The 72,089-nt window shown below is 43.6% G+C and overlaps 1 protein-coding gene across 1 annotated transcript; it reads right to left on the bottom strand.

The window, feature by feature from the left end:
• Positions 1-21,620: 21,620 nt before the first annotated feature.
• Positions 21,621-55,869, bottom strand: LOC134345209 (collagen alpha-2(IV) chain-like). The gene is made up of 5 exons (XM_063045495.1): positions 55,738-55,869; positions 50,693-50,809; positions 36,256-36,444; positions 33,544-33,830; positions 21,621-25,969 (listed from the first exon to the last, which is right to left on the bottom strand). The coding sequence occupies exons 1-5, from the start codon at positions 55,838-55,840 to the stop codon at positions 25,709-25,711; spliced, it is 957 nt and encodes a 318-aa protein (XP_062901565.1). The 5' UTR covers positions 55,841-55,869; the 3' UTR covers positions 21,621-25,708.
• Positions 55,870-72,089: the final 16,220 nt, after the last annotated feature.

Below are 72,089 nucleotides of genomic sequence, written 5' to 3'. Positions count from 1 at the left end.
CATATCCAATATTTTGTAAGGTTTTCTGTTCAAGAGCATTGCTATTTTCATACCAGGCCGTGATGCAACTAGTCAATAAACTCTCCACCACACAGTTTGTCAAAGTTTTCGACGTCATGCGGAATCTCTGCAAACTGCAAAGGAAGTAGAGGCAATGCCATGCTTTCTTTGTCATTGTGCTTACGTGCAGGGCCCAGGACAGGTCCTCTGAAATGATAATACCAAGGAATTTAAAGTTGCTGATCCTCTTCACCTCTGATCCTCCAATGAGGACTGGGTCATGGACCTCTGGTTTCCCCCTCCTGAAATCAATAATCAGCTCCTTAGTCTTGTTGACATTGTGTAAGAGGTTGTTGTTGTGGTTCCACTCTGCCAGATTTTCAACCTCCCTCCTATATGCTAATTCATCAGCACCTTTGCTTTGGGCTACAACAGTGGTTTTGTCAGCAAATTCGAATATGGCATTGGAGCTGTGCTTATTCTAACAGTCATAAGTGTTAAGTGAGTAGAGCAGGGGGCTAAGCGCACAGCCTTGTGGCGCTCCTGTACTGATGGAGATTGTGGAGGTGATGTTGCAAATCCATACTGACAATAGCACAGGGAGGTTTTGAGGGAAGGATGGTATAGAATACCGAGCTGTAGTCAATAAAAAGCACAGTGATGCATGATTCTTTGCTGACCAGATGTTCCAGTGTTGAGTGAAGAGCCAATGAGATGGCATCTGCTGTGGACCTGTTGTGCTGGTAGGCAAATTGGAGCAGATGGATCCAAGTCGCTTCTCAGGCAGGAGTCGTTATGTTGCATCATGAACCTCTCAAACACTTCATCTCTGTGGATGTAAGTGCTACGGGATGATAGTTATTGAGGCAGGTTACCATGTTCTTCTTAGGCACCGGGACAAGTGAAGCTCGCTCGAAGCACGTGGGTACTGAGAGTGAAAACTGCGGCCAGTTGATCAGCACAGGTCATTAGTGCTTGGCCAGGTACCCTCTCTGGGCTGGGTGCTTTCTGCAGGTTCACCTTCCTGAAGGCTGCCCACGCAATAGCCACAGAGACTCAAATCATAGGATCATAAGGTGGCTGTGGGAGTTTGTGATAGTTCCTCCATGTTTTGATGGTCAAAGCTAGCATAGAAGGCATTGAGCTCATCTGGAAGCGAAGCCCTGTTGTCGCCCATGTCGCTTGATTTTACTTTGTAAGAGGTGATAACGTTCAGGCCCCGCCACAACAGTCAGGAATCCTTCATTGATTCAAGTTTACTCCAGAATTGCCACTTCACCCATGAGATGGCCTTCTGGAGATCATACCCGGACCTCTTGTAACTTTCTTGAACATGAGACTTGAATGCTTCTGATCTGGCTCTCGGCAGATTGTGCATCTTATAGTGCATCTAGTGCTTCTGGTTGGGGAAGGCTCCGAACAAACTTGTTGGGACACAGTCACCTACAACTGTTTTTATAAAGTCCGTGACAAGCATGGTATATTCATTCAGATCCACAGATGAATCCTTGAACACGGCCCAGTCCACTGGCTTGAAGCAATCCCATAGCTGCTCCTTAGCCTCTATAACCACCTCTTTGTTGTCCTAATCTCTGGAGCTTTGTTCTTTAGCCTCGCCCTCTGTGCAGGTTAGAGGAGGGCAGCCAAGTGATCCAATTTACCAAAACACGGTCTGGGCATGGAACAGTGGACATTTCTTATATTAATATAACAGTGGTCCAGTGTGTTGACACCTCTGATGCTACAGGTTATATGCTGCTGGTAATTGGGCAGGGATTTCTTCAAACAGCCTGGTCGGAGTCCCCGAATATGATCTGAAAGGCATTAGGATGATTGCTTCTGGTTTGGAGATGGCATCATGCAACAACCCAAGTGCTTGATTGTAATTGGCCACTGGTGGCATGTAAACCCCGCTGTGGAACACAAATGAGAACAACCTAGGTAAATAGAATGGATGACATTTGTTCAAGGTCAGGGTCACACGATTTTGACAAAACTGCCAACATCGGACACCACCAAGCGTTTCTTGTGAAATGCACACATCCTCCTTTTGTCTTTTCCAAATCAGCAGTTCACTCCATCCCGTGAATCGAGAAGCCTTCGGGTCTGATTGCCATATCTGGTGTGCTGGGAGTAGGCCATGAACACAACATAGAACACGAACATCTCTCATTTCCCTCTGATACAGTAACCTTGCCCTCAGGTCCTCAACTTAGCTCTCCAACGACTGCACATTTACCAGCAAGATGCTGGACTGAGCCATTCCTCTATGTTTCAGCCTGGATGTTTAGTGTAAGAACAGTGGCAGATGTGCAGGGAATACTCACCAGGATGGACAATCCCCTGCAACTCAAGGGTGCTTGAGAAGAAATGGAGTAGTCTTCGTCTGCACTCTCTTAAGTTTAAAGAATATACAAAATATACAGGGCTGAAATGACTAACACAAGGGGGCATAGTTTTAAGGTGCTTGGAAGTAGGTACAGAGGGGATGTCAGGAGTAAGTATTTCACACAGAGAGTGGTGGGTGTTATGGAAAGCACTACCAGTGATGGTGGTAGAGGTGGATACAGTAGGGTCTTTTAAGAGACTCTTAGATAGGTACATAGAGCTTAGAAAAATAGAAGGCTATGTGGTAGGGTAATTCTCATCAGTTTTAGAGTAGGTTACATGGTTGTCACAACACTGTGAGCTGAAGGGACTGTGATGTGCTGTATGTTCTATGTTCTAGAAGATGATTGATGTTCCAAAGTGGAGAACAGACCATTCGAGCAGACTCGGATCAGAGTGCCACCTTGACCGTGTCAAAACGTTTTCAGAGCATGGGAATACTCAAAATACCGTAAAATAGGTATTCCTGAGAAAAAAGCCTGTCATCTGTTCTGGCAGAATGAAATAACCGGCTAATTGGCATGTTAGGACCATGGCTGTGGCATGGTTAGGAATCCACAGCTCTGATGAATGATGGAGAGCAGCTGTAGCAAGGTTATTTCATGTAAATCAGATATTGCCGTGCTAGCAGATGAGATTGTATGGCTCTTGGGGAAGAGTTTGATGTTTACAGTGTTTCTTTTGCTGACAGAGTTATGAACAGACTGGATTGAGCTCAGACTCGGTTGTTGTCAACTGAGAGTAAGTTAAAGAGGATTACCTTTGTCATAATCATGTATCATACCATCAGTGACCTTGATTAAAATGTTTTCACCATTACAGCAGAACAGAGCCCTGATTGAAAGAATCCCAACAAAAAATATTCGGGACAGATGGCCAAAGATTCCAGAGGTGATACATTAAGGTGGAGAGGAAAGAAAAGTGAACTGGGAAATGAAGTGGTGGCACATTTGGAGGAATAGACAAGGCTTTTTGAGAACAAGAGTGATCATGGTAGATTTGAAATTGGGGTGGAAACGTTGACTGGAGGGAACCAAAAATAGAGCTCTGGAAAAAGGGAATACACATTTTTGAGACACATATTCAGGGATGTGAGCGGGCAAGGAGTTTGGAGAATTGACAATGGTACATATTCCGTTTGAAGGAGAGTGTGGCGACCCACTTTCTGGCACCCACGAACCGGCTCACGAAACAGCGTGCGCAGGCAGAGGGCCGGCCCCAAAAAGGGCACCAGGCCATCTTCACCAGCAGGGGGAAAATCCTGCGTGCGGAAAGGGTCTGGGAATATGCATTCCCCATAGCAATCCCGCCCCAGGGAGGGCAGGAACGGGAAGGCTTTAAAGCAGGCCGCGAAGTTTGAATAAATCTCTTTTCATCGCAACTCTAACTCACCGACTCCGTGTGGTTATTCTAGTGCTGTGTGTAGCACGTCGCTACAATTGGTGACCCCGACGGCCCAAACGATATTTGGACCAGAGATGACCGACGCCGCATCTGTTCACGCAGTTTCGTTAAAACTGCCAAGCTTCTGGACGCTGCGACCTCATTTATGGTTCAAACAAGCAGAAGCTCAATTCCACATTCGGCAGATAACCTCGGAGTCCACTCGCTACTACTACGTGCTGAGCTCCCTCGACCAGGAGACAGCTGCACAAGTTGAGGAGTTTATACAGTCGCCCCCGGAGGACGGCAAATACACAGCATTCAAAGCCCTACTCATAAGGACTTTCGGACTCTCACGGCACGAACGAGAACGCCGCTTAATGCACCTGGATGGTTTGGGAGACAGGCCGCCGTCAGCATTAATGAACGAGATGCTGGCCCTGACTGAAGGACACAAACCCTGCCTCATGTTTGAGCAGGCGTTCCTAGAGCAACTGCCCGAGGACATATGCCTGCTGCTGTCCGACGCAGATTTCAGCAACCCCCGGGAGGTGGTGGCCCGAGCAGATGTGCTGTGGAATGCCAGGAAAGAGAGAGGGGCATCCGTTGCACAGATCACCAAGCCGCGTGCCCAACGACAGACCAGACCAGGCCTGGCAGCAGAGCCTACAAAACCCGGCGACGGGAGTGATGAGCCCAACGAACAATGGTGTTTCTACCACCAGCGGTGGGGCACAGAGGCCCGCCGCTGCAGACCACCCTGCAAATTCCCGGGAAATGCCAGGGCCCAGCCGCCGCTGATGGCTACGGCGGCTGGCCATCAGGACAGCCTCCTGTACGTCTGGGACAAGCAGTCAGGACGCCGCTTTTTGGTCGACACCGGAGCGGAGATCAGCGTCTTACCTCCAACGAGTTATGATACCTGCACCAGAGAACCGGGACCCACCCTGAGGGCCGCTAATAACAATACACCTTCTTAAAATCTAATTATTCAGTATAATGTAATTCTTATAATGTCATTAATTTAGTGTTAATGGCTTGACTTTTAGCAGTTGCAGTTGTAAATGATATTTTTTAATCAAATCCGTTTAATTTGGCATTAAACTTGTGCAACTTTACTTTTGAGAATCAAACCAAAATCAGACTGAATTCAATTTTATTTCAATTAATGTAATAAATTATGGTACCATCCAGGATATAATTTATTGCATTAATTGAAGCAGATTTGAAGCAGGCTCCTCGCAAAGTGGCACACACAAAATGCTAGAGGAACTCAGCAAGTCAAACAGCATCTATGGAGGGGAATAAACATTCAACATTTTCCAGCATCTGCAGAATCTGTTGTGTTATTAAATCACAGGATAAACATAGGAGATTCTGCAGATGCTGGAACATAGAGGATTGAGGGAAGATTTGAAAGAGGTATACAAAATCACAAGGGGTTTGTATAGTTTATATGCAAGCAGGCTTTTTCCACTGAGGTTGGGTGGGACTACAACTAGAGGTCATGGGTTAAGGGTGAAAGGTGAAATGTTTAAGGGCAATATGGGGGAAACCTTCACTCAGAGGGTCGTGAGAGTGTGGAATGAGCTGCCAGCACAAGTGGTTCAGGGGAGTTCGATTTCAACGTTTAAGTGAAGTTTTGATGGGTAATTGGATAATAGGGCTATGGAGGGCTCTGGTCCCGGTGCAGGTCGATAGGAGTAGGCAGTTTAAATGGTTCAGCACAGACTAGATGGGCTGAAGGGGCCTGTTTCTGTGCTGTACTTCTCTATGACTCTATGACAAAGTGAATTCAATCCAGATGTAGGGTCTTGACCCGAAAGCTCAACTGTCCATCTCTCTCCACAGGAAGTCCCTGACCTGCTGAGTTCCAGCAGCATCTTGCTTGTTACCCCAGGTTCCAGTATCTGCAGTTTCTCGTGTGTCCTCACAAATTCTATCAATTGGCTCATTACCAAGAAAATTGTGCTGTTGGATAATAATCTGTCAAAACAGTCTCATAATTGAACCATTGTGCTGTACCAGTTGCTTAGTTAATGGATTCTTTTTCAAAGTAACCATGTGGTGTGATTCCCTTCACGCAGAGATTGGTATATTTTTAGAAATTAAGCAAATTATAGGATTTGGCATCAATGCAGGATAGTATTGCTGAAATCAAAGATCTTCAATGATCTTATTGAATGGAAGAAAAGGCACGAGGAACCAAATAGTGAAATCCTGCATCTTTTTCTTACATACCTGGGAGGTCCTCAGACAGTGAGCATCTGTGTTTTGCAGAATGGGGTTTTATGTCCATGCTCACTTTCAACTTCTGTGTTGCCTCAAGGATATCTATACTGGGTCTGTAAGGCTGAACTTCCAGGCTGAGAGTAGTGGGGATTTGACTAGCAAGGCCTTGCTTGTTGCTTGAGCCTTTTTCAGCATACCTGGGTAATGTTGGTGTTGCCAAAACAAGCCCTATCCATAACACTACTCAGAAAACATATACGAAGCCAGTGGCAAAACCCATCTTCATTGGTTGTCTGAGCTGACAAGCATTTATAATAGTATATCCCTGATGTTAAAAAAAGCAAACAAAAACTATACCAATGTAATACGTTATTAAAAGCGTCACTAGAAGCAAGACTCTATCAGCAAATCTGAATATATATTTGTCACTGCTCAGCATTTCCTTGCTTGTATAAGAACAAGTGAGAAAGGAATGAGTAGATACAGTAGAGAGGGCAGTCCAAAAGCATACCTTGCAGCTGCAAAGCTTAACTTTGGTCACCGGATATCTTGGCAATGGGTGCATGATCTCCTATTTAATCAGATGTGAAAAGTTAACTAATATTCTCAGGCATTTCGCAGGTAGCAAAGTTTAGATCATCATTAAAACTGCATGTTGTTATAATGCGTATTCAGGATTTTGCTGAGGAAGCCATTTGTCCCAGTGAGCTTCTTCTGCAATTCAATAAGCTCTCCTATGTGTCCCATGCTAATCCATAGGTTAGCCTAACGTCGGTGGTGGGGAAACTGCTGGAGTCAGTTATCAAGGATGTGATAACAACACATTTGGAAAGCAGTGAAATGATCGGACAAAGTTAGCATGGATTTGTGAAAGGAAAATCATGTCTGACGAATCTCATAGAATTTTTTGAGGATGTAACTAGTAGAGTGGATAGGGGAGAACCAGTGGATGTGGTATATTTGGATTTTCAAAAGGCTTTTGACAAGGTCCCACACAGGAGATTAGTGTGCAAACTTAAAGCACACGGTATTGGGGGTAAGGTATTGGTGTGGGTGGAGAATTGGTTAGCAGACAGGAAGCAAAGAGTGGGAATAAACGGGACCTATTCAGAATGGCAGGCGGTGACTAGTGGGGTACCGCAAGGCTCAGTGCTGGGACCCCAGTTGTTTACAATATATATTAATGACTTGGATGAGGGAATTAAATGCAGCATCTCCAAGTTTACGGATGACACGAAGCTGGGTGGCAGTGTTAGCTGTGAGGAGGATGCTAAGAGGATGCAGGGTGACTTGGATAGGTTGGGTGAGTGGGCAAACTCATGGCAGATGCAATTTAATGTGGATAAATGTGAAGTTATCCACTTTGGTGGCAAAAATAGGAAAACAGATTATTATCTGAATGGTGGCCGATTAGGAAAAGGGGAGGTGCAACGAGACCTGGGTGTCATTATACACCAGTCATTGAAAGTGGGCATGCAGGTACAGCAGGCGGTGAAAAAGGCGAATGGTATGCTGGCATTTATAGCGAGAGGATTCGAGTACAGGAGCAGGGAGGTACTACTGCAGTTGTACAAGGCCTTGGTGAGACCACACCTGGAGTATTGTGTGCAGTTTTGGTCCCCTAATCTGAGGAAAGACATCTTTGCCATAGAGGGAGTACAAAGAAGGTTCACCAGATTGATTCCTGGGATGGCAGGACTTTCATATGAAGAAAGACTGGATGAACTGGGCTTGTACTCGTTGGAATTTAGAAGATTGAGGGGGGATCCGATTGAAACGTATAAGATCCTAAAGGGATTGGACAGGCTAGATGCAGGAAGATTGTTCCCGATGTTGGGGAAGTCCAGAACGAGGGGTCACAGTTTGAGGATAGAGGGGAAGCCTTTTAGGACCGAGATTAGGAAAAACTTCTTCACACAGAGAGTGGTGAATCTGTGGAATTCTCTGCCACAGCAAACTGTTGAGGCCAGTTCATTGGCTATGTTTAAGAGGGAGTTAGATATGGCCCTTGTGGCTACAGGGGTCAGGGGGTATGGAGGGAAGGCTGGGGCGGGGTTCTGAGTTGGATGATCAGCCATGATTATAATAAATGGCGGTGCAGGCTCGAAGGGCCGAATGGCCTACTCCTGCACCTATTTTCTATGTTTCTATGTTTCTATAATCTTTGATTTTTGAGCTATTGAAGACCTATTGAGTCCAGCTGAGTATTTGCAATATTGAGGGAGGGGAACATTGAAAGATTTGCGGTATTCTGATTGACGGGAACTATCCTAATCTCTCCCCAAATGTCCATTTCAGACCTCAATCTCCAGTTCTTGACTCCCCAGTCAAGGGAGATTTTCTCCCAACATCTACCCAGCCAAGCCACTCCACTGCTTTGCCGTTGAACTGTAAAGAATACTTTTACACCTCAATAGCATTTTGACTGGTGCCCAGCTATCTTCCCACTGATCTGAGTAGATTTTTTTCTGGCATTTTACACAGTTTGGCAAGTTGAGTGAAAACCCTTCAAATTGTTGTCCATGTTGTCATTTATCTGAATTGTTACAATAGCCACATTTGTGCAGTAAATTACTTCTAGTAAATGAGGCGTTAGAGCCTCTTAAAAATCATGTCTCATTCAGTTGTGAGTTTTGGCATCTGCTGGAAATGTTATGATCTGTAAAGCTTTTGCCAGGAACAGCTGCCACATATTTTGTGGCATTTGATAATACATATGTTTGGCGATGCAGAATCGGATGAGGCCTCGGAGGAAGGAAATAAATTGGGCTGATCTTCCACATTGATCTGCTGGCAGATACATCTGTAACTGTGTTATTCCTGAGAGGAGGCTACAGTGCAGCTTTCTGCTTAGCAGAGCATAGGTATGGGACACCTGTACCTCACATGGGCTGGGAAATCTTGTCCATTGGACCCAAGCCTGTTTAACCTGGAACAATCACCTTGCGTCCATCCAAAAGAATGCAAGAAGTTGGCTGCTGGGATAAAGTGAAGCTTTTTATTTAATTGAGATAGCTTAAATGTTTTTAAACTTTGGTGTACATGCATGTCTGTTTCTAGTCTTCTATAGGAATGTACACTTACATTAGGTACTTCCTGTACCTGATAAAGCAGTCACTGACTGTATCTTCACAGTCTTCTGCTGCTGTAGCCCATCCACTTCAGAGTTCAATTCAGAGATGCTCTCAAACACACAAGTTTGATGTGTGGTTATCTGAATAACTGTCACCTTCCTGTCAGCTTGCACCAGTCCAGCCATTCTCCTCTGACCTCTCTCATTAACACGGTGCTTTTGTCCACAGAACTGCCACTTGGCGATTTTTTTTGTTTTGTTTTATGTACCATTCTCTGTAAACTCTAGAGACTGGTGTGCATGAAAGTCCCAGGAGATCAGGAGTTTCTGAGAAATTCAAACCGCCCTGTCTGGCACCAACAATCATTCCATGGTCAAAGTCACTTAAATCACATTTCTTCCCCATTCTGATGTTTGGTTTGAGTAACAGCTGAACTTCTTGACCATGTCTGTATGCTTTTATGCATTAAATTGCTGCCATATGATTGACTGATTAACATGCAGTTGTACATAATAAAGTGTCGATTCTGTGTATGAAACCTACTCTGCCCTTTAGTACGACCATGGCTGATCTGATTGTAATCCCCTCTACATTTAACCCCCTTGCTTATCAAGAATCTATCAGTCTCTGTATTAAAACTATTCACATTCTCTGCTTTCACTATATTTCAATGAAAACAATTCAAAAGTCTCAGAACCTTGTGAGAGAGAAAGTTTCACCACATTTTTGTCTTAAATAGACAAAATTCTAAATTTTTGTCTTATGGTAAACAGTAAGCTTTAGATCTAGAAAGAGGAAGCAACTTCTCCAAATCGACCTGTCAAGTCCTGACAGGATATCATATCTCATTTTTGTAATCTCCTGCTCAATTTTTTCCTCATGAGGCAGACTGCCCATTCTAGTTATCAATATTCTGCCCATGGAATAAAATTAGTTCAAGGAAATATCTGGGTAATCCCATGCAACTATTTTTTCCTTCAGCTCCCATCTAAATGTTATTACTGAATCATCTTCCTCTGCCTTTTTAGGCAGAAATTCCAGATCACAAATTACTGTCTAATAGAAATTCTCTTCATCTTGCCTCTGCCTCTTTTGCCAATTCTTCTCAGTCTGCTTTCTCTGGTTGCCAGGGTTTAAACCACTGGAAACAATTTATCTACAGTATTCACTTTATCAAAGCCTTTCACAATCCAGAGAGCCTCTAATTATTTCTCCCCTTAACCTTCTCTGCTCTTAGCAGGGTAACCGCAGCTTCTCTAGTCTCTCCAAGCCTACAAAGTCTTGCCTCCCAGGTACCATTTCAGCAACTCTCCACTACACGCACTTGAGCGCTTTGACATCATCTCTAAAGTGTGCTGCTGCCTGGAGTTGGATAACGTATTCCAGCTGGGGTCTAAGTGATTTATAAAGGATTACTATAACATTGTTGCCTTTGTACTGGAGGCCTGCGTTATAAAGCCAAGAATTCAGCTTGCTTTATCAACATGCTTCTCAACTAATCCCGCTACTTTCTGTGTGCACATACCCGCAGGTCTTTTATCCTTTCTGTCACTTGAAAATTGTAACAGGGAGGCAGGCAGACCTTTGACATGTTTTTTTTTAAGCAGTCCTCATAGCAACAATTATGGCCATTCCTCATGAGAATTGTGCACCCCAGGCTAGGTTATATTTGAAAATTGGTAATATCAAATCATTAGGGGAGCTATTATTGAAATTACTTCAGCCCAAATGCTCTCGACTATACTTGACTTTAACTCTAGTGAGCTGAAGCCTGTAATGCGGATGGTGCAGAGGGAATCCATCACCATCAACAGAACACATTGCTTTAACAACTTCCAGTTTGAAAACTGTTTCAACAGGCACTTTGGGTTCAGAGTAAAGGTTGTTCTGACCAGATTATTTGGTATCTTTCCCTTTAACAGAATACAACTCATGACAGTAGGAACTATTTCCATTGACTGAGTTTGAGTAGGTTATCAAACTGCCACGTTGACCTCATTTCTCTCCATTCAGTTGAAAGTAAATTATTTCACGACACTGTACACAACCCTGAGATTTGCTTTCTTGTGTGCAGACACAGTAAGTCCAAGAACCACAACAGAATCAATGAAAGCAGGCACCCAACAGGACAAACAACCAGAACAAACTGCAAATACAAAAGAGGGAAAATAATAGTAATAAATAAATGAGCAATAAATATCACGAACATGAGATGAAGAATCCTTGAAAATGAGCCCATAGGTTGTTGGAACAGTTCAGTGATGGGGCCAGTGAAGTTGAGTGAAGTCATCCCCACTGGTTCAAGAGCCTGATGGCTAAGGGCTAATAACTGTTTCTGAACCTAGTGATGCGAGTCTGAGGCTCATGTACCTTCTTCCTGATGGCTGCAGCAAGAAGAGAGCATGGCCTGGGTGGTTTCAATCCTCAATGATGGATGCTGAATCTTTGAAAACTTCTAAGGAAGTAGAGGAAATGCCATGCTCTCTTTGTCATTGCACTTATACTGAGTCCAGGACAAATCCCTTGAAATGATAACACTGAGAAACTTAAGATAGCTGACTCTTTCCACCTCTGATCCTCTGATGAGGACTGGCTCACGGACTGCCAGATTCCTCCTCCTGAATTCAGATGCTAGAGGGTACGCCTGTGGCTGACAATAAGTACTCCTGTTTGAGTACTGTTGGGGGGATGGCTTACCTGGGGCAAGCAACAGTGGGCGAGCCTCTGGCACAGAGTCTGGCCCTGTGGCTCAGAAGGGTAGGGAAAGGAAGAGGGTTGCAGCAGTGATAGGGGACTCTGTAGTGAGGGGGTCAGACAGGTGATTTTGTGGATGCAGGAAAGAAGCACGGATGGTAGTTTGCCTCCCAGGTGCCAGGGTCCGGGATGTTTCTGATTGCGTTCATGATATCCTGAAGTGGGAAGGAGAACAGCCAGAGCTCGTGGTGCATATTGGTACCAACGACATAGGCAGGAAAAGGGAGGAGGTCCTGAAGGCAGACTACAGGGAGTTAGGAAGGAAGCTGAGAAGCAGGACCTCAAAGGTAGTAATCTCTGGATTACTGCCTGTGCCACGTGACAGTGAGTATAGGAATAGTGAGGTGGAGGAATAAATACGTGGCTGAAGGATTGGAGCAGGGGCAGGGATTCAGATTTCTGGATTATGGGACCTCTTTTGGCGCAGGAGTGACCTGTACAAAAAGGACAAGTTACACTTGAATCCCAGGGGGATCAATATCCTGGCAGGGATGTTTGCTAAGTCGATGGTTTGAGATGTGTCTATTTTAATGCAAGGAGTATTATGAACAAAGCGGATGAATTTAGAGCATGGATCAGCACTTGGAGCTATGATGTTGTGGCCATTACAGAGACTTGGATGGAACAGGGGCAGGAATGGTTTCTTCAAGTGCCAGGCTATAGATGTTTCAGAAAGGACAGGGAGGAAGGCAAAAGAGGTGGGGGCGTGGCACTGTTGATCAGAGATAGTGTCACAGCCGCAGAAAAGGAGGAAGACATGGAGAGATTGCCTATGAAGTCTCTGTGGGTCGAAGTTAGGAACAGGAAGGGGTCAATAACTCTATTGGGTGTTTCTTACAGACCATCCAATAGTAAAAGGGACATTGTGTAGCAGATAGGGAGACAGATTCTGGAAAGGTGTAATAATAGCAGGGTTGTCGTGGTGGGAGATTTTAATTTCCCAAATATCGATTGGCATTTCCCTAGAGCGAGGGGTTTAGATGGGGTGGAGTTTGTTAGGTGTGTTCAGGAAGGTTTCTTGACACAATATGTAGATAAGCCGACAAGAGAAGAGGCTGCACTTGATCTGGTATTGGGAAATGACCCTGCTGAGGTGTCAGATCTCTCAGTGGGAGAGCATTTTGGAGATAGCGATCATAATTCTATCTCCTTTACCATATCATAGGAGAGGGAAAGGAATAGACAAGTTAGGAAAGCGTTTAATTGGAGTAAGGGGAAATATGCAGCTATCAGGCAGGAACTTGGAAGCAAAAATTGGGAACAGATGTTCTCAGGGAAATATACAGAGGAAATGTGGGAAACGCTCAAGGGATATTTGTGTGGAGTTCTGCATAGGTACGTTGCAATGAGACAGGGAAGGATCATAGGGTACAGGAACCGTGGTATACAAAGGCTGTTGTAAATCTCGTCAAGAAGAAAAGAAGAGCTTACGAAAAGTTCAAAAAACTAGGTAATGATAGAGATCTAGAAGATTGTAAGGCTAGCAGGAAGGAGCTTAAGAAAGAAATTAGAAGAACCAGAAGCGGCCATGAAAAGGCCTTGTGGACAGAATGAAAGAAAACCCCAAAGCATTCTACCCTTGAAGAGCAAGAGGATAAGATGTGAGAGAATAGGACCAATCAAGTGTGACAGTGGAAAAGTGTGTATGGAACTGGAGGAGATAGCAGAGGTACTTAATGAGTACTTTGCTTCAGTATTCACTACAGAAAAGGATCTTGGAGATTGTAGAGATGACTTACAGCGGACTGAAAAGCTTGAGCATGTAGATATTAAGAAAGAGGATGTGCTGGAGCTTTTGGAAGGCATCAAGTTGGATAAGTCACCAGGACCAGAAGAGATATATCCCTGGCTACTGTGGGAGGCGAGGGGAGAAATTGCTGAGCCTCTGGCAATGATCCTTGCATCATCAATGGGGACAGGAGAGGTTCCAGAGGATTGGAGTGTTAAGGATGTTGTTCCATTATTCAAGAAAGGAAGTAGAGATAGCCCAGGAAATTATAGACCAGTGAGTCTTACTTCAGTGCTTGGTAAGTTGATAGAGAAGATCCTGAGAGGCAGGATTTATGAACATTTGAAGAGGAATAGTATGATTAGGAATAGTCAGCATGGCTTTGTGAAAGACAGGTCGTACCTTACAAGACTGATTGAATCTTTTGAGGATGTGACTAAACACATTGATGAAGGTAGAGCAGTAGATGCAGTGTATATGGCTTTCAGCAAGGCATTTGACAAGATACCCCATGCAAGGCTTATTGAGAATGTAAGGAGGCAAGGGATCTAAGGGGACATTACTTTGTGGATCCAGAACTGGCTTGCCCACAGAAGGCACAGAGTGGTTGTAAACAGGTCATATTCTGCATGGAGGCTGGTGACCAGTGGTGTGCTTCAGGGATCTGTTCTGGGACCCCTACTATTCGTGATTGTTATAAATGACCTGGATGAGGAAGTGGAGGGATGGGTTAGTAAATTTGCTGATGGCACAAAGGTTGGGGATGTTGTGGATAGTGTGCAGTGCTGTTAGAGATTACAACGGGACATTGGTAAGATGCAAAACTGGGCTGAGAAGTGGCAGATGGATTTCAACCCATTTAAGTGTGAGGCGGTTCATTTTGGTAGGTCAAATATAATGGCAGAATATACTATTAATGATAAGACTCTTGGCAGTGTGGAGGATCAGAGGGATCTTGGGGTCCAAGTCAACAGGACACTCAGAGCTGCTGCGCAGGTTGACTCTGTGGTTAAGAAAGTATACAGTGCATTGGCCTTCATCAGTCGTGGAATTGAATTTAGGAGCCGAGAGGTAATGTTACAGCTATATAGGAACCTGGTCAGACCCCACTTGGAGTACTGTGCTCAGTTCTGGTTGCCTCACTACAGGAAGGATGTGGAAACCATAGAAGGGGTGCAGAGGAGATTTACAAGGATGTTGCCTGGATTGGGGAACATGCCTTATGGGAATAGGTTAAGTGAACTCGGCCTTTTTTCCTTGGAGCGACTGAGGATGAGAGGCATTGATCGTGTGGATAGTCATAGGCTTTTTCCCAGGGCTGAAATGGCTAGCATGAGAGGGCACAGTTTTAAGGTGCTTGGAAGAAAGTACAGAGGAGATGGCAGGGGTAATTATTTTTACACAGAGAGTGGTGAGTGCGTGGAATGGGCTGCCAGTGACGGTGGTGGAGGTGGATATGATAGGGTCTTTTGAGAGACTCCTGGACAGGTACTTGGAGCTCAGAAAAATAGAGGGCTATGGGTAACCCTTGGTAGTTCTAAGGTAAGGACATGTTCGGCACAGCTTTGTGGGCCGAAGGGCCTGTATTGTGCTGCCGGTTTTCTATGTCTATGTTTCTAAGTCAATAATCAGCTCCTTGGTCTTACTGACATTGAGTGAGTGGTTGTTGTTGTGGCACCACTCAGTCAGGTTTTTAACCTCCCTCCTGTATGCTGATTCGTCACCACCTTAGATTTGGCCAATGACAGTGGTTTCACTAGCAAACTTACATATGGAATTGGAGCTGTGCTCAGCCTCACTAAGTCTAAAGCAGGTAGAGCAGGGAGCTATGCACACAGCCATGTGGTGCAGTTGGTGCTGATGGAGATTGTGGAGGAGATGTTGTTGCCAATCCAAACAGACTGGGGTCTGCAAGTGAGGAAATTGAGGATACAATTGCACAAAGACTTATGGAGGCCAAGGTCTTGAAGTTTGTTGGTTAGTTTTGAGGGGATGATGGTATTGAATACCTAGATTTAGTTGATAAACAGCATGCTGATGTATATGTATACGCCTTTGCTGTCCAGATATTCTAGAGTTGAGTGAAGAGCCAATGAAATGGCATCCGCTGTGCCGGTAGGCAAACTGGAGCAGATCCAAGTTGCCTCTCGGGCAGGAATTGATATGTTTGATCATAAACCTCTCAAAGCACTTCATTAGAGTCGATGTGAGTGCTATTGGTTGATAGACTTTGAGGCAGGTTGCCCCATTTTTCTTACGCAGCGGTATAATTGAAACCTGCTTGAAGCATAGGGCCATAAGTCATAGGGGAAAAATTAGGCCACTTGGCCCATCGTGTCTGCACTGCCATTCCATCATGGCTTATTTATTATTACTCTCAACCCTGTTCTCCTGTCTTCTCCCTATAACCTTTGACCACTGAACTCGCCTGCACAGCCGTCTGTGGCAAGGCAATGAAGTCCACAGATTCACCACCCTCTGGTTAGAGAAATCGTTCTTCATCTCTTTCCTAAATTGACATCCCTCATTTCTAAGGGGTTTCCCTCTGGTCCTAGATTCTGCCACTATAGGAATCATCCTCTCCACATCCACTCTATTTAGTCCTTTCAATTCTCGGTAGGTTTCAATGAGATCCCCCCCACCCCCCCCCCCAAACTCTTGACAGTACAGGCCCAGAGCCATGAAACATTCTTTATATGTTAAGCCTATCATTCCTGAGATCATTTTTGTGAACCGCTTCAGGACCATTTCAAATGCCAGTACATCTTTTCTTAGATAAGAGGCCCAAAACTGCTCACAATGCTCAAAGTTGACCATTACCTTATAAAGCCTCAGCATTACATCCTTGCTTTTGTATTCTAGTCCTCTTGAATTAAATGCTAACATTACTTTGCCCTTCCTTACCACCAACTCAACCTGCAAGTTAACCTTTAGGGAAGTCTGCATGAGGACTTCCAAGTTCCTTTGCACTCCTAACTTTTCAATTTTCTCTATTTAGAAAATACTCCGCACCTTTGTTCCCGTTACTAGAGTGCATGACCATACACTTCCCTACACTATATTCCATTTGCCACTTCTTTGTCCATTCTCCCAATCCGCAGACATCCTGCTTCCTCAACATTACCTGCCTCTCCACCTATCTTTGCATCATCCTCAAACATGGCCACAACGCCATCAAATCTATCATACAAATCATTGATATATAATGGTTGTGTAATAGTTAGCACAACGCTTTACATTACAGGTGACCTGGGTTCAATGCCCACTGCTGCCAGCAAGGAGTCTGTACATTCTGTTTGTAACTGCATGGGTTTCCTCCGGGTGCTCCCGTTTCCTCCCACAGTTCAAAGGCATACTGGTTGGTCATTGTAAAGTGTCCTGTGTTTAGGCTAGGGTTAAATCGGGGTTTGCTGGGCAGCGTGACTTGAATGGCCAAAAGAACCTACTCAGCGCTGTATCTCAATAAATAAACAAGAGATAAATAACGCAAAAGGAAATAGTCCCTACACTGATCCATGCAGCACACCCATAGTCACCTCCAGCCAATCAATAAAAAAACCCGTTCATTCCTTATCCGTGCCCGTACCTTTACTGTAATACCTTGAGCTCTTGTTAAGCAGCCTCATGTGTGGCATTTTGTCAAAGGCCTCATGAAAATCCAAATAAACAATATCAACTGACTCTCCTTTGTCTATCCTGCGTGTTATTTCCTCAAAGAACTCCAATTGATTTGTCAGGCAAGATTTCCCCTTTAGAAAACCATGCTGACTTTGGCCTGTTTTATCATGTGCCTCCAAATATTTCAAAACCTCATCCTTAATAATAGATTCCTTCCTCTTTCCAACCACTGAAGTTAAGCTAACCGGCCTATAGTTTCCTTTCTTCTGCCTCCCTCTTTTCTTAAAGAGTGGAGTGACATTTGCGATTTTCCAATCCTCTGGAACCGGTCCAGAATCTATTGATTGTTGAAGGTCATTACTATTGCCTCCACTTTTTCATCAGCTACCCTGTTTCAGAACCTTGGGCTGAGGTGTATCTTGTTCAGGTGACTTATCACCTTAACCATCACCTTCTCCTTTGTAATAGCAACAACATTCATTTCTGCCCCTGCTCCCCGACACTCTTGCATTTCCGGCATACTACTCGTGTCTTCCACGGTGAAGACTGATGCAAAATACTTATTAACTTTATCCCCCATTACTACCTCTCCAGCGTTATTTTCCAGTGGTGTGATATCTCCTCTCAGCTCTCTTTTATTCTTTATACTTCTGAAGAAAAACTGCATCCTCTCTGCAGGTGGGTACCTCAGATTGCCAAAACGAGAGTTTAAAGATATCGGTGAACACTCCAGCCAGTAGATCAGCACAGGTCTTTAGTACTCGGCCTAGTACCCATCTGGGCTGGATGCTTTCCATGGGGTCACCCTCCTGCAGGATGTCTGACCTATGTGGCATATGGTATATTATATGGGTTGACTGATGTTTCTGGCATTGTTCATTATCTCAGAATTCTAAGCACCCCAGTGCTGTCTGTGTGGAGGTTACAGTTTCTGCCTGGACAGCATAGGCTTCCTTCCACATTCCGAACTTGTGCGAGCTGGTGGGTTAACTGGCCGCTCTAAATTGTCCCAAGCATGTAGGCGAGTTGCATAATCTGTGGTTGAAGATGAACGTGGATGGAATAAAATTATATGAATATAGGATTGGTGTAGTTGGGGTGTATGGGATGTCCAGGGAGGGGTAGCACTTCTGGCGAAGGGGCTTGTCGTGTCCGTTCTGGGCAGCCAACCACATTTGGGCCCTCACCCGACACTCAGCTCTCACCTGCGGCTCCAAGTAGCTGTTTACACATGACAGAGGCCATAATGCTAGTACACTGCTTGACAGGAGGGCTAAACCAAAAGAGGGTAAATGGAGGGCCTCATACCCCAGTGAAATAGGGACACGCCTGTCCTAGCGTGTGAAGTCAGCTCCGGCAGACTGGTGGATGAGATCCAATGGCCAGGAAAATGTTTCTGCAAAGGTTAGTGGGGAATGAAGGGAATGCCGAGGCACCGTACAAGTCATGGGCATCCACTGTAACCAAGGAATGCCCTAGTTATGACGACTACTTGTACCACTGGATCCAGAAGTCCGAGGTCGAGAGGGTGGACCTGCTACAAGAGGAACACAGTGGATGCAGTCTCACTGGCTCTCCACTGGCCTTGAATCATCTGGGCAATACATCGGGCTGCTGTTTATTGACCATAGCTCAGCATTCATACCCTTAGTTCTAATCAACAACTTCCAAAACCTGGCCCTTTGTACCTCCCTCTGCAAATGGATCTTTGACTTCCTCTCTGGGAGACCAGAGACTGTGCACATCAGAAATAACATCACTTCCTCACTGTCAATCAACACTGGTGCACCTCAAGGACGCAACTTATAGACAACTGCTCTAATCTCTCTACACCCACATTTGTGTGGCTAGGCACAGCTCAAACAGCATCTATAAATTTGCCAATGACACAACTATTGTTGACAGAATTTCAGAGCTGACAAAAAAATGTACAGGAGTGAGTTTGATCAGCTGGTTGAGTGGTATCGCAGCAACAACCTTGCACTCAGTGTCAGTAAGATCGAGGAATTGACTGTAGACTTCAGGAGGAGTAAGTCAAGGGAACATACAGAAGTACTCTTCAAGGGATCAGAATTGGAAAGGCAAGCAGTTTCAAGTTCTTGGATATCAATGTCTCTGATGCAATTATAAATAAGGCACAACAGCAACAAGATCTCATTGGGAGTTTGAGGAGAATTGGGGTATCTCCAAAGACACTCGCAAATTTCTACAGGTACACCATGGAGAGCATTCTGATTGGTTGCATCACTGTCTGGTATAGTGGGGCCACTGCACATGATCAGAAAAAAAGCTGCAGAAAGTTGTAAACACTGCCAACTCCATCATAAGCACTAGCCACCCCAGCATCCAGGATACTTTCAAACGGTGATAACACAAAAAGGTGGCAGCCATCATTAAGGACCCCCAATACCCAGGACATGCCCTCTTCTCATTGCTACCACCAAGGAGGCGGTACAAGAGCTTAAAGACACACACTCAAACAACTAATTTCACAACAAACAACAGTGATATTAAAACTGTTTCTGATTCTGATGTTTGTTAATTGCACAAGGATTACTGAATGCAGTTAGCTTCCCAAGCACAATATTCATATCTCATTTTCATGATTTAACCCACATTATAAAGCAGAATTTATTTCTAGATCTAGATTTCGTATGTTACAGTATGTTGAATTTGTAGAACTTTTAAAGGAAATTTTTTTTAAAATTTGCCTCACCAAGTTAGAGTTCCATCCCCAAAATGTCACTTCATTTACCAAATACGTTTAATAGATTTTTGTGAGATTTCTGATTTATGCATTAGATACAGCAGATAGGTTTGTAGAAATATAATTACCTGCTACTGAGCTATTGGGTAAAGATTAAATTCCTAGTTGTCACTTTGGAATTGAGATGTTTCAAGATGCTTTCCAACTATCATATTATGTGATTTTCATCTGTTGAAATGTCTTTACTGATAATTAACAATTATGTAATCTAAAGATAGTTGGTCCTTTGGCAAACAGATCCTAAAACACTTACCAAAGTTGGGCATTTTATATACAGCCAGTGTTGTTTATTGTATGTCTTGTAGCGTAATGTAATTGGTGGAAATGTATAGAATTCACAACCACCAACATTGGGTTGGGGCTCACTTTAGGAGGCTGGTTTGTCGTGATGAGCTAGTTACGTATAAAATACCTTAGCGTGCTTTGTGTTCAGTTTTTTGGTGTTCAATAAATGAGTTGCTCCAGTTTTTGTAAACATAAAATGCCTCCACTGTTTTATTTGTGTAAACCTACAGTCTTTTCATTATATGTCAATTCAATGTAACTGCTATCTTTACAACAAGTTAAAATGACAAATTCTAACAGATCTCTTTGCACTATCCATTCACTCAGAACTTGCAATAGCAGGGGCAGGGAAATTTTCATCTCTTCCACTGGAATCGGATTCAAGTCAAGTCTTCCGTAGTCTACTTCACTATAATACTCTGTTACTTTAATCCTACCTTAACATTAACAAGCTAGGATGATGGAGGTTCATACTTTTATCCGTGTTGTATTAATTGCCTAAAGCTTTAGTTTCTTCTATTCCATGGGACTGTAAGTACTGTGTAATTAATGCGATGGTAGCATCCATTTTAAATACTGACGGATTGATATCTGTTGATGACATAACATAAAATTTCCTTGGAGAGCGAGGTGCCCAACTGGGGACCATGGATTCCTTGCTTAATGGTATTGGTCCATGGCATAATAAAGGTTGGGAACCCCTGCTGTAGAAGGACCAAGCGACATACAATAATTATATCCTGGTGCTGGAAACATTGTCAATTTTAAGTTTGATATAGAAGTTTAGAGCAGGCTATGCATCATTTTGTGTCTGGCTGGGCTAATGCGTGTTCTGAATTAACACAGCACCATAATGATGAAGTAAGCTTTGCATGCCAGTCTGCTCCTGCTTTTCTTCACAAGTTTCACATAAAGACAGCTGAAAATTCCTGTCTGATTTGAAATATGAATACTGCTCTGTGAATTACTTTAAACCTGCACCAAATAACCTAATGTAGAAGTAATTAAATAAACCATATAATTCCCTGGCTAGTCTCCATCCCTGCGAATGAATTTCCATCCACTTGTTCTAATTGGCAGACAATCATGAGCAGCAAGTACAGAAAAAATATAACCCAGCCCTTGTTTATATTAGAATCGCCACGTCTTACCACACCAGTTGGTGTAAGGACTAAATCTTATATAAAATATATTCCTCCTAAATAAATATCATGATAACAGGTAACAGCCTCTCAGGGCTTTTTATTGGCACCACAAGAATAATGTCAATCAAGTTTATCAAAGCACCTAAGTGAAACCAGGTAAAGAAAAAGACCAAATTATTAGTTGATAACCTTAAATTGTCAAGGTTGAAGCACCTTCAATAACTCCAAAAGACTGAGGTTTGGTAAAATACTGAAAGGCTTTTATTCACTGTACAATATGACCTCCACGGTGAGTGTCTGCCCCGGACTGAGGGAGAGGGGCAAGGCGAAACACCTTTATACAGGAATCTGTGGGAGGAGCCACAGGGGCAGTCAGCAGAGGGGCGTGTCCAGACAGTTATCCCAGTTACAACATATATATATGGTTTACCACAAAGGTATACTGCTTTAGTGTTTGGAATGTTTACCATATACATAATGATACAATTACAATAATTTATCATTAATAGGTTGCATTCATATGATGACATAGTTGCAGTAACATTTCACACTTAGATGGGGGATGTTAATGGTAATACTTGTTAATCAATGAAATGATTAAATGCCACCTTTTGGGTTTAACTCAGATATTCTTCAAAGTGTGCGTTCAACTCTCTTCAGAGAGAATAGTAGTTATGTAGAGTATTTAAATAAGAGAATTTCAGCAACATTTTCATCGGGACGTGCATGGGTTTCCCAGATATCCTGAAACTCGACAGAGGGCTGAAGAACAGTTCATGGGCTTAACGAAAATCAGCTTTCCAACAGAGTATTGCTATTACAGAGCTCACAGCTGCTTCCTCACCTTCTGCTGGGAAAGAGTTTGAGCAGCGTAATCAGATTGATTTGTTCTCTTCAGAGCAATGAATTATTTCAGGATAGGCAAAGTAGTGGCTACCAGATATTGGACCACATTGGGTCAACATCAGCAGCATTTCTGGGAAAACATGAACAGAGTGAAGCTGCCAGAGGCACTACCCACGTAACCAGATAAAGAGGCAGAGGTTCTGCTTTCAAAAGTAGCAACGCTTGTGAAACTGAGGATGTCACATCCTCTGATGCTGGAATCTGGAGCAGAAAAAATAAACTGAACTCAACAGGTCAGGGACCACCTATAGGAGCAAAAAGATGGTCAGTATTTCAGGTCATGGCCTTGCATCAGGACAGAGAGTACAGCCAGTGTAGAAAAGTGAGAGACATGACTCAGAGGCTGGCATGTGAGTAGTGGAACCACAGAAGTTGTGTGTGATACTTCAAATAACTTCTTAACTTTCTGAAGGTTTCTACATTTTCTATCCCTTTTTTGTACAGCTATTAAGATATAAAAATCCCATGGAGTTCTCTAGTATATCTATGGACATGCTTTACACATGTACTCCTTGGACTCTTTCAATGTTTCTGCAATCATTTACCATTGGATTTCAAAGGTGGGAGAGCCTAGGAACAGAGGGCACAGCCTCAGAGTAGAAGGAAGTACAGTAAGAGATGAGGAGGAATTTATTTAGCCCAAGGGTGGTGAATCTATGGAATTCATTGCCACAGATGGCTGTGGAGGCTAAGTCATTGGGTATATTTAAAGCAGAGGTTGAAAGGTTCTTGATTAGTAAGGGCATCAAAAATTATGGGGAGAAGACAGGAGAATGGGGTGTGAGCGAAAATAAATCAGCCAAGGTTGAATGGTGAAGCAGTCTTGAAAGGCCAAATACCCCAATTCTGCTCCTTTGTCTAACGGTCTTTTGGATTGCTAGCCCTACCTTCACCAATTTTCTGCTACACTCACAACACGCTGGAGGAACTCAGCAGGTTGGGCAGCATCCGTGGAAATGATCAGTCAATGTTTTGGACCCTTTGTCAGGACCGACGTTTCGGTTCTGGCCCGAAACGTTGACTGATCATTTCCACAGATGCTGCCCGACCTACTGAGTTTCTCCAGCGTGTTGTGAGTGTTGCTTTGATCCCAGCATCTGCAGGGTATTTTGTGTTTACCAATTTTCTGCTGACTTCAATAATAATCCTTTCATCAAAAGACCCTAGAATTTGATAATTGGGACCAGTATTACAAAATATGGAGAAGGCTGTGTCTCTAATATGGACTTCCCACAGCTGTAATTATTGCCAGTATCTGCTTGTAAGCATACAGTCCAGTGCCCCCCTCAGAAAGAACCTGGTTCACTGAGGATTCATCACCTATGAGATTCTCATGTGACAGAAATGCTATACCTGGCCATTCACCTCCTCTCTTACTTCTGTTCAGACCCCAAACAGTCCTCCCAGGTGAGGCAAAAGCTGCAAATCTGTTGGGTCACCTATTGTATCCAGTGCTCCCGATACAACCTTCCCTACATTGGTGGGGAGCACTTTGTTGAGCTCCAATTTCTTGGTGGCCAACCATTTTAATTCCAATCCCCATTCCTGTTCCAACATGTCCTCTTCTACCATGATGAGGCCACTTTCATGGTGGAGGACCAATATATATTCTGTTGAGGTAGCCTCCAACCCAATGGCATAAACATCGATGTCTCCTTCCGGTAATTTTTTTTCCTTTTTTTTCCTCATGCCCTTCCCTCTTCTTCTATTCCCCAATCTAGTCTCTTACCTCCTCCTCCCTGGTGCCCGTCCTTCTTCCCTTTCTTCCATGGTCCACTATCCTGTCCTATCAGAATCCTCCTTTTCCAGCCCTTTACCTTTCCCACCCACTGGGCTTCACCTAGCACCTTCTAATTTGTCCTCCTCCCCCTTCCTCCAACGTTTTTTTTATTCTGGCATCTTCCCCCTGTCATTCCAGCCCCGATGAAGGTTCTTGACCTGAAACATCAGCTGTTTATTCATTTCCAAAGATGCTGAGTTACTCCAGCATTTTGTGCACGTTCTTGTTCTGTAGTTGTCAATAGGGGATCTGCAGGTCCCCTTCCTCTCCCTAGCACCCTGTGCTCTCCTGCAACAAGATAAAGAGTTGATCTATGACAGTAGGGCCTGAATTTGATTGACAAGTGTGATGCATTTGGTCATGATGGCTATCCAAGATTTATTTATACAGCATGGAATAGGCCCTTCCAGCCCTTTGAGCCACCCAGTAACCTCTGATTTAACCCCAGCCTAATCACGGGACAATTTACAATGACCAATTAACCTACCAACCGGTACGTCTTTGGACTGTGGGAGGAAACTGGATCACCCAGAGGAAACCCATGCGGTCATGGGGAAAATGTACAAACTCCAGTCAGGCAGCTGCGAGAATTGTACTTGAGTTGCTGGAACCGTAGAGCATTGTGCTAACCCTGTGCTACAGTACCGCCCTGCTAACCATGATGAAGGTGACCAAGATGGCTGGAAAACCAGAGACGCAAAAAAGTACACAGGGAAATAATGGGAGGTGCCCTGAGAAGTTAAGAAGTCTTTTGAAGGAGTATGTTGAACTGGGAGTCAGCTGAGGAGCATAATATTGTGCCCACCGGCTTCCCTGACTTGATTTGGTTTTAAAGCACTTACTGCATCGAAGATAAGATTGTGACACAATGTCACTGTTAATTCGTTATCCACTTCCAGCCACAACTTCATTACAGCAGCATGTTTCTTCTTCCCAGCTGCACATCAGAAGATGCATCATCAAATTGTGGTGTTGCCCATATCTGCCTATATCCATATCAACACTTCTCCAGTTTTCAACAACTTTTGGCTATTTCAGCTTCTATCCCTGAAAATGATTCAACTGCAATTGTAGTATTTAGCTCCCAACTAACAGTGTATTTACACCTTACATGGAAGTAAGGACATAGGGAGGTGACTCACTGAGACCAGCACAGCCTGATTTGCTCTGGCTTTCAGAAAGCTATCACACTCTTTCCCTGCTCAGATAGGCCTGAGTGTGTTTCCTGGGGGTTATTCATTTTAACTGTGAAATGATTATAATAATTTCTGCAAGACTATGTTGAATGCCCAGATTGTGAACGTCATTCGATTTACCTCATTATCTTAATTTCATAAATTTCTGCTAAGATCACACGGTAAAAATAATTCAACATTAAAAAAAATAATTTTACATACAAGTTACATTGCACTGATGATGCCAATAAGCAGCTGTACATTTCATATAAAACTTAATCTCCATAGATTCCATTTTTTAATGAATTGATTGTCATAAGCATGCTACTCCCAGTACCAATTTTACATTCTCCTGACATACATTTCTAATTAGCTTTAATTGTAGATGAACTAGAAAGAAATTAAATAAGCACCATTAAAGATTAGGCTTGAATTGCAGCCTTCCTTTTTGGTAAAAATTTTTACCATTTCCTTATTTTTTCAAACAAACTTGACATCTGCTCACTTTTTCCCTTTGTAATTGCCCTGCCGTCAGCGTTTCTGAAGGGGCACCAAGACCAAATGGCTGGCTTGGGTCCACAGTTGTCAGCCAGAAACTGTATTTATCAGTAAAGTAATGGCAGGTCCCACGAGCTCCTTGGCACTCAATGAAAGGCACCATGCGAAAATCTTTCAGACAACTCCCAGGTGATGTTAGGGACTGACCATCTCCTTCTGCACCCGCACCGGTATGCTGCAAGGACAAACATAATACTCATTTTAAAATGCTAAACCTCGATACCATGCCTCACCCTGGATAAAGAATCATAAAGACGAGTAAGCAATGTATTCAGTCTATTGTTTTCATCAAAAAAAACTTAATACAGGAAATCTGAAATAAGAACAGAAAATGTTGGAAGCATTCAGCACGTAAGGCAGCTTCTCTGAAAAACGAGGCAGTTAATATTTCAGGACCTGGATCTTTTGACATATGAGGGGAAGGGTTTGGGCCAGAAACATTAGTTCCATTTTGCTTTCCATGTACATGCTGAATGAATCCAACATTTTCTGTTGCTTTCTTCTCTTCAGAAATCTTTTAATGCACAAAATGTGGCAAAGATAACATGCACAGACTGGAAATTAAGCATGTGGATGCAGCCATATCCACTAGAACTACACTATTCCTTCATCTTTTCCAATCAAGGCCAATGTGATATTTCTTCTAAACATACTCAAATTCTTGCTGAAAATAGTTCAAAAGAATGCAGTCACGGACTTATTTTTCCTCAGTTGCCTTTGAAAGGCGTTGAAGACAGATTCTCCTCCGAGATGCTGAGCATGTTGTGGATAGCACATTCAGTGAGTTGGTCACACCGCAGTTTAAGGATCTAAGGAAAGATAGGGAATGGGTGACCAACAGGAAGAGTAGTAGCAGGAAGGTAGTACAGGAGTCTCCTGCGGTCATCTCCCTCCAAAGCAGATATACCGCTTTGGAGTCTGTTGGGGGAGGTGGCTGATCAGGTGAAGGCAGCAGTAGCCAGGATCATGGCACTGTGGGTGGCTCTGCTGTGTATGAGGGCAAGAAAAAGTGGCGGAGCTGTTGTGGTAGGGGATTCCATAGTAAGGGGAATACAGAGGAGCTTCTGTGTCCGCAAACGGGGCTCCCATATGGTATGTTGCCTCAGGGGTGCAAGGGTCAGCGATGTCTTGGAGAGGCTGCAGGGCATTCTGAAAGGGGAGGGTGAGCAGCCAGCTGTCGTGGTGTATGTAGGTACTAACGATATAGGAAGAAAGTAGGATGAGGTCCTACAAGCTGAATTTAGGGAGCTAGGAGATAAATTAAAGAGTAGGACCTCAAAGGTAATAATCTCAGGATTATTACCAGCACCATGTGCTAGCCAGAGGTGGAATAGCTGGATAGCTGGAATGAATATGAGCGGTGGTGCAGGAGGGAGGGTTTCAGATTCTTGGGACATTGAAACTGCTTCTGACGGAGGTGGGACCAGTACCGTCCAGACAGTCTACATCCCAGCAGGGCCGGGTTCAATGTCCTAGGAAGATTGTTTGCTAGTGCTGTTGGGGGGGCTTTAAACTAATATGGCAGGGGGATGGGAACTCACAAAGAAGAGGGAAGTGATGCAGAGACCAAAGCTAGAGTTAGTGAAGAAAAAAGTAAGAGTAGAGTGCATAAAAGTAAAAAGCAAAAATCGCATCGGTCACTAGATTCTAGAAGGACAATGAGTATAAAGGGACTTTATCTAAATGCCCGTAGTATTAGAAACAAGGTTAGTGAACTTGTGGCACAGATCAGTACCAAGGCATATAATTTACTGGCCATTACAGAAACCTGGCTGCAAGGTGGAGATGACTGGGAATTAAATATCCAAGGGTATCAGGTAATACGGAAAGATAGGCGGGAAGACAAAGGAGGTGGGGTGGCACTCTTGATTAGGGATGAGATCAGGGCGATTGTGAGAGACGATATAAGATCTATGAAGCAGAATGTTGAGTCCATCTGGGTAGAGATTAAGAATAGTAAAGGGACAAAAGAATCACTGGTGACTGTTGTCTCTAGGCCGCCTAATAAAAATATTGCAGTGGCAAAGGCGATTAACCAAGAAATAACTGAGGCTTGTAAGAACGGAACAGCAGTTGTCATGGGGGATTTTAACTTCCACATAGATTGGGTGAATCAGGTTGGTCAAGGAAGTCTTGAGGACGACTTCATAGAATGCATCCGTGATGGCTTTCTTGGGTATCATGTTAGTGAACCTACAAGGGAAAATACTATCTTAGATCTAGTCCTGTGCAATGAGAGAGGTAAGATTAACGATCTTGGAGTCCGGGATCCTCTTGGAAAGGGTGATCGTAGTATGATTGAATTTCGCATTTAGATCTAAAACTAGTGTATTATGCTTGAACCAGGGAGACTACAATGGGACGAGGGAGGAGTTGGCTAATGTGGATTCGGAGCACAGGCTATTTGTTAGGGCAGTTGAGGAACAGTGGAATACTTTCAAAGAGATTTTTCACAGTGCTCAACAAAAGTATATTCCAGTCAAAAGGAAGGACAGTAAGTGTGGGGAGAGCTAGCCTTGGATAACTAAGGAAATAAAAGATAGTATCAAATTAAAAGCTCATGTGTACAAAGTTGCAGAGAGTAGTGGGAGACTGGAGGAGTGGGAAAACTTTAAAAAGCAGCAGAGAACAACTAAACAAGAAATAAGGAAAGGGAAGAGAGAGTATGAAAGTAATTAGCACAAAACATAAAAACAGATAGCAAAAGTTTTTTTAAATATATAAAGCGGAAGAGGGTGGCTAAAGTCAACGTAGGTCCCTTGGAAGACGAGAAGGGGAAATTGATATTGGGTGATAAGGAAATGGCTGAGGCATTGAACGACCATTTTGTGTCGGTCTTCATGGTGGAGGACATGTCTAATATGCCAAAGGAGGATGTTATGGACAAAATGCAAGGTGAGGACCTCGAAAAAATCACTGCCACTAAAGAGATAGTGATGAGCAAACTAGGGGGCCTGAAGGTAGGTGAGTCCCCTGGTCCTGATGGGATGCATCCCAGGGTGCTGAAGGAATTGGAGGTTATAGTGGACGTGTTGGTAATCATTTATCAAAACTCTCTAGACTCTGGGCAGGTCCTGGTGGATTGGAAGACAGCAAATGTCACATCACTTTTTAAGAAAGGATGTAGGCAAAAGACAGGCAACTATAGGCCAGTTAGCTTAACATCTGTAGAAGGGAAAATGCTTGAAGCTGTCATTAAGGATGAAATAGCGAAACATTTAGAAAGGAGTGGTTCCATTAGACAGACGCAGTATGGATTCAGAAAGGGCAAGTCCTGTTTGACAAACTTACTAGAGTTCTTTGAGGACATAATGAGTGCAGTGGATAGAGGGGAACCGGTGGATGTCGTATACTTGAATTTCCAGAAGGCGTTTGATAAGGTGCCGCACAAGAGACTTATAAGATATGGATGCACGGAGTCGGAGGAAGTGTATTGGCATGGATAGTGGATTGGTTAACCGATAGAAGGCAGAGAGTTGGTATAAATGGGTGTTTCTCCGGTTTCAGTCAGTGGTGAGTGGGGTGCCGCAGGGGTCGGTGCTGGGCCCACAGCTGTTTACCATTTACACTGATGATTTGGAAGAGTGGACTGAGTGTAGCGTAGCAAAATTTGCTGATGACACTAAACTGAATGGAAAAGCAAATTGTACAGAGGATGTGGAGAGTCTACAGAGGGATATAGATAGGTTAAGTGAGTGGGCCAAGGTCTGGCAGGTGGAATACAATGTTGGTAAATGCAAGATCATCCACTTTGGAAGGAATAATAGAAGAGGAGATTATTATTTAAATGGTGAAAGATTGCAGCGTGCTGTTGTGCAGAGGGACTTGGGAGTGCTTGTTCATGAATCGCAAAAAGTTGGCTGACAGGTACAACAGGTTATTAAGAAGGCAAACGGAACGTTGGGCTTCATTGCTAGAGGGATTGAATTCAAGAGCAGGGAGGTCATGCTGCAACTATACAGGGTACTGGTGAGGCCGCACCTGGAGTACTGTGTGCAGTTCTGGTCTCCTTACTTGAGGAAGGATATACTGGCTTTGGAGGCAGTACAGAGGAGGTTCACCAGGTTGATTCCAGGGATGAAGGGGTTTTAACCTATTAGGAGAGATTGAATCGCCTGGGACTATACTCTCTGGAATTCAGAAGAATGACAGGGGATCTTATAGAAACATACAAAATTTTGAAAGGTATAGATAAGATAGAAGTAGGAAAGTTGTTTCCATTGGTAGGTGAGACTAGAACTAGGGGACATTGCCTCAAGATTCAGGGGAGAAGATTTAGGATGGAGATGAAGAAAATCTTTTTCCCCAGAGATTGGTGAATCTGTGGAATTCTCTGCCCAGGGAAGCTGTTGAGGCTTCTTCACTCAATATATTTAAGATACAGTTAGATAGATTTTTACATGGTAGGGGAATTAAAGGTTATGGGGAAAGAGCAGGTAGATGGAGCTGAGTTTATGGATCCGCCATGATCTTATTGAATGGCAGGGCAGGCTTGACGGGCCAGATGGCCTACTCCTGCTCCTATTTCTTATGTTCTTATAACTTGGTAGATCTGACTTCTTGGATGGAAGTTCCCATTTCCAAATGCCACTTCTTGCTGGCTTTGGAATTCAGAGACTGTAGGTTCAAATCTCACTCCTGTTATTTGGGTGTAATAATCCAAGTTGTTACTGAGGAAAAGGTTCAGTATTAGAAATGGTATCTTTCATGTTGATAATCTATGCCCAGTGTCCTGCTAGATACACTATCCCTATCAAAGTGCTAAAAATGACCAGATTATCCAGTCATTGTTGAATTAAGTTTGCCTATGTTCTTTTATTTATACATTAGCTGCTACACAAGGCTATTATGTTTACAGTCATAGTGTTTAGATTTTAATTAATTTACAGAGAATAATTATTCCATGAATATAACAGGGATTACAATTATGTAGTTTAATGAAAATTATCAATACAACACATTTCAAAAATAAATATATATTCAAAAATTTCATTTGACATATTTCCCTATAGGTGCGTGTACTATTTGCTCATTGCGACACAGTGAGCAAATTTGCTTGATTTCAATGTTGACGTGCTTCAGAATATTCCACATTTTTTCTCTCTGGTGTAAAACGAGATCATTTTTGATTTCCAATACTGTGGAGCCACAACATATAAATGACCATAGGAGAAGCACCAAGTTTTGAGATAAAGACCAACAACCTCCAGTGATAGTCAAGCAGAATCAAAAAGAATCAGGTTTATTATCACTGACATATGTTGTGAAATTTGTTGTCTTGTGGCAGCAGTAACAGCGCAAAACACAAAAGCCTCCTATAAGTTACAAGATGTACGAAAATAATTAAGTAATTCAAACATGAGGTGGCACTCATGGTTCATTCAGAAATCTGATGGCAGAGGAAGAGGTTGTTCCAAAAAGTGTGTGTCTTCAATCTCATGCTTGACTGAAGTCTCCAGCTGGTGCTAACATAACATTTCCCATTTACTATTGTGCCCAAGATCTTATCACATTGAATTCCATGCTTCAATAGCTTCTTTGTGAGCCATTATGCATTTATCCCATAGAATAAGTTTACAGTCTTTGGGACTTTTGTTCTTTGCAATTCCATGATCAATATTATTTGTTAAAGTCAAAACATTGTTAAATTTACAAATTAAAAAAATTATATAGTTTTCTCCTCAGTGAAAATGTTGAAGTACCTGATAATGGTACCAGTCCAGAGCAATTATCTTTTCTTTGCCCAGAGTAGATTAATAAGCAAAGATTTTTCCCATTCCACCAGACGCATCCTAAAGAAGCCATACTTCAATAATTGTAAACAGCCTCTCTAATGGTATCCCAGTCATTTCTCACTAACCACTATGTATCTCACTAACTTTGTTTTATTTTTCTCAGATATATTCATCTAACTGATTGAAATCACAAACACAAGGAATTCTGCAGATGCTGGAAATTCGAGCAACACACATCAAAGTTGCTGGTGAACGCAGCAGGCCAGGCAGCATCTCGAGGAAGAGGTACAGTTGACGTTTCAGGCCAAGACCCTTCGTCAGGACTAACTGAAGGAAGAGCTAGTAAGAGATTTGAAAAACTGCTGTCTCTGCTCTCACTCCATCCTCCCGCCACCCCACTAGGAATAGGGTTGCCCTGGTCCTCACCTACCACCCCACCAGCCTCTGGGTCCAACATATTATTCTCCGTAACTTCCGCCACCTCCAACGGGATCCCACCACCAAGCACATCTTTCCCTCCGCCCCCCCCCCCGCTTTCCGTGGGATTGCTCCCTACGCGACTCCCTTGTCCATTCGTCCCTCCCATCTCACCCCACTGATCTCCCTCCCGGCACTTATCCGTGTAAGTGGAACAAGTGCTACACATGCCCTTACACTTCCTCCCTTACCACCATTCAGGGCCCCAGACAGTCCTTCCAGGTGAGGCGACACTTCACCTGTGAGTCGGCTGGGGTGATATACTGCGTCCGGTGCTCCCAATGTGGCCTTCTATATATTGGTGAGACCCGACGCAGACTGGGAGACCGCTTTGCTGAACATCTACGCTCTGTCCGCCAGAGAAAGCAGGATCTCCCAGTGGCCACACATTTTAATTCCACATCCCATTCCCATTCTGACATGTCTATCCACGGCCTCCTCTACTGTAAAGATGAAGCCACACTCAGGTTGGAGGAACAACACCTTATATTCCGTCTGGGTAGCCTCCAACCTAATGGCATGAACATTGACTTCTCTAACTTCTGCTAATGCCCCACCTCCCCCTCGTACCCCATCCGTTATTTATTTTTATACACACATTCTTTCTCTCACTCTCCTTTTTCTCCCTCTGTCCCTCTGACTATACCCCTTACCCATCATCTGGGCTTTTTCCCCTCCCTCCCCCTTTTCCTTCTCCCTGGGCCTCCTGTCCCATGATCGTCTTGTATCCCTTTTGCCAATCACCTGTCCAGCTCTTGGCTCCATCCCTCCCCCTCCTGTCTTCTCCTATCATTTTGGGTCTCCCCCTCCACCTCCCACTTTCAAATCTCTTACTAGTTCTTCCTTCAGTTAGTCCTGACAAAGGGTCTCGGCCTGAAACGTCGACTGTACCTCTTCCTAGAGATGCTGCCTGGCCTGCTGCGTTCACCAGCAACTTTGATGTGTGTTGATTGAAATCACAGCTGGTTTCCCACAGAAACTCGGTGAACTAATTTTCAATTCCTCTTTCAGTTTCAAGTGGACCAAAAATACTGGGATCAGATCCTTCCCAAATATTTAGCACCTCAAATGTTTGGTATTTCATATCTCATCAATTTTCAATTAAGCAAGCTAAAATTAGGCCTCTTTGGTCCCTTTTTAGTAAAACAAAAACTGTAGCGAACATCCTTATCCTAAATCTAATTTAACCTAGAAATTTAAAAATGTGCACACAGTGACATTCTATATTACTATATATCTTCTGATATAAATCAATAGTCCATTTCATGCTTGTAAAGTGCCATAGGATATCGAAGAATATAAATATGTAATCATTTATTTGCAGAAATAATGCACCAAGTGATAAATTAAATTGGTCAACAGAAGTGAAGGTGATATTTTTCCAGTATCAAAAAACCAAGTTCATTGCGAGTAGGGAGCCTGGTTTACACACCAGTGAGGAAAAGCAGCCTTAGGTTAATTTTTATTTTATGCCCAATATATGACTTTGGTCATAGGTGTAACAAAGTGCATGAATTATTTAAAGAAAACAGCTTACCATTAAGAATGAATATCCAGTCCAAAGGCTGCTCCATCCTGAAGGGCAAGAGGGAATAGTCTGATCCTGGCTATGAATGGCCACAGCTACATTAGGTGCCTCGCAGACAGAGCACCTGCTGATGTGAGACCGTATCTCGTGTTCAGTGAGTGGACTCACGGGGATAGGTGCAGTGCTCGAGAGCCAATAGGATTTGTCATTTCTAGTAGCATAGTGGCAAACTTCATCAAAGCTGCAATGTGCAAATGGCAGAGTACTAAACATTGGAAGACAAGAGCCAGCTAGACCTGGGAGAATAGTAAGATTGAAATAGTAGTTATCAAAACTATCTGATAAAAGCATCGGAAGTAATATTAAATATCCTGAAAACAGGCCATTAGAAAGAGTTTCTGTGCAGACACAAAACCAAAGAAGTTTCTTTTTTATAAAAAAAAAACACATGGCACGTACAAGGGACGCTGGCATGCAGATAGAATCAAACACATTTGGTTAACAATTGCAGATCCACCTGCTGCAGCCCATTGTACCCACACTATCAGACCCATGCATGCATCTTCAAATCAGCTTACTGATATACTCAGCCCTGGCTATAACCCATGAGATGCACAGTCCTGTTTACAGACACCACTCGCCATGCAGAGCACACACTCTTACTTCTGTCGTGGACAATGATCAGGCTTTCTTGCGAAGCCGCTTTAGGCTTGCAAAAGCAAATCCTTGTCAAGTCCAAAATGACACCTTGTTCCCCCAAGTGTCAAAACCACATACTTTAATATTAATGCAAGATAATCATTTCCCAAACCAGGTAGGTGAGGAAGAATTAGGTTTCTCTACAAGTGCCATGTTTTGTTAGCTATTCCAGGGCAGCATGGAGAGCCATATGTTCAAGTTCAAAAAAGGTAGTAGGAATAGTCCGGGTAATTATAGACTAGTGAGCCTTACGTCAGTGGTGGGAAAGCTGTTGGAAAAGATTCTTAGAGATAGGATCTATAGGCATTTAGAGAATCATGGTCTGATCAGGGACAGTCCGCACGGCTTTGTGAAGGGCAGATCGTGTCTAACAAGCCTGATAGAGTTCTTTGAGGTGGAGACCAGGCATATAGCTGAGGGTAGTGCAGTGGATGTGATCTATATGGATTTTAGTAAGGCATTTGACAAGGTTCCACACGGTAGGCTTATTCAGAAAGTCAGAAGGCATGGGATCCAGGGAAGTTTGGCCAGGTAGATTCAGAATTGGCTTGCCTGCAGAAGGCAGAGGGTGGTGGTGGAGGGAGTACATTCAGATTGGAGGATTGTGACTAGCGGTGTCTCACAAGGATCCGTTCTGGGACCTCTACTTTTCGTGATTTTTACTAACGACCTGGATGTGGGGGTAGAAGGGTGGGTTGGCAAGTTTGCAGACGACACAAAGGTTGGTGGTGTTGTAGATAGTGTAGAGGATTGTCAAAGATTGCAGAGAGACATTGATAGGATGCAGAAGTGGGCTGAGAAGTGGCAGATGGAGTTCAACCCGGAGAAGTGTGAGGTGGTACACTTTGGAAAGACAAAGTCCAAGGCAGAGTACAAAGTAAATGGCAGTATACTTAGTAGTGTGGAGGAGCAGAGGGATCTGGGGGTACATGTCCACAGATCCCTGAAAGTGGCCTCACAGGTGGATATGGTAGTTAAGAAAGCTTATGGGGTGTTAGCTTTCATAAGTCGAGGGATAGAGTTTAAGAGTCGCGATGTAATGATGCAGCTCTATAAAACTCTGGTTAGGCCACACTTGGAGTACTATGTCCAGTTCTGGTCGTCTCACTATAGGAAGGATGTGGAAGCATTGGAAAGGGTACAGAGGAGATTTACCAGGATGCTGCCTGGTTTAGAGAGTATGCATTATGATCAGAGATTAAGGGAGCTAGGGCTTTACTCTTTGGAGAGAAGGAGGATGAGAGGAGACATGATAGAGGTGTACAAGATAATAAGAGGAATAGATAGAGTGGATAGCCAGCGCCTCTTCCCCAGGGCACCACTGCTCAATACAAGAGGATGTGGCTTTAAGGTAAGGGGTGGGAAGTTCAAGGGGGATATTAGAGGAAGGGTTTTTACTCAGAGAGTGGTTGGTGCGTGGAATGCACTGCCTGAGTAAGTGGTGGAGGCAGATACATTAGTGAAATTTAAGAGACTACTAGACAGGTATATGGAGGAATTTAAGGTGGGGGCTTATATGGGAGGCAGGGTTTGAGGGTCGGCACAACATTGTGGGTCGAAGGGCCTGTACTGTGCTGTACTATTCTATGTTCTATGTTCATACACAGGTTCCAAACATCAATCACCCTCCTTTCATTTTCTTCAACTGAGTGGGCCATTTCAGAGGGCAATTAGAAGTCCTGCACTTTTGTAGAATTGTAGAGTGGTTAAAAGGGAAAATAAATGTGGCTTTTTGAAGTCTCGATGCCAAGCAGTTTTCTGGCAACACAGAGGGAACCCTTAGAATGGGCAGAGCTGTGTGTTAACATGGAACATTCACAGTCTGACCATTTTCCAAGAAAATGACACCCAGGAAGAATTCTCATTTAACGTCATGTGTAAATGAAATTGATGGTGCATCCACAACACTGTAGCTACTATCATTAAGAGTTGTACTGAGATTTGTGTACGTCCAAGGGGTGCCAAGAATATAAGTGGAAAGATGGCAAGATAACAGGACAAAAAAAAAATGCTTAAACCTACCAAGATTTTGACTGTAAGAATTTTCTTGACCTTCCAGAAAAAGCAAGCTGTATCCTTGCCAAAGGGCTGACGTATTTTGAGGACAAGAAGGTATCTGTGTTGACTGGCTGTGCACCACAATCAGAAACCCACCGAAGTCTGAAGGGCAGAGACCCTGACCTCCTGGTGGCCCTTGATCTCCAGGGGGGCCTAAAGAAAAGAACAAAAGTAGAATATATCAATGGCAACTGTACTGTATGTTCAAAATACTCAAAAATGAGCAACTGGTTTTAATTTTATTGGACTCAGTTATATTGGTTCTGATTTTGAAGATGCGTTGGTGTTGAATCTCAAGAAATTGTCTCTTTTGTGCTATTGAATCAGGTTTATTATCACTAATATATGTCATAAAATTTGTGGCTCTGTGACAGCAGCATCTTGCAGGTATATCAAATTTCCAATAAAATTAATTAAATAAATAAACAGTGCAAAGAGAAATAGTCAAGTCATGTTCATGGACCTAATGTTCATTCAGAAATCTGATGGCAGAGGGGAAGAAGCTTCTTCAGCCTCTTGCACCTCCTCCAGGTTGATAGTAATGAGAAGAGGACATGTCCCAGGTGATGAGGGTCTTCAATGATCCTGACATAGATTGGGAGACCGCTTCAGCGAGCAACTACATTCTGTTCACCAGAAAAAGTGGGATCTCCCAGTGGCTACCCATGTTAATTCCACTTCCCATTCCTATTCCACCATGTCCATAAGACCATAAAACCATAAGATATAGGAGCAGAAGTAGGCCATTCGGCCCATCAAGTCTGCTCCGCCATTCAATCATGGGCTGATCCAATTCTTCCAGTCATCCCCACTCCCCTGCCTTCTCTCCATACCCTTTGATGCCCTGGCTAATTAAGAACCTATCTATCTCTGCCTTAAATGCACCCAATGACTTGGCCTCCACAGCCACTCAGTGCAACAAATTTCACAGAGTTACTACCCTCTGACTAAAGTAATTTCTCCGTATCTCTGTTCTAAATGGATGTCCTTCAATCCTGAAGTCATGCCCTCTTGTCCTGGACTTCCCCAGCCATGGAAAATAACTTTGCCATATCTAATCTGTTCAGGCCTTTTAACATTTGGAATGTTTCTATGAGATCCCCTTCATTCTCCTGAACTCCAGGGAATTTAGCCCAAGAGCTGCCAGTCGTTCCTCATACAGTAACCCTTTCATTCCTGGAATCATTCTCGTGAATCTTCTCTGAACTCTCTCCAATGTCAGTATATCCTTTCTAAAATAAGGAGCCCCAAACTGCACACAATACTCTAAGTGTAGTCTCACGAGTGTCTTAAAGAGCCTCAACATCACATCCCTGTTCTTAAATTCTATACCTCTAGAAATGAATGCCAACTTTGCATTTGCCTTCTTCACCACCGATTCAGCCTGGAGGTTAACCTTTAGGATATCCTGCACAAGGACTCCCAAGTCCCTTTGCATCTCTGCATTTTGAATTCTCTCCCCATCTAAATAATGGTCTACCCATTTATATCTTCCACCAAAGTGCATGACCATACACTTTCCAACACTGCATTTCATTTGCCACTTCTTTGTCCATTCCCCTAAACTATCTAAGTCTCCCTGCAGGCTTTCAGTTTCCTCAGCACTACCTGCTCCTCCACCTAGCTTTGTATCATCGGCAAATTTAGCCACAAATGTCAATCCACTGTCTCCTCTACTCCCACGATGAGGCCACATTCAGGTTGGAGGAGCAACACCTTATGTTCTGTCTGGGTAGCCTCCAACTTCATGGCATGGACATCAATTTCTCAAACTTCCAGTACTGTTCCCCCCTCCATTTCACCATTTCCCTTCCTCCTTTTCCCTCTCTCACCTTATCTCCTTACCTGCCCATCACCTCTCTCTGGTGCTCCTCCCCCTTTTCTTTCTTCCATGGCCTTCTGTCCTCTCCTATCAGATCCTTCCTTCTCCAGCCCTGTATCTCTTTCACCAATCAGCTTCCCAGATCTTTACTTCACCCCTCCCCGTCCTCCTGGTCTCAACTACCACCTTGTTTACCCTCCTTCCCTTCCCCCTCCTTCTGACTGACTCTTCATCTTCTTTTCTCCAGTCCTAATGAAGGTCCTCAGCACTGTACTCTTTCCCACAGAATCTGCCTGGCCTGCTGAGTTCCTCCAGCACTTTGTGTGTATTGCTATAAATTATGCAACCTTGAGATTTGCCACAAAGTAAGAAACCTGAAAGAACCCAACTAAAAAGACCAACACTCGATGCACCAGAGAAAGAAAAAAAGACACAAATCATGCAAACAGTTGAAGCGAACAACATCATTCTGAACCAAAACTAGGTCCTCAGATCTGAACCCCAGAGCAGGCCCAAAGCCTCACTATCAGTTTATCATATTAGCAGTCTAATTTCCATATTTTTCAATGTAATAATGATTTTGCTTCTTCATCCTAAGGAAGCCAGCTATGCAGTGGAGTGGTGTGATTGTACTCCAAACTATGTGCGACTCCAAGCCGAAGTGAACACGGCTGCAAAGCATTCAGAATTGAGTTACAGAGCACAGAGGCATTGTAATCTAAAATCTGTGCTATCTCTGGAGAAAAGATCCATCAGGAAAAGTGAATGTGGGAAATGGGGAAAATCAGTGCTTATAATACTGAGCAGCAGGGACCCTTCATTAACATTCATTTCCTGACCTGCTTTATGATTTGAAATAAACAGCAGCACGTAAGCGTAGCGGTTTTAAGGTCATGGTTTGATGCCCGCCGCTGTATGTAAGAAATTTATACATTCTCCCCATGACTGCATGGATTTCCTCCGGGTGCTTCACTTTCTTCCCAGTTCCAAAGGTGTACAGATTAAGGTTATTGAGTTGTGGGTGTTGTGTTTTTAATATTTTACTACTATTTGAGTAATATTGTAAATACATTTTTTGAGTAAGCATTATTTATTTGTTTAAATAATTCATTATGGGTTATATGTAAAATATGTGAATTGTATCTCATGACACGACCACATGATATGTGCACGTCTCGCTAAACTAAAGAGCAAACTGAGACCTATTCTCTCGGGCTCCTGTCTTCCTTGCAATTGGTTTAATATTTTGGAGTTACAAAACGTACTAGTGGTGATGACAATGTTTTAAAATGAACCCAAGGCAGCTGCCCACTTGTTGCCGTGTAGCGAGATGTTTGAGTTTTAAAAAAGCACAGCAACAAACGGTCAACATTTTTGAAAAGCGCAGCATAGTTTTTTTTAATCTTCAGAGCAGCAGGTTTTCTTCACAAAAGACCATTGAGTTTTTTTTAAAAAATGCAAAAAAAAACCAGAAAAATTCTCAGATTCATAAACAGTGAGTACTAGGTGATAATGGTAAATGAAGAGCAGAAATGGCTGGCTACATCAGGAAGATTGACACATTTAATTACATTGCAGATAACTGGCTCATCTACAGTATGCTGAGCTAATTATGCAGTATTTTGAAGCAAACGAAATAGCCAATAAGAAGCAAGTGCCAGTTTTGCTGAGTGCATTGGGTTTAAAGACATTCATTTGGCTTTGAAATTATCTTCTCCAACCCAACCCAGATGAAATGAGCTTTGCTGGTATTGTGAAAGTGATGCAGGAATACTTAGAATCAAAACCATTGTTGACTGCAGAATGCTTAGGTTTCATAAGTGGAATCAAAAGGAAGGGGAGTCTATTTCAGCATATGTGGCTACACTGAAGAGATTGTCTAAGCATTCTCAGATCAGTGATGGGCTTAATGATGCACTGAGAGATCATTTAGTTTATGGAATCTTACAAGAAAGCATTCAAAAATGGCTCCTAACTGAAGCACAATTTACATTTAAAAGAGCAGTTGAAATAGCTGTACCAATGGGAACTGAAGACGGAAACTCAATTGAACTGCAGTCAGGAATGAAAGTGAGTGCGAACAAAATTGCAACGTTTAAACAGAAACTGCCTGACCAAAAGGAATTGTGTTATCATTGTTGCAGGAGCTCACGTACACCAGAGCAATGCAGATTTAATGGCAAAACTCAGAGAAAATGTAAGAAGGTCGCATACAAAGAGCATTTTCACGCAGACAAAGATAAAAGGACTTCACAGAGAAGAGATGAAGATAAAAAAATCAAGTTGCAGTTTCAAAAAGAGAACTACTCAGCATGCTGTGGATGAAAAATCTGATGATAATGAGTGAAGCAGGACTGAGTAGCCTTAAGATTTACAATGCGAAAACAAACAATGGACAAGTAATGTGGCTTACACCAGAGTTGAACAGCAAATTAATTAAAGTGGAATTGGACACAGGCTTGGCTGTTTCAGTCATTACACAAAATGAGTTTGAACGGCATTTCAAAAATACTAAGCTGAAGCTTGCAGATATTAACTCAGAACTTATACTTGAGAAAAGCTAACTCCTGTGTGATTGACTTTAGTTACAGTGAAATACAACAATACATGTGTTGGGCTCACATGTGATAAAGGCAGAAGGGCAAGCTTTTTGGAGACATGATTGGCTGAGTTAACTACAATTTGATTGGAGATACATCCACTATTTGCATACTGCATCCTGACAGTAAACCCAACTGAAACCGAATTAAGAAATAACAGTGTTCAAGGATGGTATTGGAAAGCTCAAACAGATCCAGGGTATAATAATGTTCAGTGAAGAGGGCACTCCCAAGTTTTACAAAGCCAACTGGTCCCTTATACCATCTATGATAAAGTAGCCGGTATGCTAGCTAACATAGAAGCTGAACGAATTCTTTCCAAGGTTGAGTGGAGCCCAAGGGCAATGCCTGTGGTCCTAGTAGCCAAGAAGAATGGGTCTGTGAGGATCTGTGGTGATTTTAAGGTCACCATCAACCCAGTACTGAAAGTTGATCAATACTCTCTGCCCAGGATAGAGGATATCTTTGCAAACCTTTCGGAAGGAAAACACTTCAGCAAAGTGAATCTAGCTGAGGCCTACCTAACTGGTGATGGAAGAAGAATTCAATGTGGTTCTCACCATAAACTCTCACAAAGGGCTTTTGCTCTATATGAAGCCCAAGTTTGGATCAGCATCTGCACCTGCACTCTGGGAGAAAGCTATGAACCAGGTGCTGCAAGGCTGCCCAGGTACCTGCACGACATCTTTGTAATCAGCAAGGATGATGAGGAATATCTCCAAAATCTCAAGACAGTGTTAAAATGATTAGATTATGTGTACAGAGCACAACACAATAAATGTGAATTCTTTAAACCAACCATCACTAACTGTAGTCATACCATGAATGCACAAGGCTTACACAAGTGTGTAGACAAAATACAGACAGCAGTGGATGCCCAGGACCAAAGGACACATCACATTTGCGGTCCTTTTTAGGATTTGTCAATTACGATAACAATTTCCTGCCAAAGCTGGCTGCTGTGCCCACCTCTTAAACCCATTACTACAGATCGGGAAGAAATGACAATGGGCAAAGCAGTGTGAGGTGGCTTTCAAAAAGATAAAAGAAATAGTGACATCAGACACTGTACTCACACATTATGATCCACATCGTCCAGTGAAGTCTGACTTATGGATTAGGTGCAGTCATGTCACAAAGGCCCATGATCTTTGTATCATGTTCCCTTACCACCGCAGAGACAAATTACACATAGATTGACAGAGAGACATGGAGTCTGGTTTGACATGTAAAACGTTTTGAACAGTACTTGTATGGGAGAGTTTACCCTCGTTACTGATCATCAACCACTGGCGTCCATTTTCAGTCCACAGAAGGGTGCTCCACTAACAGCAGCGGCACAAATGCAGAGATGGGCTCTGTTTCTTGGCTGACACAAGGTTGAATTCGAGAGGTTGACTAAGCATGGAAATGCTGACAGGTTGTCCTGTTTACCCTTGGCAAAGGAAATAACTGAAAATTTACAAAAGAGAATACTCCTTGACCCATTCTCCCCAACACAAATCGAAAGTTATCCTATGATGGCAGATATGATCCAAGGGGAAAGCAGAAGGGACCCCACAATGTCTTATGTCTACAAAGCCATCCAAAGTGGCTAGAATGTGCAGCAGAAACAATAGTTTCCCCATTGACAGAGGTTGCCTTATGTGGGGATTGAAAAATGTTGTATCATCCAAGCTGAGAGCTGAAGTGTTGGAGGAGCAACATGCCGGTCATCTAGGCGTGGTTAAAATGAAACCACTGGCTCGAAGCTTTCTCTGTTGGCCTGGGATAGATCAGCTGATCGAGCAGCTTGCCAAGCACTATCTGGGATGCTAACAGCAGCACCTCTCCATCCCTGGGAATGGTCTGCATTGCCCTGGCAGAGGATTCATGTGGATTTTGCCAGATCATTCATGGACACAAGTTTCATGGTAGTAGTGGATGCAGCTACAAAGTGGCCAGAAGTGTTCCCAATAGTCTCCACTCCAGCCTCACACACTGCTGATGTGTTGAGAAGCCTCTTTGCAAGGAATGGTGTTCTAGAACACTTGGTCAGTGACAACGGACCATAGTTTGCGCGGGGACAGTTTCAGTCATTCCTGAAAACGAATGTAATAAGACATATTACATCTGCACCATAGCACACAGCTACAAATGGCTGGGTGGAAAGGTTTATCCGAAGACTAAAGAACGCACTGTGAGCAATGTCAGGAGAGCACACTACACTAACACTGAAACAGAAGCTCGCCAATTTTCTCCTTGTATATCACAGTGCAACACACTCCACAAGCAACAACTCTTCAGTTATGCTGTTCCTGGGTCCTTCCTTGCGTTCACGCTAGGATCTCCTTAAACCCAATCTCAGAAGGAGTTTGCAGGACAAACAGCTGAGACAAATTGAAGGCTCCTCAAACAAGGAGGTTTGAAGTTTCACAGGTGCACAAGCAGTCCTGGTGAGGAACTACAGAGGTGCTCGGAAAGATTAAGGACAGAACTGGGCCACTCTCCTACACAGTAGACGTTGTGTCTGAATAACACATGGATTAGCTGGAGAGCAGAGTCAACTGTTAGACTAGAAGAAGCCTTCCCCGTGAGAGGGTACAGTGGCAAGGCAGTGGAGGCTTCAGGTCAGAGTTTTCCTTCTCCTAGAGGAGCTGACAAGCCCCATCTGCCCAAACCGACTGCTTTAAGCCGCCAGTAACCTGCCTTTGCCTCTTCTCCCGTCAGTAGAAATGTTTCAGCCAGGCTTAGTAGCTACACCACACGTGAAGGCCCGGAACTGGACTTGGTTGTCAGAGGCTATTTGAGACGCACGCCATTGGGAGCATTTAATAGGTAGTGGGAGCTTGTCCTCGTTACCAACCCCCGGATATAACAACCTTAAGCAATGTACATGTTGATGTTAATGTGGCAAATACAGCTAATCACTTTTTTCTTTAAAGATCAATATAATCGTATAACCATATAACAATTACAGCATGGAAATAGGCCATCTTGGCCCTTCTAGTCCATGCCGAACTCTTACTCTCACCTAGTCCCACCGACCTGCACTCAGCCCATAACCTTCCATTCCTTTTCTGTCCATATAGCAATCCAATTTAACCTGCCTCAACCACTTCTGCTGGAAGCTCGTTCCACACAGCTACCACTCTCTGAGTAAAGAAGTTCCCCCTCATGTTACCCCTACACTTTTGCCCTTTAACTCTCAACTAATGTCCTCTTGTTTGAATCTTCCACTCTCAATGGAAAAAGCCTATCCACATCAACTCTGTCTATCCCCCTCATAATTTCAAATACCTCAATTTAGATAGTGGGAATGTGAAACGAAAAGAAACTACAAAATGCTGCAAATACCCAACAAATCAGGATGCATCTGTAGAAAGAAAAAGACAGTTAAATTTTCAGGTCAGAGACTCTTCATCAGAACTTGAAGAGAAAGAAGTGAGTTTTAAGTTGCAGATAGAATGGCAGAGGGATGAATAGGACAAAGGGAATAACTCTGATTGAGTGGCATAGTTAGTAGATCTGCTGTTTCACAATCCCAACAACCTGCCTTCAGTCCTGATATCTGGAGCTACTTCGCCCGGACAGACCGTGTGGGTCCCTGGACAATGGAAAATGGAAGCGAGGGCCAGGAAGTCATGAAGGGAACAGTCCCTTCGAAATACTGAAAGGTGAAGGGGAGATATGTTGAAGGTGGTAGAATATGCCAGAGCTGATCAACTGAATACAGAAACTGGTGGGATTGAAAGTGAGGACCGGGGGGTGGGGCGGGTGTGGTGGTCTCTAACCTTGTTCTATCAAGGAGTGAAGGCAAAAGCAGAATTGCAGGAAATAGATGAGATATGGTCCAGGGGTCCAAACACTGTAGCAGAGGATTGGTTTGACTTGGGGAAGAAGGAAAACATCTCAGAGTTGCCTGTGTGTGATGCATGTCTCCTAACATATGGTGACACATAGATCCAGGAAGGAAAGGGAAATCAGGAATGGATCCCGTGAAGTTGAGAACAGGGCAAAAAGGGTTCCTGTACTGTGGAAGACGTCCTGCCTCGTCCCTGTGCTGAAGACGCCGCGCCCCAGCGGCCTCAATGATTACAGACCGGTGGCATTGACCTCCCAACATCATGAAGACCCTGAAGAGACTTGTTCTGGAGCTGCTCCAGCCTATGGTCAGGCCACACTTAGATCCCTCCAGTTCGCCTACCAGCCCCGACTAGGAGTTGAGGATGCCATCCTCTACCTGCTGAACCGTGTCTACGCCCACCTGGACAAGCCAGCGAGCACTGTGAAGGTCATGTTTTTTTGACTTCTCCAGTGCGTTCAACACCATCCGTCCTGCTCTGCTGGGGGAGAAGCTGACAGCGATGCAGGTAGATGCTTTCCTGGTGTCATGGATTCTTGATTACCTGACTGGCAGACCACAGTGCTTGCAACACTGTGTGTCCGTCAGAGTGATCAGCAGCACTGGGGCTCCACAGGGGACTGTCTTGTCTCCCTTTCTCTTCACCATTTACACCTCAGACTTCAACTACTGCACAGAGTCTTGTCATCTTCAGAAGTTTTCGGATGACTCTGCCATAGTTGGATGCATCAGTAAGGGAGATGAGGCTAAGTACAGGGCCACGGTAAGAAACTTTGTCACATGGTGTGAGCAGAATTATCTGCAGTTTAATGTGAAAAAGACTAAGGAGCTGGTGGTAGACCTGAGGAGAGCTAAGGTACCGGTGACCCCTGTTTCCATCCAGGGGGTCAGTGTGGATGTGGTGGAGGATTACAAATACCTGGGGATACAAATTGACAATAAACTGGACTGGTCAAAGAACACTGAGGTTGTCTACAAGAAGGGTCAGAGCCGACTCTATTTCCTGAGGAGACTGAGGTCCTTTAACATCTGCTGGACGATGCTGAGGATGTTCTACGAGTCTGTGGTGGCCAGTGCTATCATGTTTGCTGTTGTGTGCTGGGGCAGCAGGCTGAGGGCAGCAGACACCAACAGAATCAACAAACTCATTCATAAGGCCAGTGATGTTGTGAGGATGGAATTGGACTCTGTCACGGTGGTGTCTGAAAAGAGGATGCTGTCTAAGTTGCATGCCATCTTGGACAATGTCTCCCATCCACTACATAATGTACTGGGTGGGTACAGGAGTACATTCAGCCAGAGACTCATTCCACCGAGATGCAACACAGAGCGTCATAGGAAGTCATTCCTGCCTGTGGCCATCAAACTTTACAACTTCTCCCTTGGAGAGTCAGACACCCTGAGCCAATAGGCTGGTCCTGGACTTATTTCATAGTTTACTGGCATAATTTACATATAACTATTTAACTATTTATGGTTTTATTACTATTTATTATTTATGGTGCAACTGTAACGAAAACCAGTTTCCCCCGGGATCAATAAAGTATGACTATGACTGAAACTGATCAGTCTTGCAATGAGAGCAGGTAGCAGGTACAGTCACTGAAACTCTGGATGTGTTAGGTCACATGTAGTCATTCTAAAAGGAGACTAGCTTTAGAAATTTTAGGAATATGAGCACTTTTGTTTTCACCTCCTCCAAATGGTTTTTAAAAATTTGCATTCAGAGAACCAGATCAAAAGCACAAGAATACTATATTTCAAAAGCTGCCAAGGTGTCCCATGGAAAAAACTTCTGAGAAAGTCGCTGGGCTATTTTAAGGAAAGATCTTCCCAGCAAGTCCAGTGGCTCTATTTCATTAGGAGTTTCAGGAGATTTGGTATATCATCAAAGACTGTAGAAAATTTCTTTGGATGTACTGTGGAGAGTGTTCTGACTGATGACATACTGTCTGGTATAGATGCTCCAATGCTTAGGATCAAAAGGGGCTATAGAGAGATGTTGACTCTGCCAGCTTCATCACGGTCAAAGATTCAAAGTACATTTATTATCAAAGTACTTGTGCAATGTACAGCCCTGAGATTAGTCCTCCTGCAGACAGCCACAAAACAAAGAAACACCATGGAACCCGTTCAAAGAAAACATCAAACACCCAAACGCGGAAAAAAAAGAACAAATCACGCAAGTAGCAAAAAAGCAAACAAACAGCACACAGAATATTAAACATCAAACCTTGAAACCGTCTATGAATGCTCAGTTTAGATCGGCTCAGTTCAATTTAGCGTTGTGTCCTTCATTGACTGAAGGCCGCAGAGCTAGTCTGCCCCGATCAAAATCGCACAAAACAGGAATGAGAAAAGGAGGAACCAGAAACTCATATAAAATGAATTGCAGGGTCCTCTGAAAACAAGTCCTATCCACAAACAATGTTGATCAAGCCTTGCCCAAGACCCAAGACTCCTGCACCTTTCTCTGGCAGCGGTGAGCAAGAGAGAAAGGGAGAGGGAGACCGGTTAAACGCAGGCAGGCAGTGCTGAACACTTGCTCACCTTCCGCTCATGTTCTTGTTGATTTCAATCTTGCTCGATGCTTAATCAGTGGGGAATAGAGTTGATTATGGGCTCATGCTCTGTCTCCAGGCCAAACCTCACCAAACTCCCTCCGAGACAGCAAAGCACCAAATCGCTCAATTGGCCCAAAAAAAAACGCACCATCAAAATGTAAATCACAGGTTTCCATCACACGCATCTTAGTAGTAGAATCACATTCAGAAGAAAGAGTAACAGAAATAGTTTTGTGAACTGTCTGAAGGATGTCACCGCTGGTCGCGTTGTTCACTGGTGCCAACTAACCACATGAAATCCCTCGTCACAAGCCTCTCCACCATCAAAGATGCCTGAAGGCAGCAACACTAGTCATTAAGGGCCCTCACCACCGTTGGCAAGTCCTTTTCTCATTACTACCAACAGGGAGGAGGTACAAGAGCCTAAAGACCCACACTCAACATTTTAGCAACAGTTTTTTTCCCCTCTGCCATCAGATTTCTGAATAGTCCATGCACACTGCCTTGCTATTCCTCATTTGCACTATTTAGTTATGTTTTTTTATTGTAGCTTATATTTTTTATTTCTTGCACTGTACTGCTACAATAAAACAACAAATTTAACGACATGTGACAGTGATAATAAACCTGATTCGGATTCTGAGAGCCCACAAGATCCCAAGGGTAACCAATACCCCAGGAAGCATCGAGAATTAAATTTAATCATTTATACCTGTTTAGAAGAGTCACTGGTAAGGCATAAGTATGGGATTTTATCATTTTCTTTCTATAGTATAATGTATTAGTGCAAGATCTACTGAAGCCATGGTCGAGGTTGATAGCTGATTGGGGGGTTTAAAGTTAGAGGAATGAAAGATTTAGACACACGCTCATTCAGTGTGAACCTAGACCCAAAAACAATCTGCAGGAGGAACCCAGCAGGTAGTGCAGCATCTGTGAGGGGAAGAAGAATTCCTGACACTTCAGGAAATGGACTCCAGATGCAGGCTTTTAATCTGAAACAATGGCAATTCCTTTCTCCCCACAATGCTGCTCGACACGCACAGTTCCTCCAGCAGATTCCAGATTCCAGCCCCTGCTGTCTCGTGTATCCTATTGACTATCGTGAGAGCGAACGGGCAATTCTGGGTGAAGTTAGAGATACAATCAGATGCATGACAGATGTGGCAGGGTTTGCATAACATTACTTTCTATAAAGGCAAAACCGATTGGCTTTACTTCACTCCCCAGTGAGCTCAACAACTTTTATACACTCTGTGAAAGGGAGAATAGCATTACCCCCATGCGAATCTCCTGGGCATCTGGGATCCCTGTGATCTCTGTCTGGGTGGTTGATGTTAGTACATCTCTCAAGAAGGTGAACCTCTGCAAGGGTCAGACCCTGACAGTGTAACCGGCAGGGGACCGACACCCTGTACTGATCAACTCACTGGAGTATTCAAAGACATCTTAAGCCTCTCAGCGCTGTGGTCTGAAGTTCCCACATGCTTGTAAAGGACAGAAGTCATACTATGTTCATGAAGAGCAGGGTGGGCTCCCTCAATGACCATCACCCAACAGTACTCATATCTACTGTGATGAAGCGCTTTGAAAGGTTAGTCACAGCTAAAATTAACTCCTCCCTGAGCTATAATGGGCCCATTGCAATTTGCCTACCACCACAACAGGTCTACGGCAGATGCAGTCTCACTGGCTCCCCACTCTGCTTTGGAGCACCTAGGCAACAGCAAAACAGATATCAGGCTGCTGATCATCAATTACAGACCAACATTCAACACTGTCGTCACCTCACTACTAATCCTCAAACATCAAAATCTGGGCCTCTGGGCCTCCCTCTGCAACTGGATCCTCAGCTTCATTATTGGAAGACCATAGTCAGTGTAGATCAGCAATCAGCTTCTCCGCGGATTGTCACCTTGTCATGGTGGAGAAGCTTGTGTGACCCTATGATCCCAAGAGCGATGCCTACTGGAGCTATGCTCCTGGTAGGGTCACCCATGGCGGTAAGGTCGAGGGTGAGGTCCCTGACAAAGAGCAATCCAACCCAGACCTCAACGGTGGAACAGGCGGACAAAGTTACTTTGAACTCAATGGCTGTGAATGCGGATGAAGGGTGCCACAAATCCATCAGCTCCAATCGTCATGGTTTCCATGCCATTGGAATCAGTTGGTTGATTTGTGAAGTATCGTGATCTTCTTGGAGTGCAACATCATGTACACGTTAAACAAATACACACACAGGTGTCTTCGCTCTGTGGGCCACTTCGTCAGAACGAAGGCCATCCTCCTCGACCTCGAGGGATAGCCACGACGTGATCAGTAATGACGTCTCCTTCTCGCTGACAATGAACACAGGTTCACCTGAAGAACGTGTGCCTATCCCATTGCTCTACTCTCTCCAGACTCATGACTACGTAGCCAGGCGCCACCCGAACGGCATCAGTAAATTCTCAGAAAACAATCCGGCGCTAGTGGAATCTCAGATGGTAACGAGGAGGCCTATAGGAGTGAGGTAGATCAGCAGGTTGCATGGAGACAAACTTCCACTCAACAGCAGCAAAACCAACAAACAGGAAGGGGAAGTCGAGGGAACACACACCAGTCCTCAGTGAGGGATCAATGGTGGAAAGGCTGAGCCTTCCAGGTTCCTGCATGTCAGCATCTCTGATGATCTATCCTGGGCCCGACATATTGACGCAATTACACGCCAGATTCGTTGACGAAAGTCCCTTGTTAGGAAGTTGCTTCATGAACAGTTTGAGGAGATTTGGTATGTCACCAAAGAGTCTGGTGAACTTCTATAAATGTACGATGGAGATCATTCCGACTGGTTGTACCACAGCCTGGTATGAAGGCTCACGTCCTCAGGACTGAAATAGACTGTAGAGGGTTCTAGGATCAGCCAGTTCCACTGCAGGCAAAGCCTTGCCCACCACCGAGGACATCTTCAGCAGGTGATGCCTCAAGGCAGCTACATCCATCACTAAAGAGCCCCACTGTCTGGGACATGTCCTCTTCCATTACTATCATCAGGGAGGTGATACAGGAGCCTGAAGGCCACCATCAAATTTCTGAATAGTCCATGAACATTACCTCATCATTCCTTCTATTGCATGATTTATTCTGTAATTCATTGTAACTTTTTATGGCTTGCACTGTACGCTTGACATAAAATAAGTAGTTTTATGGCATACATTGTGATAATAAACCTGATTCTGAACCTAGACACACACACTGATACTGGGTAGGCAGGAAATGATCTACTCTTACCTTCTCCCTTGAAATTGTAATTGGGCAACTTGATTCCTCCCCAAATTCTTTAAATTACACTTTACTCCCAACTTTTACATTTTACCCCATACTCATCAACCCTTCCCACTTCCCAAGCAATTGAAAACTATGTTTTCCTGTGGTTAGGACCAAATCCTTAAATACAATAAGATTTCAACAGAAAATTCTGGAAAGAATGTTTATAACAGAAAAAAAACATCTTGGAGAGCTTCTTTTATGAAACAATTCTCTATATTTACTGGGTAAAATGCTCAACCGATGTTACTTTTTCCTTCCTCACCTTGGTCTCCAGTCATCCCTTGTTGCCCAGGTCTGCCAGGGTCTCCGCGAGGCCCAGGGGGACCAACAGGGCCAACAGGACCCAGCACGCCTGGTCTGCCTTTTTGCCCCTTGGGCCCTGTAGACAGGCAGAGAGCAGAAACATATACATATTTATCCAAGGCTTGTTAGAATATCAGCAATTTGCAGGTAATTGAACTCTAAAATAACATTCAGATTTTAGCAATAAATTTGAAATTAAATAATGATTTCATTGAATATCAGAAGGGAAAAAAAACTAAAAACATTTGCATCAGTATGTATGCTTGCACATGGATGTAAAGGAGAGAACAAGTTTGCAAGTTCTGATTTGAGTGTAAAAGAGTGTTTGAAGATGAGAATAAGAGCAGGCACAAATGTATATAAATGTACAAATGTGTGCATACGTGTCAGTGTGATAGCCTGAAGGTGTTTGTGTGTGTATTAACATTTGTGGAAAAGGGAACAGGACATAAAAAGGGACTTCTAAAGGTAGGCTACAAATCAGAAAGCCAAGAGCAGTTTTTTGCAAGTGAGAAGCTCTTCATTTAGTTCAAATGCAGATAAAATACGTGGGCAAAAATAAACTTCTAGTTGGAGCAAAGTGAGAATGGTCTGAGAGCAATGTTCAATTATATCTTAAGAACCATTCAGTGTAACGCCAGTTGGTATGCACTTTCAGTGGCCTCTTTATTAGAAACACCTGTACACCTACTCACTGATACAAATATCTAACCAGCCAATCATGTGGCAGCAATTCAAAGCATAAAAGCATGCAGACATGATCTAGAGGTTCAGATGTTGTTCAGATCAAACATTAGAATGGGGAAGAAATGTGATTTAAATGACTTTGATTGTGGAATAATTGTTGATGGCAGACAGGGTGGTTTGAGTATCTCAGAAGCTACTGATCTCCTGGGATTTTCACACACAACAGTCTCTAGAGCAGGGATTCCCAACATGGGGTCCACAGACCCTTGCTTAATGGTATTGGAACATGACGTAAAGAAGGTTGGGAACCCCTGATCTAGATTTTACACTGAATAGTGTGAGAAACAAAAAAAAACATCCAGTGAGTGGCAGTTCTGTGGACAAAAGTGCCTTGTTAATGGGAGAGGTCAGAGGAAAATGGCCAGACTGGTTCAAGATGACAGGAGCGTGCCACTAACTCAAATAACCACGCATTGCAACAGCGGTGTGTAGAAGAGCATCTCTGAATAAACAACCTATCAAACCTTGTATTGGGTGGGTTACAGCAGCAGCAGACCATGAGCACACACTCAGTGACCAATTTATTAAGGACGGGAGGTAGCTAACAATGTGACCACTGAGTGTAGATATATTTTTCTGCATTTAGGAGATCATTGGAAAAGTCAACATTTGTTTTCCATTTTCAATTGCTCTGTTTGGAGTCACGTATCAGTGGACTGGAGAAGAATAGCAGATTTCATCCCCTGATGACTATCAGTAAACTTGGTGGTGTATTACAACATTCCGGTTGTTTCATACTTACCATTACCAACTGGTTTGAATTCCAGATTTATTCTATTACTTGTGCTTGAATTCCCCAGCTGCTGTGGTGGGCCTCAATCTCTGCATAAATGGCCCAGAATTCCAGCTGCTAGTCTGGTAACACAGCCACTACGCTACCATAGTACTACAATGCGTTCCATTCAGTTTAGACTTTATTAGAAACTGTAAGGTCAGTTGCAGGACAGCTTTTTCCTTTGAGCCAATGGGGAATCTTTGCAAATTTTCCATTTTATTTATTTATTTATTTTTAATTACAGATACAGAGCACAATAAGGCCCTTACAGTCCTTCAAGCCACACGGCCCAGCAACCCCGAATTAACCCGAATCTGATAACGGGACAATTTACAATGACCAACTAACCTACTCTCCATGGCTTTGGACTGTGGTAAAAAAGGGACTTGGGGGAAAAAAACCCACATATTCCATGGATACAAAGAGGACACCGGGATTGAACTCGAATTCCTGCGCCCCGAGCATAATTGCCCCAAATGTCACTGGCTTACACCATGCTATTTGTTCCATCATGACCCCAGACACAGATTTCTCAGTCAGAGCTAGGCTCCTCTCGCAGAATGGTGCACAGGGCTATCTCAGCATAGGTAGCCTACTGCGGTCACAGAAGGGACAATGAAACCTATACCCAGGGTTCAGAGCTCTCAAAAATATCAATGTATTTGGAGGAGTTTTTTGTTTCTGAATACTTTAGACATGCACAAAAAGACATACTAATTGGAACATATTTTTTAAAAAAACTTAAAAAGTGTTTAAAAGTATTAAAAAGTTAGTTATATATTTACTGTTCTCCAAAAGCTAAGTCTCCCATTCATTTGAATGGGATATTAATGCTTGCATCAACTTTATCCCAGAGCTCAGCAGGCAGGCTTCCCATTCCAAGGCGGCCAACAACCTTGTTCTAGATTTCCAGTATCTGCAGTTGTTTTATTTCAATTTACTGTAACATTCTGACGGATTACACCTTCCAGTAACTCGCATGTGCATGGACGTGTGCCACACATCCCCTTCAGATAGAGTTCACAACAAAAGGCTGGCTGAGTGGCAGCGAATGCCTTTTATTTGTAGCTTTGGTTGCTTGCACTGATAGGTTAGCTTAGCTGCTTAAAAACTTTCCGGATGTTGGTTCAAACAGCAGCGCGTCTCACCAACACACGCAGCGGTTACCTCATTAGGAACAGGACGTACCTAATAAAGTGGCCACTGCACGTATTTCTGTACGCTCGTGGTCTCAATAGCCCATCCACTTCAAGGTTCGATATGTTGTGTGCAGAAGAGCACCTCTGAATGCACCAGTGTTGTAATGGTGTCACCTTCCCGTCATCTCAAACCAGTTAGGCAGTTCTCCACTGACATTTTTGCCCACGGAACTGCCTCTCACAGTATGCTTTTTTTTACTTTTCACCCTGTCTAGGTGGTTTTAGTCTCATTCCACAGTCAAACAAACATTCTATCGTCAAAATCACCTTAATCACATTTCTTCCGCATTCTGATATTTGGTCTGAACAACAATGAACTCCTTGACCATGTCTACATGCTTTTATCCATTGAGTTGCTGCCACATGATTGGCTGATTAGATATTTGCACCAATGAGCAGATGTACTGTTGTTCCTAAAAAAAGTGGCCCTGTGTGTATTCTTCATGGAATCTCACATACACTGCAGAAACTTTCTGAGGGAACGCTACATCATCACAGCTGCTGCATTTTGCTTGAACTATTAACTAGAGGCTCTCTCAGGGGACATGATATGTTGAAGTTGTACAAGATGTTGATGAGGCCTCATTTGGAGAATTATGTGCAGCTTTGGTCATCTACCTACAGGGAAGATGTAAATAAAGTTGTAAGAGTCCAGAGAAAATTTATAAGGATGCTACCTGAGTTATAAGGAAAGATTGATTAGGTTAGGATTTTACTCTTTGGAATGTAGAAGATTGTGAGGAAATTTGATAGAGGTATACACAATTACGAGGGGTATAGATAGGGTAGATGCAAGCAGTCTTTTTCCACTGAGGTTGGATGGTACTACAACCAGAGGTGAAAAATTTGAGGAGAACATGAGGGGAAGTTTCTTCACTCCGAGGGTCGTGAGAGTGTGGAACAAGCTGCCAGCACAAGTGGTGAGTGCAAGCTTGATTTCAATGTTTAAGAGAAGTTCGGATCAGTGCCTGGATGGGAAGGGTATGGAGGGTTATGGTCCCGGTGCATTTTGATGGGAGTAGGCAGTTTCAATGTTTCAGTACGGACTAGATGGGCCTGTTTCTGTGCTGTGCTTTTCTGACGTTATGAACCTATGAAGACTCTGTGGGATTTTTTGAACAAGCAGGGGTGTTCCCTCGGGTTTCTTTGCCAATCTTTTAATCTTCTTCTTCCAATCCCACCCCATCCCAACATGTGAAACAGTTTGTTTGCTCATTATTTTATTGCTATTTGTGAAACCTTGCTGCACAAACATGGCATCGCCCATATTATTGACCATGCTTCTAAATCAGTAAATTGGTTTGCAAATTCTTTACGACATCTTACGGTGATGAAAAATGCTTTACAAGTACAGAACTTTCCTCATAATCAGCTTCCCAAATGCTGATTATGCAGTTTGTGCCCGCACCCAAAGAAAAGATAAAAATAAGGACTTCTGACCTAAAGTCCCAGTAAGTTATTGATTAATATAGTGGAATAAATAAAATCGCAGTATTGTTACAGCAAGGAAAGAAGCCATTTGGTGCAGAAAGTGTTTTCTATGAAGCATTTTTTAAAACAAGGGGCTGTACTATAAATGACTAAAACATGGAAAGTCAAAACAAAGTGAAGCACCATGTAATAATGTATTGTCGCTCATATATTGTTCTATTAATTCTGCTTGGTTGCCTGTTCTGACCTACTCCATTTGAAATTACTCAGATCTTTTTAAGTGAGTCACCTGCCATCCTTCTTTGAATTCAACAGGACTCCTCATCATCGTCCAGAGCAGCATGTCAAGTCACCCAAGATCTTCTGCAACCAGGCATTAATTTCGAGCAAGGCAACTTTAATCCCAGTGACATTTGTGAAGCCAAAAGGAAGAGGTCACGCCATGGGAGAGATACAGGGCAGTAAATCTCTGTCTTTAATCTCGTAACCAGATTAATGAATGCCATTTCTAAATCACATCTGCACAAATTCAGGTAGCTCTGGATAACTGATATACAAATGGAAATTAAAGCCCTCTCTAATTATGTGACTGAGGCCATCAGGAATGGACAATGGAATATCTAACTCATGAACAATCCATACAGATGGAAACCACAGGAGCAGATATCTGGTTTCAACGTTCAAGAATAAACTTGAATTATTGAGTTTGACCAGACAACCACATGGCAGAGGAAGAGAGAAACTTCCATTGCTTCCTCCATTGGATACGTGTAACCCTGGCCTAATTTGTACTAAGAATTATCCTATCATTTTCGTAGTTCTTATAGAATGTACACGCAAAACAGACCCTACCTGGCTGGCCACGAAGACCGGGCATGCCCTTTGACCCCGAATTGCCTGGCAAGCCAGGTGGCCCCGGTGGACCAGGATCTCCTGTGTAATCAGCTGGGTTCATTATGTCGCTAAAAATTGTGGAACCAGGAGGGCCTGCAGTTCAATCAACAAACGTGGTGTTTACAGACCAGGCCATCAAAGAAATCCAAAAATAATGCAATTTTTGTACACACATAAGAATCAAAATTCTGAAAAGCCAGAGCAGTGAAGCTTAGAATCACTTAAGAAACCATGCAGCTTGAAAGTTCCATGCAACTATCTGGTAATATTAACACAAGCTGCCCGCCTGGAAATGAAGAGGATCAGATGAATTTCTCCACTCCACTCTGTTTTCTACTGGTGAGAAGTACTGGATGAGTGTTGAAAAAATAACATTCCATCTTAAAGCTGGAAATTAGCTAAAAATTCTCTGACTAACTCTTGCACACTCTCCAAAAACCACAAAGTATGCAGTAAGCACAGATGCTGCTAGAAATATTCAGCAAATCAAGCAGCAGCAATGATGGGAGAAACAGACACTAAAAATACTGAATCGTCAGTTCTGCTCCCCCCCCTCCTCACTGCCTGACTTCGCCATGTAGTTCCACCATTTGCAACCCTTATTTCCAGTTTCTAACTTCCAGTCAGTTTGTTCAAGAGAATGCATCAGGACCAGGTTCAAAACTTTTTCAAAGTCTGACCAGGCATAATGAGTAAAAGCTCACAGAATCAACTGCACAAAGGGGGAAGGTGCCACTTTCAGTAAATACCAGTTACTCTACTTCTTGGCTATTCATATTGCTTGTCTTCACCTGTTACAACAAACCCTTCTTTCCTGGCTATCAACCAGCTGCCTGCCTCTGGCCACTATCTTAAGCTGAGCCACACTGTGCTTGCAACATCCAGTCCGATTGGTATTCAGACTATGTATCCACTCTACCACCTGCTTCCCCCTAATACTACCTACCTGTAACTTTGTCTTGGCACATATACCACTGAGGCCTTTACGTTCTCAAGACTTAAGCATTCCATTGCTCTTCTGACCAATGCACATGACAAATTTGAATCTGAATGTCCAGCTCACCATTTACCTTCTGCTGCCTTTTACATTGTAATAACTCGATTTCAAACACCCATCCTTAGTTTCAAACACCTCTGTGGTCTTACTTCTTCCTACTATACAACCTCCACCAGCTTCAGAATCCTCATATCTCCAGAACTGCTCCATTTTTTCCCTTTTATGTTCCCTCATTTTAATACCTGCACCAAGCCCTTGCTGTGTCCAGTCTACAAGTTTTGGAATTCCCTTCTGAGCTTCTCCCCCTCCTCAAGGCACCCCTGAGTCACTCTGAGATTCAATGTGAACTTCTGTTTGATTACATTCCCGTGGAACAGCTTGCTGTGCTAAAGGAACGGAAAAACGGCAAGTTGGTATACAATCACTCATTGCAGCTCACCTGGATCACCTGCGGAGGTCACCAAATTCGGCACCAACAGGAAGCGCAGCATGAAAATCAAAAGAAAGATAAAATTAATGCAAATACTCTTTAGAAATTGGACCAACTATCCCTGCTTTGTACACTATTCAGGTGGGCCAGCCACAGTCTGCCCAGCTAGAATTGTTACCTCCAATCTCATGTGCACCAGATCCTGATATGGATGGCCAATCACGTGGGCCAAAGCATTCGAACCCCCATGATCCGATCAGCACCCGAGGCCCCGCTCATCTTCTTCAGCACTATGCTGCTGGAAGTCAGCTTACTACACGCCAACTCTTTACGTACATCCAGAGCAAGAGGCCGCCACGGTATCAGTTAGCGCAACACTATCATAGCTCGGGTCGTCGGAGTTTGGAGTGCAATTCCGATATCCTCTGTAAGAAAGATTATACGTTCTTCCCATGTGCGCGTGGGTTTCCTCCGGTTGCCCTTATTTCCTCCCACAGTCCAAAGACGTACCGGTTAGTTAGGTTAATTGGTCAATGTGAATTGTCCTGTGATTAGGCGAGGGCTAAATCGCTGGTTTGCAGGGCAGTGCGGCGTGGGGCACACTGTATCTCCAAATAAAATAACTAGAGAGAAGCTAGGACCACTCAAGGATAAAGACGGGAACATTCACTTGGATCTGGGGTATGTGGGCGAGATCCTAAATGAGTACTTTACAGCAGTATTTACCAAGGAGAGTGACATAGAGGATAGGGAGATCAGTGCAGAGTGTATTCATATGATAGGACATTTTGAGATAAAGGAGGAAGTTGTTTTGGGTTTCTTAAAGAGCATTAAGGTCACAGTCTGCTCTCCTTCAAACAGCTCTGCCAACCACCCACATCTCCATGCTGGTATGTATTCCCAAACTGCATTTCTTCCGGTGTCAAACTAGTTTCACCAATCCTGTTTCCAACACAGCTGCTTGTTCCCCTTTGCTCAGCACTGCTGTCTCTCCCAATCCTGATCCCGACACACACCCCCCTTTCCACCCTTTCCTGATGCCGCCTCCAATCCCATCTCTCCCAGTCCTCAGCCTTTTGATATTCTTTCTGCCGCCTCTCTTCCTAACCTTTCCACCTGGTGTCCAAAGTCACCACCTTCCAGCATCAGCACTCAGTGACTGATTGTTTCCCGAGAAGGTCTGTAAGAGAAGCATACTGAGTGGCTCAATGGCAAATCAAGCAACGTCCCGTGGCTGTTTACCTTTCCGACCAGCAGAATGGATTTTGATGCAGTGGAAGGGGAATCATTCTGTTCACCGTCACACCATGTCAATGTTATCCCAGCATGCACCACAGTTTCCAGGCCATTGGGAACAGGGAAAGGGCTTTCATCAACAATGAGTTTGAGGAGAATTCACACCGTGTCTGGGGAAGCATGAATATTTACTCACCCCTGTGATATTTCATGCTTTCTCAGTTCAATAATGAATGTATTAGAAACATAGAAAACCTACAGCACAATACAGGCCCTTTGGCCCACAAAGCTGTGCTGAACATGTCCCTACCTTAGACCTGCCTAGGCTTTACCTATAGCCCTTTATTATTCTAAGCTCCAGGAGTCTCTTAAAAGACCCTATCATTCCTGCCGCCGACAGCAGCCCATTCCACGCATTCACCACTCTCTGCGTAAAAAACTTACCCCTGACATCTCCTCTGTACCTACTTCCAAGCACCTTAAAACTTTGCCCTCTCGTGCTACCCATTTCAGCCCTGGGAAAAAGCCTCTGACTATCCACACGACCAATTCCTCTCATTATCTTGCATACCTCTATCAGGTCACCTCTCATCCTCTGTCGCTCCAAGGAGAAAAGGCCGAGTTCACTCAAGCTAGTCTCATGAGGCATGCTCCCCAATCCAGACAACATCCTTGTAAATCTCCTCTGCACCCGCTCTATGGTTTCCACATCCTTCCTGTAGTGAGGTGACTAGAACTGAGCACAGTACTCCAAGTGGATCTGACCAGGGTCCTATATAGCTGCAACATTACCTCTCGGCTCTTAAACTCAATCCCACGATTGACGAAGGCCAATGCACCGTATGCCTTCCTAACCACAGAGTCAACCTGCACAGCAGCTTTGAGTGTCCTATGGTCTCGGACCCCAAGATCCCTTTGATCCTCCACACTGCCAAGAGTCTTACCATTAATGCTATATACTGCCATTATATTTGATGTACCAAAATACAACCACCTCACGCTTACCCGGGTTGAACTCCATCTGCCACTTCTCAGCCCAGTTTTGCATCCTATCAATGTCTCGTTGTAACCTCTGACAGCCCTCCTCATTATCCACAACACCCCCAACCTTTGTGTCATCAGCAAATTTACTAACCCATCCCTCCACTTTCTCATCCAGGTCATTTATAAAAATCACAAAGAGTAGGGGTCCCAGAACAGATCCCTGAGGCACACCATCAGTCACCAGCCTCCATGCAGAATATAACCCGTCTACAACCACTCTTTGCCTTCCGTGGGCAAGCCAGTTCTGGATCCACAAAGCAATGTCTCCTTGGATCCCATGCCTCCTTACTTTCTCAATAAGCTTTGCATGGGGTCAAAGGCCTTGCTAAAATCCATATACACTACATCTACGGATCTACCTTCATCAATGTGTTTAGTCACATCCTCAAAAAACTCAATCAGGCTCATAAAGCGCAACCTGCCTTCGACAAAGCCATGCTGACTATTCCTAATCATATTATGCCTCTCCAAATGTTCATAAATCCTACATCTCAGGATCTTCTCCATCAACTTACCAACTACTGAAGTAAGACTCACTGGTCTATAATTTCCTGGGCTATCCTTACTCCCTTTCTTGAATAAGGGAACAACATCTACAACCCTCCAATCCTCTGGAACCTCTCCCATCCTTATTGATGATGCAAAGATCATTGCCAGAGTCTCAGCAATCTCTTCCCTCGCCTCCCACAGTAGCCTGGGGTACATCCCGTCTGGTCCTGGTGACGTATCCAACTTGATGCTTTCCAAAAGCTCCAGCACATCCTCTGCCTTAATATCTACATGCTCAAGCTTTTCAGTCGACTGCATGTCATCCCTACAATCGCCAAGATCCTTTTCCATAGTGAATACTGAAGCAAAGTATTCATTAAGTACCTCCGCTATTTCCTCCGGTTACATACACACTTTCCCACTGTCACAGTATTCTCCGATGTGTCTGTTGTTTTTACTGATATATTATTCCCTTGAATTGACACCTTGGCTGGAGTATAGGAAAATGACGGGGATTTTAATAGAGGCATACAAAATTATGAGGGTTAATGCAAGTGGGCTTTTTTCCGCTGAGGTTGGGTGAGAGTAGAACTAAGGGTCATTGGTTCAGGGTGAAAGACCTGATATTTAAGGGGAAACACGAGGGTGACTCAGAGGGTGTTAAGAGTGCGGAATGAGCTGCCCGCAGAGTGGTTGATGTGAGTTCGATTTCGACATTTAAGAGATGTTTGATTAGGTGCATGGATGGAAGGGCTATGGCCCAGGTGCAAGTTGATGGGACTAGGCAGAATAACAGTTCTAGCATGGATTAGATAGGCCAAAGGACCTGTTTTGGTGCTGTAGTGCTCTATTAAGTTCAGAAAGTGACTGAAAAGTTCCATACCTGGAAGCCCCCTGAGACCTGGTGCACCTCGTTCTCCTTGGTCACCTGGCATTCCCGGACGTCCATCGAGCCCAGGGTAACCTGCAAACCCCTGCTCTCCCTTTGCACCTGGGCAATAAACAGAGATCATGACTGGTATGTGAATCACAAAATACAGAATAAAGAGCAGTCACTTTGATTTTCTGAAACAACTCCAATTAAGGTGGTGCAGTAATATGAATGGAGGGAACCCCCCCCAAGTTAAGACTTAGGACTGAGTCTGCCTTCAGATGCAGTTGGATGCATTGCTTTTGACAAAGTATGTAGAAAGAGTTTGGCTCTGGTGAGAGCCAGCTGCTAGTGAGAATTCAGCTTGAACACTGGCAGAAGAAAATGCAGAGAACTCTGGCAATGTGGTTTGGTGAACTATCTCAATTGTCACAAATTCTCATTCCTTCTGTAAAAAGAGAAGATTAAAGGAAAGGGTATGATTGTGTTGAATAAATAATGGTGCAGACATTAAGAGTGTTTTAAGTACAGGATGGTGAAAGCAACAACATACGAGTGGATCAAGAGGTCATTTAGCTTTTATAGAGAGGTCTGAAAGTAGAGGGCTACGGCTGGAGGAACTCAGGCACCATCTCGGAAAAGAGCACAGTCGACGTTTTGGGCTGAAACCCTTTGGTAGGACGGGAGAAAAAAAGCTGAGGAGCAGATTTAAAAGGTGGAGGGAGGGGAGAGAGCAACACCAGGAGATAGGTGAGAATCGGAGAGTCACAGGGTTCACAGAGGGGGAGCAGTGAAAGAGGGACTCCCGGAGGGAAGATTTAAATTTCTTCAGGGTTGGCATCCCTGGAAGAGACTTTGCAGAATTCCTCCGGCATTTTGTGTGTGTGTGTGTTACTTGGATTTCCAGCATCTGCAGATTTTGTCTTGTTTGTGGTTGGATTATTACTCTCCTGTGTGCACCAGATCCAAAATTCAACATTCAAAGTTCGAAGTAAGATTATCAAAGTACACGTACATCACCATCACTATCTTGAGGTTCATTTTCTTGAAGGCATTTACAGGAAAATAAAGAAATAGAATCGAATTTATGAAAAAAGACTATACATAAACAAAGCCAGACAAACAGGCAATGTGCAAAAGAAGACAAATTGTGAAGATAAACTTTAAAAATACAAAACTAAATAATGCTGAGAACATGACTTGTAGAGTTCATTCAGGGCCTAACACAGATAATCCAGTGCTGTTATGCTCAGAGCTGGCAGTCAGATTTTATCTAGAACAGCTGAGCTCCAAGTACATTTGTCTCTTGGTCCTGGTCACCATTGTCTATTGAGTGATTTACAGATGAAATAGCAGAGACTCTGGCTTCAACTTTCCAATTAGCTCTTTATATGATGTTATGTACCCCGTAAACGGGTTGCCAAACCAGCAGAAATGGAACACTTGTTGGGGTCTGGATTACTAGGAACTAATAAAGTTTTATTAACAAATAATACAGTACTCTAATCGTAAGGATATAAATGTAACAGGTTAGCAATGATAATACACACCTATACACAGAACTAGGGTAATAGGAATCAACCAAGCTCTATCGCAGTCTAGGGGTAAAATGATCAGTCTTAAGTGACGCAGAGTTCAGTTCAGTTTAGTGCAGTTCGCAGTAATCGCTGTTGCGGTACCATGGGGGGGGGGGGGAAGATGCAATTTGGTTCAGGCAGACCTTTGATGTCTTCGCAGTTGGTTTTGGGCAGACCCTTTTTGATGTCTTCTATCCCGCTGTGGTCACCGACTGTGACCCCTCCGTTCCAGATACAATCGTTCTTCCACGGTGAAACCGGCACCCAGGCAAGGGCGGACACACACACCAGGTTCCCACCGATCGTTCCTTTACACCCTGTGAGCCTATGGTCGGTTCCCACGAACCGGACCTCCAAACTCCCACCACTTGTGGGGGCACACCGCTCTTTCCAGGGTCTTGTTGTCTCATGGTCTCGTGATGTCCCGTGCCTTAGCAAACCTGCTCTTTTTAAATCGCCCTGCTGGGGTATCACCTGTCCATCAAACTTCAAACAGTTCAGGTTCAAAGCAACCGGTCTGTCAATATTCTGAATTGTGTTTCTTTTCCCTTAATCCCTCTCTCCCCTCTTATTAGCATTTTGAATGTTTCTCCATTGTCTCTCTTATCTCTCTCATTAGCATTAATCGTCTGATAGCTTGGTTTGGCGTCACAATGAAAACCATTCCTGTGGACTAGTCTAATGTTAATTATGGCTGAAACTAGGGTCTCGGAATAGAAGATAAAGGATCTACATAGTATTGGCCAGCCTCAGTTTTGAATAGTCAGGATAACAAGCATTGCATCAATGGTAATTTTTCATTGATCACAGACATTTTGCAATATTTATTTCAGAGCTTCAAACAGTGATTTGGATCTGCTCCAGATGCTCTGGGTTTTGTGATGTTTACTCCGCTGTCTGCTGAATCAAGGCCGAGGTGGTGGGCCGACTCCGGGCTTCATGACTGAGGACTCACTTTCATTCCAAATGCTATTTGCTTACTTTTATTTTTTGCACTATTTTCTCTTTCTCCCTCTCCTTCCCTCTTTCTCCCCCCCCCCCAATCGGATGCTTATCAGTCTTTTTTTTAAAATGGGTTCTATTGAGTTTCTTTGTTTTGTGGCTGTTTGTAAGGAGACGAATCTCAAGGTAGTATAATGTATATATACACTTCGATAATAAATGGACTTTGAACTTTGAATTAAAAACCCTATAAGAGTTACAATTTTAAAAAAATACAGAAACTGAAGTTAAAAAAAAACCTAAAGTAGTTATGATATATTCATTAGGAATATTATGATGAAATGGGAGAATGGTTTTGAGCATCCACAAACTAAACTGGCTGAATCATTTCCACACTGAAGGCCAAGAGAAGCTTTTAGTTAAGTATTACTTCAGGGAGCATGAAAACATATTTCCTTGAATGGGACAATCCACAGAGAAAGAAGCATTAATTCAACTGACAGACACGAGGAGAATGATCTGTGCACAACAGGGACAGTCTTTGGTAGAAACCGTTCAATGAAAAGAATGGGGGAAATATCTGAAGCAATGAAAGATTTGTGACACCAAGAATTGTGCTGGAATAAGCAATGTTAAACATAACGTAGCAACTTTATACACAAAGTGGCCACTTTATAGGGTACCTCTTGTTCCTAATACGGAGGCCACCGAGTATATTTTCATGGTTTTCTGCTGCTATAGCCCATCCACTTCAAGGTTCGATGTGTTGTGCATTCGGCAGTGATCTTCTACACACCGCTGTTGCGATGCCTAGTTATTTGAGTTCCTGCTGTATCCCATCCAATACAAGGTTTGATAGGTTGTGTATTCAGAGATGCTCTTCTACATACCGCTGTTGCAATGCATGGCTATTTGAATTAGTGGCACGTTCCTGTCAGCTTGAACCAGTCTGGCCCTTCTCCTCTGAACTCTCTCATTAACAAGGCATTTTCGCCCACAAAACTGCTGCTCATTTTTTTTGTTTGTTTTTCACACTATTTTCTGCAAACTCTAGAGACTGACGTGCGTGAAAATCTCAGGAGATCAGCAGTTCAGTCAAAATCACTTAGACACATGTCTTCCCCATTCTGATGTTTGGTCTGGACAACAAATGAACCTCTTGACTGTGTCTGCATGCCCTTATGCATTGAGTTGCTGCCATGTTTGGTTGATTAGATACTTGTATTAACAAGCAGGTGTACAGGTGTACCTAATAAAGCAGCCACTGAGCATATGTTATAGAAACATAGGAAACCTACAGCACCATACAGGCCCCTTGGCCCACAAAGCTGTGCTGAACATGTCCTTAGCTTAAAACTACCTAGAGTTACCCACAGCTCTCCATTTTTCTAAGCTCCATGTCCCTATCCAGGAGTCTCTTAAAGGACCTTATTGCATCCGCTTCCACCACCACCGCCACCAGCAACCCATTCCACACACTCACTACTCTCCGCGTAAAAAACTTACCCGACATCTCCTCTGCACCTACTTCCAAGCACTTTAAAACTATGCCCTCTCGTGCTAGCCTCTTCAGCCCCAGGAAAAAGCCTCTGACTATCCACACAGTCAATGCTTCTCATTATTTTGTACACCTCTTTCAGGTCACCTCTCATCCTCCGTCACTCCAAAGAGAAAAGGCCGAGTTCACTCAACCTATTCTCATAAGGCATGCTCCCCAATCCAGGCAAAATCCTTGTAAATCTCCTCTGCACCCTTTTTATAGTTTCCACATCCTTCCTGTAGTAAGGCAACCAGAATTGAGCACAGTACACCAAGTGGGGTCTGACCAGGGTCCTATATAGCTGCAACATTACCTCTCGGCTCTTAAACTCAATCCCACGGTTGATGAAGCCCAATACACCATATGCCTTCTTAACCACAGAATCAACCTGCGTAGGAGCTTAGAGTGTCCTGTGGACGCGGATCCCAAGATCCCTCTGATCCACCACACTGCCAAGAGTCTTACCATTAATGCTACATCTTGCTATCATATTTGACCTACCAAAATGAACCACCTTACACTTATCTGGGTTGAACTCCATCTGCCACTTCTCAGCCCAGTTTTGCATCCTACCAATGTCCCACTGTAGTTGATAACAAATTATTCTCTACAAAATATCTGCTTTTACAAACCATAGTTAATGTGTTTTGGAGTCAGCAATGAAATATTTAAACATTTGGTTATTCATATGTCACAAGCCAATATCAACAAAATGTTAAAATTAAAGTTGAAATACCTTTTGGACCTGGTGGCCCTGGAGGGCCATTAAATCCACATGTACCCTGCTCCCCAGGTGGTCCTTGAGGGCCATTTTCTCCCGTTGGACCCGGGTCTCCGGGATCCCCTCTGGGTGATTTACCGGGAGCACCTGGATCACCTGGAAGACCAGGGGAACCTGCAAGCAGCAAAAAAAAAAAGGACAAATTACTGAATGTGAAAGATTATGCAGATAACGTAAACTAGACTGATCCCACATAATACATAGCATGGATCATAGATAGTGCTGCATCATTGCCTGATTACTAAGGCCGATTGGGTACTGTTCCTAACACCATGGCTCCACCCGGGCCTATTCCAATACCATTACAGAGCCACAGGAGGTTTACTCCTCTACAGCCTCATTGAGGCTAAACTCAGGTTGGAGGAGAAACATCTCATAATCCAACCTCATGGCATGAACATAGATTTTTCTGATAACTACCTCCCATACCCCCTTCCCATGGTTTTCTCCAATTAGATTCCTTCTCCCTCAATCCTTTACCTCTTTCACCTTTCACCTCCCTGCCTCTCACTTAATCCACTCACCTTCGCCCTCTTCTGGTCTCATAAAACCATAAGGCACAGGAGCAGAATTAGGACATTTGGTCTATTGAGTCTGCTCCGCCATTTCATTGTGGCTGATTTATCATCCCTCTCATCTATACCCGGCCAGCTTGTACTCCAACCCCTCCTCCCCTTCTTATTCGGGACTCCACCCTCTTCCTATCCAGTCCTAATGAAAGGTCTTGGTTTATTTCCCTTCTCAGAAGATGTCTGACTTGATGAGTTATAGTTGTAGTCATAGAAAAGCACAGCATAAAAACAAGCCCTTCGGCCCATCTAGACCATGCCTAAACTATTTAAACTACTTACTCCCATTGACCTGTACTAGGACCATAACCCTCCATTCCCCTACCATCCATGTACCTATCCAAACTTCACTTCAACATTGAAATCAAGCATTTTCTCCAGCATTTTGTGTGCAGTTCAATACAAACTTACACTTTTTTTGAATCCCTTAATATCATTACACTGATAACCCCCGAAGTCATCATGTACTGCTCTTGCAAACACATCCATTTTACACCACAAACCTGTTAAACCAATTTCCCAGCTCAGTCAAAAATCCAATGTATATCTGCATATCACCAGCAGAGGGCAGAAGTTCCAATTTCAGTGTGGTCAACTGACATAATCTAATTTCAGCCAAATTTGCCTGGCAGGAAGCACACAGGATCAAACAGAACAGCCTTTTTACACAATATTCATTGACTGATTTCAATCAAAGGACAAAATCATCTGCTATATTAATCAGCACTGACCTTTTCCTATCGCGTTTGCAACAGTAGTGTAAGGTTAAAAGTGCCCCCAATGTGTTAGAGGCTATTTAAGTAGTCAACTCCCATAAGAAGGTCTTGAGACAAGAGTAATGAAACGTCTTTTATTTAGATGTATAATTTGGCAAGTGATTTCCCACCTGGTGGACCTTCAAAACCTGCTGCACCTTCATCCCCTGGAGGTCCATGTATTACAAAATCGCAAGATGGTCCTCTTGGGCCGGGAGGTCCGGTTGGTCCACAAATGCCTGTAATTATAGTTCCAATTTAGCGGTGGTATTGAAATAATATTCCTAATAACTAACGTACTCAGAGAACAGTTATGTCATTGTTACGCATTTTGTATTTGGACAGAGAATACAAAATACGACAGTGTGCAACGAGCTGCCAGCACAAGTGCACGCGAGCTTGATTTCCACATTTAAGAGAAGGTTAGATAGGTACATGAATGGTAGGGATATGTAGGGGTATGGTCCTGCTGCAGGTCCATAGGAGTAGACAGTTTAAATGGTTGGGCATGGACAAGATGAGCCATAGGCCTGCTACTTTTCTATATCTCTATAAACCGAATTGATAAATACAGATATTTTGCCAATTTTTTTGGTAGTGCAAAATAATTTTTTATCTAAAACTGATTGTTAAATGTAACGGTGCCATTTGCGCTTGTGTTCTAAAATTAGTGCTTGCAAGACTGTGTGTCCGACAGAGTGATCAGCAGCACTGGGGCTCCACAGGGGACTGTCTTGTCTCCCTTTCTCTTCACCATTTACACCTCGGACTTCAACTACTGCACAGAGTCTTGTCACCTTCAGAAGTTTTCGGATGACTCTGCCATAGTTGGATGCATCAGCAAGGGAGATGAGGCTGAGTACAGGGCTACGGTAGGAAACTTTGTCAAATGGTGTGAGCAGAATTATCTGCAGCTTAATGTGAAAAGGACTAAGGAGCTGGTGGTAGACCTGAGGAGTGCCAAGGTACCGGTGCCCCCTGTTTCCATCCAGGGGGTCAGTGTGGACATGGTGGAGGATTACAAATACCTGGGGATATGAATTGACAATAAACTGGACTGGTCAAAGAACACTGAGGCTGTCTACAAGAAGGATCAGAGCCATCTCTATTTCCTGAGGAGACTGAGGTCCTTTAACATCTGCCGGACAATGCTGAGGATATTCTACGAGTCTGTGGTGCCCAGTGCTATCATGTTTGCTGTTGTGTGCTGGGGCAGCAGGCTGAGGGTAGCAGACACCAACAGAATCAACAAACTCATTCGTAAGGCCAGTGATGTTGTGGGGAGGGAACTGAACTCTCTGACGGTGGTGTCTGAAAAGAAGATGCTGTCCAAGTTGCATGCCATCTTGGACAATGTCTCCCATCCACTACATAATGTACTGGGTGGGCACAGGAGTACATTCAGCCAGAGACTCATTCCACTGAGATGCAGCACAGAGCGTCATAGGAAGTCATTCCTGCCTGTGGCCATCAAACTTTACAACTCCTCCCTTGGAGGGTCAGACACCCTGAGCCAATAGGCTAGTCCTGGACTTATTTCCTGGCATAATTTACATATTACTATTTAATTATTTATGGTTTTATTACTATTTAATTATTTATGGTGCAACTGTAACGAAAACCAATTTCCCCCAGGATCAATAAAGTATGACTATGACTAGTTCTGGAACATCCATGTAGTGCACTCAGGGATGCCCAGGTGTGTACAGTAGAATTAGTTCTAGAACATCCATGCTGTGTATGCAGAGGTGCCCAGGCATGTACAGTAAAATTAGTTCCAGAACATCCAGGTTATACACAAAGAGAAGCCTAGATGTGTACAGTAGACTTGGTTCTAGAACATCCATGTTGAGCACGCAGAGATGCCCAGGTGTGTACTGTAGAATTAGTTCTAGAACATCCATGTTGTACACACAGAGATGCCCATGAGTGTACTGTAGAAATGGTTCTGGAGCATCAATATTGTGCACACAGAGAGGCCCAAGTATGGATTGTAAAATTAGTTCTAGAATATCCCTGTTGTGCACACAGAGATGCCTAGGTGGGTACTGTAGAATTAGTTCTAGAATACCCATGTTGTGCACACAGAGATGCCTAGGTGGGTACTGTAGAATTAGTTCTAGAACACCCATGTTGTGCACACAGAGATGCCTAGGTGGGTACTGTAGAACTTGTGCAATGGAATCTTTGATGCCACCTGCCCAAAGTCCACTCGCTCCCCTGAATTTTGTGGATTATACAGGTCACTCCCACACAGGCAGGGATTAATGGGAGAACTGAGCCCTACTCGGTAAGAGGCCAAGTGGGCAATAGACAAAGAGTGATTGTTTTAACCAGAAGGAGAAATTGATATTCATGCCATCAGGTTGGAGGTTATTTAAGTGGAACATGGGGTGACCTTAGCGTGGCACAAGAGGAGGCCATGGACCAACATGTTGGAATGGGAGTGAGAAAAGGAATTAAAATGGTTGGCCACTAGAAAATCCCACTTTTGATGGATGGAGAGGAGATGCTTGAAAAAAAATAGTTAATGTGCTTCCCGCAGAAGGCCTTTAAATGATAAGGTGCAATGAAGATAAAAGCAGCTGTTGTTTCATTGACCTGGTGAAAGCTGAAGTTCCTCTCCAAAGTTTAGTAAGATGAGTAAATGGGGTAGACAGAGCTCGGAAACTAATCGGGATAATGTCCATCATTGAATGTTATATTCAGCTCACAGACAAGGAAAAGAGGAAAGTCTTGGTGCTTGTATAACAATTCTGGCAAGTTGGAAGTCCATTTAGAGGTCCCTTCAATGGGATCCACCAGCTATTTTCCAATGAAGACCCTTGAGGACTTTCTGAGTGGACTGTAACCTGCAACATTTTTTGTCAAAACTGTTCGGCACAGACTTTTTCCTGAGGCAAGACAAATAGAAAAGCACGATCTGACTAAATCGAACAATCCATAATCTTCCCTTTCATGTGACTAGGGACGAGACAGAATCTCTGCACCTACCATTGGCATAACCCAGCATCCACACACATCCTGCTGAAACATCAGCAGCAAGCTTTGGTCGTCAGGAAAGCAACACTGAGACCATGTTGTAAATATTGTATAATTAGTACAAAGATGTTGTTAGGTAGCAAATTCATATCTATATTCCACAACTGCACATTGTATAAATAACTTACATTTTGGAAAACAACACAGAAAAAAAGAACACCTCAGTCCTTCAGCATTAGTCTGTCACAATTGGGAGGAAGAGGGCCACTTGTTGGAGGCAGGAAGATAGAGACTGCAAAGCATCAAATGCCTGGCAATTTGATCCATTCCTACTATATACGCACTTTCCTTCAGTGACACCATATTTTGTTAACAACTCAACCTGTCCATTGTCAGTTCCAGACATAAAAAATGAAATCAGTCATGATGGACTGATCGAGCAAACTCCACAGGCCGAATGGCCTAACTTGGCTCCAATATCTTGTGGACATATAGCATCACAAATATTCTGTAGTGTTGATTTTAGCATAAGTTGGGGAAGGAGATGCAAAGAAAGAAATCCCGTTTAAAGGAGAAACCCTGTGGTTTGCCATGACTGGAGGAGAAATTCTGCAAAACGAGCCCATGCACACGAGGCTCCCTGCAATGCACCCACAGAGAACAGTTCAGCACAGCACAGGGAGCTTCAGTTTGCAACATTGTGCTGACTGATATAATCCTACTCCATGATCAATCGAACCCTTCCCATAAACCCTCACTTTTTTCTTACATCCACGTGCCCACCTTAAAAGGCCCCTATTGTATCGGCCTCTACCAGCACCCCTGCAGTGCACTGTAGGCACCTCTCTCTCTCCAAGTAAAAACCCACCTCTGACATTTGCCCTACACTCAAACAGAAGCAGCACTACAGGGACAAGGGTGGGTAAGCTACACTGAGCTATTCTTTGCACATTCACACAAAATAACTGCAAGTAAAAAAGACTAATGTGGGTAAGCCAATAGTCACAAATATTGTACTGCAGTATAAAAACAAGGCTGTTAGGCTGGATAACAGCTTCTTCCCAAGTCTGTGAAACTTCTGAACACCTTGCTACCATCCAGTATACATTAGTTATGACGGCACCGGTAGCACTGTTCTGTTTTATAATTAACTCTATGTCGTATATGCATTTTATGTCAATTTGTACATCAACAGAATGTTTCTTATGACCTGTTAATAGTGTTTGATGTGCAGTATGTGATTATTGTACTGTATTTTGCACCTTGGTCCCAGAGGAACATTATTTTGGTTGGCTGTATACATGTGATTGGCAGCAAACTTGAACTTAGTCGCACATGCCCAGAGTGGGTTACAAAGGGCAGCTCTTTCAGCCTGCCCCAAGCACATCCCCAACTCTCAATAATAAGTATACAACGTTAGAGACTGCTGAGGGGGAAACCTGCCGGGGCCGAGCCACAGTGACTGGGGCTCTGGCACTGAATCTGGTGCTGTGGCTCAGAAGAGGAGAGAGGTGAAAAGGCCTGCAGTGTTGATGGGAGATTCCTTAGTCAGAGGAACAGAAGCGAGACTCTGTGGGCGTGATAGAGACATCCAGCTGGTATGTTGCCTCCCAGGTGCCAGGATCATTGACATTCTCAAAGGCAACGGTGAGTAGCCAGAGTTTTGGCACCAATAACATAGGTAGACAAGGTGAGGAGGTCCTGAAGAGAGATTTTAGGGAGCTATACAGAACTGAAGAACAGGACTTCCAGGGCAGTAATATCTGGATTTCTACCTGTGCCACTCGCCAGTGAGGGTAAGAATAGGATAATTTGGCAGGTAAATGAGTGGCTGAGGAATTGGCATGGGGGGCAGGAATTTAGGTTTATGCATCACTGGGATCTCTTCTGGGGAAGGTATGGCCTGTACAAACGGAACAGGTTACACCTGAACACGAGGGGGTCCGATATCCTTGCAGACAGGCTTGCTAGAGTAGTTCAGGTGAGTTTAAACTAATTTGGTAGGGAAATGGGAACTGGAGTGATAGTGTTGAAGACGAGATAGCTGGTTTACAAACAAAGCCAATGGGCTAGCAAGGAGAAGGTGATAATGGGGCA

The sequence above is a fragment of the Mobula hypostoma genome, chromosome 4 (assembly GCF_963921235.1).
Source record: "Mobula hypostoma chromosome 4, sMobHyp1.1, whole genome shotgun sequence".
Taxonomy (NCBI): domain Eukaryota; kingdom Metazoa; phylum Chordata; class Chondrichthyes; order Myliobatiformes; family Myliobatidae; genus Mobula; species Mobula hypostoma.
This window is presented reverse-complemented; position numbering and strand designations above follow the sequence as displayed.

Excerpts from the sequence above, each read along its gene's own strand:
- LOC134345209 (XM_063045495.1), bottom strand. The coding sequence starts at position 55,840 with ATGAACCCAGCTGATTACACAGGAGATCCTGGTCCACCGGGGCCACCT. Across the intron at positions 50,810-55,737 it reads CGGTCTTCGTGGCCAGCCAG|GGCCCAAGGGGCAAAAAGGC; the intron begins GTAGGGTCTGTT and ends GCCTGTCTACAG. Across the intron at positions 25,970-33,543 it reads CTGGATATTCATTCTTAATG|CATACCGGTGCGGGTGCAGA; the intron begins GTAAGCTGTTTT and ends TTGTCCTTGCAG.